The 60948-nt window shown below is 48.7% G+C and overlaps 1 protein-coding gene and 1 pseudogene across 1 annotated transcript; one reads left to right on the top strand and one right to left on the bottom strand.

Annotated features, from left to right (window-relative positions):
* Window positions 1-20498: 20498 nt before the first annotated feature.
* Window positions 20499-22543, top strand: LOC149357480 (uncharacterized; annotated as a pseudogene).
* A 4692-nt stretch (window positions 22544-27235) lies between these two features.
* Window positions 27236-39024, bottom strand: LOC149357479 (uncharacterized). The gene is made up of 5 exons (XM_089576591.1): window positions 38740-39024; window positions 38598-38654; window positions 32878-32999; window positions 27903-28066; window positions 27236-27249 (listed from the first exon to the last, which is right to left on the bottom strand). The coding sequence occupies exons 1-5, from the start codon at window positions 39022-39024 to the stop codon at window positions 27236-27238; spliced, it is 642 nt and encodes a 213-aa protein (XP_089432717.1).
* Between the last annotated feature and the right edge of the window lie 21924 nt (window positions 39025-60948).

Below are 60948 nucleotides of genomic sequence, written 5' to 3'. Positions count from 1 at the left end.
CTCACAATTAGTTTTTGCGAACGGTTATAACACCAGTTTTACAGAGGTGTCTTCCGGAGTTCCACAAGGTTCAGTTCTTGGACTCCTACTGTTCCTGATTTAAAATTAATTATCCTCGCTCTCATATGGACTCTCATATTCACCTATTCGCTGATGTTTGCGTCATTTTTAGAGAAATAACCAACGCTAACAACCTTACATTACTTCAGTCAGTGGCGGTCCCAGAGAGTGGTTTTAGGGGGAGCTGGCAGACTGCTGTATATCAAAAAACAAAATAGAAACAACGATTTTTTTTTTATTTTATTCACACAAAAATTTTTGTGTGCTTTGTTATTGAAAAATAAATGGCGAAAGGTATAGATGTTATACCATTACTCAATCTTTGAATGTTAACGTTTATGCGAGCAATATTCATTTCGATACCAGGGGAAACAAGTCGACGGCTGAGATATCCCGCCACGACATGTCCACGAAGGTCAAGGCACCTGCCCGGACTTTTTACCAGTGGGATTAGCGGCCTTCGTTACTCAGTTCTGGGAAGTGGCTTTGTTCCACCCTCAGTCCCCGCCTTCAAGGCGGCTGGTCGGCGCTCCTTGTCAAGCCAAAAAGGGATGATCCCCTCGCTGGCGTCGCTGTGTCCCATGGGGGGATAAATACATGAATGGGTGGCTCCCTTCACCCCCCGACGAGGTTGCTGGCCACCGCATCCGCAGGTGAATGGCACCGCTATCGCCGTCATGGCAAGACAACGGTGGGGTCACGGCAGAAATACGATACCTCGACGATCACTACGAATTGTGCTCGTATAACTATCAACGTGTAGAACGTGGAATTGTGTGAAATAAGACAGCCGCTAACAAGGTGAACGTACAAAGCAGGGGGCTACTTGACGAGACCGCCACTGACTTCAGGCAAACCTCAACACAATAAGGGAGCTGATGCGAAGAATGGTGAATGCAGCTATATATGAACCAATGCAAAGTCATGCGTGTATCTAGAAAAACTTCCGTCCCACCTCATTACTACATCGATAACATTTCGTTGGAATCAGCCTCGTCATATAAATGCATCGGCGTCCACATTACTTATTATCTTAACTGGTCTCTTCATACCGAGAACATAACTGAAAATGCTAATCGCATGCTGTTGAAGTCGGAGGGGCACTGTAGTTGAGAGGGTAGTTCAGGTACGCAGGTCCCGGCTCGGAAGGACGATGGAGAACTCCATTGAGGAGGAAACTGTACAGAAGGTTTATTCACATATTTACAGTCAAAACGGGAGTGACGGGAGTGCTCTGGTCACCAAAAAACATCCCATTAAATAACGTTTGCATTCCCCAGATCCCTTGACTGGGGAATTAAGCGTGAAGAACGTTGTCCAATAGAATGGCCAGTTGATGACGCTGGTGGAACCACCCACGTCAGAGGCGGTGCTGGCTCTCTCTCAGCTCGGAAGATGGGAAGGGGAAGAAACACAGTCATCAAACACTGATGGGTCACTTCAATCACGGCGGCAAGTCTTCTGCTTGTTGCCTCCCAGCAGGTGAACGACCGTCCTCGTATTCCGCCGCCGGATGTCCGAAGCACGAGGCCTCTGTCGACGGACACAGCCGTCTTTCGATTAGCAGCAACAGCTTGATCTTGTGAGCACCGCTCCGGGGTTCGGCGACCCCTGGTAGACTCGGCCACTGCACGCCGCTGCAGTCGCCGCTGCTTCCGCCGGTGCTTAGCCTTCGCCGCGTCTTTGCTTAACGACGACCCACGTCTGATAGTAATCTCTCCCAGACCCGCGTTCTTCGACCTTGACACCGCATCTTGCTTCCCGATGGCACACGTCGGGAAGTAGTCTTTCCAGGCCCGTGTACTAGGACCTTAACAGCTCCTGCGCGGCCAGGAGAATCTCGACCGGCCAGTGGTCACAATCACTCACCGAGGAGAGATGGGCTTGAGTTCTAGAGCGGGATGCCTCTCTTGATTTTCAATGCCAGCACACAGCAGAGTCCTAATCATCGCAGAAGGGAGGCATTAGCCGAAAACAACCACACAACATAGTGCCACTCCCCAGGCAGTGCGAGGAAATTCACTCGAGATCCGCCAGGCTGTTATGCAATACAAACGGGAAGCCTAAAATTGAACTCAAAATTTTGCAGTTGACAGCAGTAGTAGTCGTAAAGCGAGACTGCATGTAACCTCATAACGGTCGAAGTCAAACCGCCACGTAGCACGGTTTAGGTGTGGTCTCTCAAAGCTTTGACCCACAACTAAAATTTCGTTCAAAACTGCAAAGCTGAATCACCCCAATACCCTCTGTCAACTAAAGGGTCTGTCTATGTTCAAAAATTTTGCCCAGCTCATCCTTACGTGATCTTTCCGAGGAAACTCTGTCGAAAAGTTTACTATCTCGAAATTGGGACACTACGAGGAGATAACAACTCCGCGTCCTGTTATTCAAGTCATTCGAGCCACGTGCCCCTACACTAAGCTCTGCCGGCTTCTTTCCGTCAGTCTAGGCTTCTTTCTGTCAAAGTCGATGAATACTGCCGGCTAACAATTGTAAAAAAGAAACAACCTGTGCAAAATCGCACCTCAAATGCACTCGCCAGACACAGTTTATTCTCAATTACCTGACTTGTCATAACAACACATTCGGTCTTAGCATGACAGTTCACTGCACGTGTGAGAGTCAACTATGTTCTTGGCAAAATGAACCAACTTTGCATTTCACTCTTGTTTCCCTTTCCTCCTAAGGGAAAATCGTAAACACAACTAAAAGGAAGTTACTGGTCCTAACAATTCACTCTCGAGGACCCAGCAGAAACTTTCACTGAGCGGTAGCCTGGCATCGTATTGCCACGTATCATTGTAGCATCCGTTCGTTCGCGCAAGCTCGCAGAAAAGGGGTGTTATCATTTTTGTTTGTGACGCGAGAAACGACCGGACTTATCTCGATTGTTCACAGCCATGAACAGCTGCATCTACGTGTTTCTAGATTACTCTAGATGATCTCGACCTGTTATCTCGAAGTTTCCTTGCCGGCTTTAAATTGAACGATGCCGCGAGCAGCGGGCATTCGTAGTTCGACGACCGCCGAGCACGCCTGTTGCTGCCCGAGCTCGTCCAGACCCAGCGAAGGTTTTTTTCGGCGCTGGCTTCCTGAGAAGTTTCATCGACAAGTGCAGGCGGGCCCCGGATCCACTGCGACCCGGAGGTTCCGCAACCAGCCTCCCCCGCCCAGGCGCCGTGCCTTTGCCGGTGCTCGGGCAAACTGCGTGAAGTTCGTGCAAGCAGCAGCCCAGCCGGCCACCCGTGACGTCATGGGAGGCCCGGGACCTGCTGCCCCTCCCGTGTTCCGTGCGCCGCCCCCAAAGGCGCACTGTTTTTCATTTACAGTTACTTCCGACGCGACAGCTGACGACATCGTCGACGGCATCGAGTTGGTTGTCGGCCCGAAAGGGCTAGAGAGCCTCCAGCACCATGGAGGCATGAAGTTCTGCGTCGCCATGGCCTCGGCTGCGGCGGCGGAGAAGATGCTCGTGGGAATTAAATAAGTGGGAAAACACTTGTGGGGGGGGGGGACGGGGGGGGGGGGGGGTCGCAATGGCACAAGCAGTTCAAATTGTAGGCAGAGCATCGCGAGGGAAGTAGCTATAGTTGGTTCAAGTGGTCTGTTATTAGCTGCCTAAATCTGGCGGGATTAGTTTCGATGACAACGGTATCAGGAAGATTGTTCCATTCTTCTATGGCGATGGGAAGGAAAGATTTGTTGAAAGCGTTGGATGAACCGTGCAACCGCTGAATGCTGAGGGAGTTGAATAATCGGCGAGATGAGCGTAAGGCAGCAGATAACAAAGTTAGGTGTTGTTGGGTTTGGGATGCCCCCCCCCCCTGCCTTGTGGATTAAGGCAGCTCGCGGTTCCCCTGCTGCCTAAGTGGATTAGGCAGCGACCTTCCAGGACCGTGGGACCATGGTGGCAGCGGCGAAGTCAAAGACCGCCGAAGGCCGAAGATGCGGCGACGATGGCGGCGTTCCGTGGCCGAGTCGACCCTCGGGTCAACGAACAGTGTGTGGTGGTGTGCTGAGTGAAAGACAGCAGTGTTTAATTACTGAGCCTCTACCCTCTCTCATCAACCGAGCTGCGAGAGTGCCCCCCCCCCCCCCCCCCCACGGCCCAGCGCCGCCCCTGCCGTGGGCGGTATCAACAGTATCCACAACGGTCCGTCTGATTGGACACGTCATTCTTCGAACTATTCCCCAGACAGGGATCTGGGGAATCCGTGCGTTATTTAACGGGCGTTGTTTCGTGCACTCCTGTTGACTACTGAAGAAGTTCCCTCACACTGAGAGTCCCTCTCAGTTGCTCTCTTATGTAAATAATGTAAATATTCCTGTATAAAGTTCTCTTTTCCTTGTTTTCTCCTCGTAACCCCGTCTCCCGCCTTCCTCGTCCCTTCTCCGGTCCGACCACGCTCACCCGATCCTAATAGTGTAGTGCAGGGAAGTTAAAGTATAGTTTGTGTAAAAGACAAAGAATTGATATTTTTCTGCGGAGTGCTAATGGTTCAAGGCCGAGAGACGATTTTAGGTTGGTAACGCTGTGTCGAGACGAATATTGCGACGTTATGAAGCGCGCTGCCCGATTCTGGATAGCTTCGAGCAGTTGTATTAAGTAAGCCTGGTGAGGGTTCCATATTGCTGAGGCATATTCCATTTTAGCGCGAATGAATGTTTCGTATGCTTGTTGTCTGATTGATAGAGGGGACATTGATAGTGATCTTTGGATAAAGCCAAGTGATCTGGTAGTGCTTGCGCAAAGTTTGATAATGTGGTCTAACCATGTTAACTTGTTCGTTATTTCGACGCCAAGGTACCTGTATGAATTCGGTACTGACAGCGCCACAGAGTTCAGGGAGTACTGGAAATTACTAATGGAACGTTTGCGTGATATGTGCATGCATTTACATTTCGAAATATTAAGGTGCATGAGCCAGTCGGAGTACCATTTCTGTATTTCTGTATTGCGAGAAGCCGACGACCAGGTTCCATGGTTCCTGAATAGGGCGCACAAAGAGGTTGACGAAGCTCGCTTTTCGTTCTCCACACAGTAGCTCGTCATCGTCCTCTCGCGGTAACGAGTAAAAATTCGGGCTTCTTGCACACCAATGAGATGTAAGCGCAGCGTGAGTGAACGTTGTGGCTGGCATTTAATTGCTGACATCCGCTCTCATGTTTTTAACCTTTGTAAATATCATCTTTTTAACTAAAGTTGTCCATTCGCTCGATCGTAATCTACTATCGTTGTTTTTCACTACTGCCACAACTCACGAGAGTGTAGAAACTGGTGTTGTAGGTTATGGAATGGTATATATAACACTTGCTACGCGTATCATGTGAGTGGCCTACAGCGGTTGTACGGTCGGTGATTTTTACAGAAAAGAGAACAGCGCACCAGGTCTCGGAGGAAGGAAATACTTCATGTGAACAACTCAAGCAGACGACATGACCGGCCGGCCTGCGCGGCCGGCCTAGCTGCGAAAACCTGATACAGGAGGGACCGAAAAAAACCCAAAAAACTAAGGCACTCTGTTTTGTAGAACATAAAAGAAAAAGCAATCTTTTTGCAAAATAAAACACCGTTATCATTATACTGCAATATCAACCAACATTTACTTTAATTTTGAGTTCATTACAATTTTTGCTTTCGACGCACTACATTACGATGCGGACGAGGAGCGCAAACAGGCGCCGCAGCCTTGGCTGCGTTGACTGCTATGTATGAAACGGAGTATAGGCTCTGCACAACCGCGAGACAGAATCCCTTGTGACCATGGTTGTAGTGGTTCGGCCCCGCAACGTAGCAAAGGAGTAGCGTTTAACGACCCAAAGTTGGACGTAGACTGAGAGCGACACCGTCGTGAAGGGCTCCACTTCTAATCAGACCATCTTGGGTTCGTGCACTGCTCCTTGGGTTCCTGCGCTGACTAGTGCACATCACACGGGGGCTTCAAGCATGAAATGAACTACCCATCAGCGTTCCAATAAAACCATAGCCGACAACAAAAATCAACTAGGAACCATCCGTCCGGATGGTTTCAGCGCGGAAAAAAACTTCACCGCTACAGCTCCTCGAGCGGTATTCGAAACAACACCGACTGAACTGCACTTCGAGCTTTGTTAACCGACGCTGGATGCCACTCGACCGTCACTACACTGCTCTGTGTTCTGATTGCCATATAACATCTCTTAGCGACCAAACCGCGATCATGCTTCATCCGTTGAATCTGCGTTTCCAAACGCTTGGGAACACTAGTTCTACAGCCGTGGCCGTGCAGTGGAGCCGGACAGGTTAGATAAACGCGACTCTGTCGCCACGTTACAAGAAGGTAGGGTGGCCTAGGCGGCTGAGCGCGCCGCTAAAGCCGAAAAACAGCGTGCGAGCGCGGCGGAGCGTCCAGCAGCGAGGAACGCTGAGCGCCGCAGGTCTGCTGCTCTTTAAAATCTGTGCGGGAGAGCAAGGGCGTCCGCAGAATTTTTTGCAGGGGGGGGCCCCATTGGTTGTTGGCGCCGGAGGGGGGGGGGGGTATGTTCGTAGCAAAAAGGCACTATTTGCGGAGTAAATTTATTTATTTATATACAAATAAAATAAATAAGTAAAATACACACATGAAAGAAAAATTACAAACAGCAAATTAAAGCGAGGCTAGGAGAGATACATTGGAGTTTATCAACGAAGAAACAATTAAAATTAATAAAAATGCAAAAAGATACTATCACTTCGTGGAGAAGAGTGCTCAGTCTTGCTGCATACGGGTTCTCGACACACCCGGATTGATGACCAGCACACAGCACAATATGTTCACAAACACGCAACGACAGTCACTCAGTCAGTCTTCCTTGAACAGAAACTGTAGACGCCTCGGATTTTTCTGGGCGAATTGCGTGATGACACTGGTGATAAATTCATTTCTGTGCTTCATTACACGCTCTCGGTGCACACTCATCATACAAAGGCCGTCCAGTCTGTCGTTTGTCATCGTTGAGCGTAGCCACGTTTTCACTCTCCTCATTGTACTGAAGGAGCGTTCGACCGTACAGGTAGTAACTGGCAAAGCCAGAGCCACCTCAATGGCTTTTGCAACACCAGGGAAGAATGTCTTGGCCTGATGTAGAAGCTCGCAGTAAGTTATTTCTGATGGGTCCCCAGTTTTGTTGCACCACATCTCGTACCAAGAGATGGCCTCTTCCTTGAAGTTGTCGATGCCGTAAAAGCACTGGAGTTCTTCGGCGAGAACAGCGAACTCAACACGGCTCAAGTGCTTCATTTTTGATGGATGCAGCTGGAGAAGTTTGAAGCTCCTCTCATTGCTTTCAGAAAAGCGCCGAGCTAAAGAAGCAGTGAGGGAGTCCAAGTACGGCACATATATTGCCACACGGTAGTATTCCTTTGGCGACTGAATCCCGTAGTTGTCTCGGTGGGCCTGACGAGAGACTTGTCTTGGTACAGATATCACCACATTTAAGTGATTGGCTGCCTCCCTTGCTGCATTCATGATGTTAGAGAACTCCTCTACAGCGTTTGTCCGGTGGCCGCGAAAAATACGTTGTAGCTCAGTGATGTGGCCATGCACTGAATGGAAGTCCATGGATACACCTTGCAGAATGTTCGTAGCTGGTTCGAGCCGAGCGCTGTACTTCGCTACAATATGCAAGCAGACGATGAAAGATGAGCTTGTTGTTGCGCAGTAGAGGATGTGAGCTCGTTGTCTAGTTGCAGCGTTCGAGCATGATTCCGTGGACGCGAGCTGCTCGAGTGCTTCGACTATGGCCACGTAATGCTGAGAGAAGATCCTAATAGACTTGTACTTTGCAGACCATCTTGTCTCACACAGCATCGGAATGTTGGGCACCAATTTTCTCCGGAGCACGCTCTCGCGGAAGAAGTTTATGGTTTGTTTGATTATCCCAATTGTGTTTCGAATTTCAGAGACGTCGTTCAAATCGTTGATGACGAGATTTAGTTTGTGACTTGCACAGTGGAAAAATAGTGCCTTCGGGAACTGTTTTTGTATAATTTTGTTCACTCCAGCTTCTTTTCCAGCCATTGTAGAGCATCCATCGTACCCCTGTCCAACGAGGTTCGAAAGAATCAGTCCGACATTCGTCAAAAGCTTCAAGATTGCCGCGGCGATGCAAGCGGAGTTTAATTGCTCCAGCTCTACAAATCCCAAAAACTGCTCTCGAACGCACACTTCGACTTCCGCCTTGTCAATAAAGCGAACGCCTATAGACATCTGCTCTTTTCCTGAAATATCTGCAGTTTCGTCAGCAAGAACGGAAAAAGCAAACGCTTTGTTAGTTTCGGTAACTATCTGCTCTCTCAGGATGTCGCCACAGATTGTGATGATCTCGTTCTGGACGCGGACAGAAGTGTACTTGGCATTGCCAGCAGAAGAAGCGAAGTGCTCCTGAAGTAGAGTATCTCCAGCTTCTACACGAAAGTCAAGCAGATCATTGAAGACTCCACTATCGGACTGCTTGCCGCGAATCGGCAAGTCATGCGTCGCGCAAAAGACAATGGTGGAAACTATTGGAAATAGTTTCTCACGATTCCTTTCAACTTGCGCGTGCAGTGCTCTGTTCAGCTGCTGTACAACGGGTAGCTGCTTGCCTTTCATCACATCCATAAAGTTCTGTGAGGCCGTCATTGCCTCCTGGTGCCATTGGGATTTTACGTGATCCCTGCACGCCTCGTGCATTTTTCTGTAGTTACTGAAAGCGCGCACGATAAAACTACCTTGAGTACCCCGGTGAACACGCGGAGGAAAAATGACGCAAAAACGACAAAAGGCGCCTTTCGCTGTCGCTGAGTACGCAAGCCAGGGGGCGTAATCTCCCAGCCACTGATGTCGAAAAGGCCTCTTTCCAGGTGTTACATCCTTCTTAAAATCATATGTGACATTTGGCGACCATGGCTTAGTAAGAAGACGTAACTTCAAAAAGTCCGGTATGCCAGTGAGTTTAGCTTTGCCTAGAAACTCTCCTAAGTCATATTCTTGAGGCAAGTTATTTGTTTTCTTGATGTTGTCTCCGGACTTCGATCCCAAGCAAGGAGAAAGGGAATCGTTTCGGCTTACTGCGTGACCGGAGCTCGCTGGTGGAGTTCCTTCCATGGAGACGACGACGCCGGCTACTGTCCGGTGATGAAAGGTTGCATCGCTCTGGTCAAATCCGGACTTGAATCCCAAGAAAGGAGAAATGGAATCATCTCGGCCTGCTGCATCACCTGAACTCACTGTTGACAGAGTCCCTTCCATGGAGTCGACGACATCAGCTACTGTCCGGTGATAAAAGCTTGCATCACTCTGTTCAAATGCTACACCGTTGTCACATGTCACACCAGAATCTGCAGGGGCGCATTTGGATAATGCTTCGTCAGACAACCGCTGACGCTTGAAGAAGCGTCGAATATCCATCATTCGGGACCGCGCGAGACAAAGCTGGCTATGGAGTTCCTCGGGGTTGGTAGTGTTAAAAATATATACACATTGATTGGAAAAACGGTTGAATGCGTACGTTGAAAACAAAAAATGACTATGTATGCAGCGAAAACTTATTTACAAGATAAATGCACGCTCGCAGCTTCATACACCTCGCTCCATCTTGCTCGCGCAACCGCACAGTCGAGTATTTGCACACACACTACTCGCCGCTCGTCGTTTTCTCGTCCGCTGTCTTGGTTGTTCTCAGCTTCGTTGACAACCGGCCACTAAAAACACCGAAGCACAAACACAGAGGCGCGCACACGCTAGGAACGCCGCGCGACTTCCGAGGGGAAGGGACACTCGCCACTCCGGTCGGAAAATTTGTTTTGTGTGTTTTTATTAGGCTCAGAGCCCCAAAACAACTCAGGCTATGAGGGACGGACGGTCTCTTTACCATGCACTGACATCGCACAGTACATGGGCGCTGTTGGGATTTGAGGCCCAGCCAGAGGTGACAGGCGAGCCAGGCAGGCGCCATCGGGCTGCCTTGACCAAAGGCGCTGGTTTCCGGAGAAGACGCAAGGAACGCTGGTGTGGGGGCGCCTCTGGAGACTGCGTCGCCGTGAACAAAAGCGGCTAATCCCCTTTGCCGAAAATTCTGAAAGCGGCGCTTGTACCGAACTGCGCTCTCCCGTGGATCGGAGGAGACAGCGAGCGGCGGCGGCGCCAACTCATCGCCCGCTTGCCCCTGAGCAGTCCGACAAAGCGGGGATGGACACGGCTGATTTGTCCCTCCCTCCTGAAGAATTCATCGGTGGCCGGGGTGTGCACTGTCTGCCTCCGTGTCGCTATCTCTCTAGAGATCAAAGAAACAGGCACACATCTCAAGACGGCTCGAAACACATGCTCGCCGGTGCCGCTGTATGTCTGCAACGACGCGTCCCCGGACGCGGCACTTTGCAGATGTGACCCAAAGCGTGGAAGCAGGGCCGCTTTTACTCTTTTGGCTGAGCGCACCGCCGCCCCTGACGTGCGGCCATCACTCACGGTTCGAGTGAGTGATTTTCCAGGGGGGTGCAGCCGCCCCCCCTTGCCCCCCCCCCTCCGGACGCCCATGCGGGAGAGCTCACAATGTCGCTCAGCCCATGACACGTGCTCCGGCGTCCAAACGTGAGCGAAGAAATGCATGACTGGACGCACGAAGCAAGCTATCACGTGAAAATATGTGAATAGACACAGGACAGCTAGTCGTCATCGCTAGGCGCTGGTAACTCTAGGGGCTGGCACCCGCTAGCGCCCTCTATAGGCACTCCGAGAGAGTGGATGGAGTAAACCGCAACTCTAGCGCCCGCATCGCCGCTCTGCAAAGTGATTGTCCGTTATGGTACCACTGCTTCTGGTATTTCGTCGATCGTCTATGACCTGCGGTAGGGTCGTTACCTCGGTCCGTGTCATCGAAAATTGTGAGCGCGAGCCAGATGACTTTTTCATTTCTTTATGCAGCCGCTGCCTTTTAGCGCGTTTTACACTTGACGGAGTTTGTTGTGGTCACTTCTGAGTGGTGTTTTCAACCGGATGTTGCATTTCATGCTTTATTGTAGGGTACAAATTGGGCACCCTCTACTGTGTAGTTCCCTGGCTTGCCGATGCGTGTTCGTTTATGTTAATCAATTAATCTTAATTTAAGGCTGTGGCTAGAGTCCCGTCCAGACGGAACTACAATTTGCACTAGAGTTCCGTCCGGACGGAACTACAATTTGCGCTAGAGTTCTGTCCAGACGGAACTACAATTTGCGCTAAAGTTCGAACTGCTTATAGCGATGCGGTTCCGTGCAGACGGAACTGTATCTGACACCGTATACAGTTCCGTCCAGCATTATCTGCCACAAGAGTTATGTCCAGACGGTCTTAAAGTTGGTGTTAGGGATTGGGAACCCAGTTTGCTTGCAGACTTTTGAATGTCCGTTTAAAAAAGTGGCAATCCTGTTCCGCCTGGTGTGTGACAGCGCTTCTAGCGTCGACTGAACCAAAATAAAAGCAATAAAAGCGTGCAGCAACAAATGTTTGTACACTTTATGACGGTATGCACTAGGCGTATAGTCTGGACAGTACGGACATAAGACAGTTTTAGTTTTACGTACGTAGAACCTTCACGTACGTAAACGTGAGCAGTCTACGTAGCGTACGCTCGTGTCGCTTCGTACTGTTTTAGCTACACGTACGGGACGCAAACTGTAGATCTGTCATAGAACCTAAAAAATGCGCTAGCATGTTGCGCCATCTAGTACAGATAAATAAAACTAATTTTGTTTCACACTCGTTGCTATGACGACCACAAACGCTTCTCAGTCAGGCTTAATAGCTGCTGAAATGGATTTCTAACTGGAAAACAAAAGCCAGTTCTCACCTAAAACTTCATGCGAGAGCAAGAATGGACCAACTGAAGGCAAATACAGCAGTTTACAACACGATACCACGTCGAGGGATCAGCGACGAAGCTGTTATCGTTGAGAAGCGGGCGGGCAGGGCGCCGCCATCTTGCCAACGCCACGTACGCAAGCAACGTGAAGACCGCAACGCAAAGATCCGAATCTCACGTACGTCCATGCGACTCACGCAGACACTTTGCGCTCTGCGCATGCGCACCGGTGACCCGTAAGCACTCTACGTACATATAGCTTCTACTTATGTCAAACTAAAACTGTCTATTGTATGGACGGAACTCTAGGTGCATTAAATATTCCGTCTGGACGGAACTGCAGCGGCAGCAAATGTTCCGTCTGGACGGAACGCTAGACACTCTGTTAATTTAAACGTAGGCGCTCGGTTCCTGATTCTCTGTTAATACTGCGGATGATTTCGTACAAGTGTGGTGAAGTCTGACAAGTTTTGTTGTGTTTCAACGTTGTTACAGCTGGTTGCCCACGCGTGATTTTTCCGTGCATGTGTGCACGCAGGGGTGCTTTTTTTGCATAGTTGCGTCGAAGCTAATTTTTTCTTCCGTTCGTGTGCGCAGCGGAGTATTACGTTGGCTCCAGCTTTCACAAGCTTCGAAGCTTCATGTTTCGGTGAGTCATTAGTTGGATGAGTGGTCTTCTGAACTTTGGGGGCGTTGTGCACTGCTCTTTGCAGAGTAAGGGGTGCAGATCCCAGATGTGTTAAGTGTTTGGCCATCTTCTGTGGTGTGTTACGGTGTCTCCCGCTGCATGGGGTGATGCAGCTCGCTGTCCTGGCTGCCCTACAGGCTGGCGCAAAACTTTTTTTTTCGGGGCGGGGGGGGGGGGGGGGGGGATGAGGACATGTAGATACAGAAGACATTTTAAGTTGGTGTAATGCTGTTATTAGCACCTCTTTTTTCCCTTACACTACTCTCATCCTCCTGGAGTGCTTCGAACTCGGCGGACGGCGACAGGCCTTGGCGGAGCGATTGCAGTTTTTTATAGTGCTTTATTTAAATAGTTTATTCCTCCTCCGCGGTGGTGGCAACTCACTGGTGAAAAGTATTGTCCTTATGGGCTTGCTCCACATGTGTTCATTTCGACGCGCGTCATGTTGCGCATCGGTAATGCCGTCGACCCTGAGGAAGTCCATCGTATAACTACTGCTGTAAAAGAAAAGCAAGCTTGCCTTGTTGATCTGAAAGACGGCAATGGTTCAAGAAGAAACAAGCTTGCGCTCTATGCTGTCACCGAGAGGGGAGGCGCAGCATGAAACGCTTTCCAGGACCGGCGTAGAGCGCATTTTAGGTAGAATCGTAGCCTACATTCCGCCAGCCGCAGCACACTCTGTCGGCCTGGGGAAGGTTGTATACGTGTTTAGCGCGGCGTTCGCGTGCGTTTCTTTGGCGTCGGAAGCGCGTGTTTGGCTGCATCCTTGCGTTCGCGTGTGTCATATTGTTATGGAACTGGTGCCGATTGGTCGAGCGTTTCCGCGCTCGTCGCGAAACCCGCGTTGTGTTCTAGATTTTGAATACGCATGCTGGTTCTCCCACCGTCCAGCCCTGTCAGCCGCGGTGCAGCGCTACTGGCGGCGAGCATGGGGACGTGCGGGATGATCGTACTGCCAGAAGTACATGCCTGGCCACAATGGGGCTGGATGGCCGCTATTTACGTTAGATTGAACAGCCAGCGAATCAATGAGATTTAAAAGCAAAAATAAATAAACCAGTCTTAAAAAAGTATAGTGGCCCTGTTCTTCGTCGCTGACGCCGCCGTGTACGTGCAACCGCCTCAAAACTTGCTGGAAATCGTGCGTTTCGCTGACTGAAGCGCTTGATGATGCAGCGTTCATGAATAAGCGCTGGTGGAAAGACTGTTTATTGGGTAGCCGTGCCATTTCTGGGTGCTGTGTCTCCTGGTGTACTTCCACGCGGAAAGGAAAGAGCTGGCGGCAGACAAGTGCGCGGCAGGAGTGTGTTCTACAGCGAAAACTGTTCTGGGAAGGCCGTCGGACAGCAATCTGGCGTGGCCCCATGAACACACATTTTAGCACGGCGCACACCATGGGCGCTGGGCTCAGCATGAATTGGCGGCAAGGATGCGATAGGATGAAGAGCTTAGCACCGGCGAGGGTGTGAAACTCTTGTTTGCGCAACGCCCGCTCTATTGTCAATGGCTGTCGTATCACCTTTTCGACGGAGTAGCTGGACGCCTCGTTCACCGGCCGTCCGCGATGCGACGTGCTCCGGCGAAGACCGCGTTGCGTCACTCACGCAGTCGTCCGTTCATAAGATTTGGTGTCATTCCACGCGAAACGTCGGTGACCGCAAAAGTGACCACCGGCGATTGTTTTGAAGAAACAAATTGGGCATGTTGGCTGTTATGCGAATGCAGTTTGAGTGAAGTATTTTTCTCGAAAAAAATGTTTTCCTTTCGTGAGCGCTATTTGAAGTTTCGGCGAAAAGGAGAAGTTGGAGTATAAAATATTTAAATGATATGTGAACCAGGGTACAATGAGAGATTTTGAGAATATTTCTCTTGATTTGTTCTTTCATCATAATTTGTGAATGAAGCCATGCAAGAATTTTCCGTGTTTTCTTAATTAATTAAAACGCAAAAATGCCGCACTTAAAGAAAAATTTTACATAAACGTCGCTAAAGCTTCAGCCACAATAATTTGTACGCTTCCCTGCAGCTTGCCCTAGAAATAAATTAAATTTACTTGAAAAAATTACTTCCAAATTTCGCAGAAAGTGACTTTTTGCTCAGATTCACACCTAAATTAAGGATCAAGGTCGTCCGCATAAAAATATATAAAATGGCGCATAAAACACACCAACTTCGTTGCTTGTAAACTGTAAATTTAATTCGAGTACATTTTGTGGCAGGCGAGAAAAAAAATCCGCAACCAGCCGCCTCGGTGGATTCTGCCGAACTGCGTGTCCACTGAAGAACACGCACTGTTGTGCTCGAAAGAACTGCAACGCAAAAGATGTTGCAGAGACTCAGTTCCCGAAGCAGTGCGAAACTGTCAGAGACCAGCGGGACGTGTCTCATCAGGAGAGAGCAGAGGGAGCGTTCAGATAGCGCAGTAACAGGCCCGTGGCTGTTGCTGGGGGTCCGTCAAGGTCTTTCTCGGAGCTCGGCCATCGGCGAACGAAGCCGACACTGGAGTTCCAGGAAGCCTGGAAAGTTCAAGGGTGGTGGTGCGGGTATGCTGTTTTTTGAAAGTGGAGAGTGCAGGCCTGGCCGACTCGGCGACGGCTGTCCCTCTTGTCCTCCCGTACCGCGCGGCGCTCCGGTGGAGCTTCGCGGGTTAATGCGACCCCTCTGCCCCGTCGTCGCCGCGTTGAGAAATGAGGCCCGTCCGGGTTGCAGGGAGCTGAGGACAGTCGGGAGGAGACAGGCAGCTAAACAGGTTGGGTGGTGTGCCTGCGGGCGTGGAGGGCCGAATTACCGCGCCGAGGCACGCGCGTTCCATCGTGCAAGGCCCGCCGCCTTCCAGACATCGCCGCATCGACAGCTACCCGAACCTGTGTCATCGCCTCGGCCCCGTATGTGAATTGTCCGCCGGACTTTTTCCTTTTCCTACCTCTGTAACGCTTTGTATATTCCTACTTTTAATGCTCTGTACGCCTCCTTGTTGTTCGCTACAGTTGGATGACTGTATTTTTGTATTGCCGTCTCCTGCTTGTCGCGTTTCGTGTTGTGTACAGTTTCTGCTACTCCTGCTGTTCGTTTTTACCTTTTTTGTGTTTTTCTCTGCCTTTAAGTAAATACTTGTTTTAACCCATCAACCCTTTGAGTCCCTTCTCGATGACCGACCCATCGACACACGCGCACCACGCACGGGCTCACCGACCTTAACAAATCAATGCTGTCCAACGCTCGCTTTTAGTCCACAGGGAAACGTAAAGCGGCTCCTGTACCTCAGCGGTTTGCGCCAGGCAGCCAGTTGACGAGCGATAATTGTGACAGAAACCAGTGGTGCTAGAAATTACTAAAGCGTAGGCGTTTGCTCTCACATGAGTGGCGTATACAGGGCCTGTCGGCAGTGCGTGTGAGCACGAAAATCACCATTCGAAAGAAGACATCAGCCGGCATGGCGGTTCGAACCCAGGCCCTCTGTGTGCCAGGCGGGCTCGCAACGCATACGCCACGAGGGGCCTTTTTTTCCGTTCTTTCCAATGTGCTAGTTAATGCACGAGGATGTGTGTGTATACAGAAACGGCCTATATACAAATTCTTTCTACAAAGCACGCAGCTAGTGGCCGCGTTGCACTAGCGTGACAGAGAACTGTTGGTTCAAGCGCCTTATGGGGCATAGTTTTCCGGCACATGGCCGTTTAGTTCGGCAAACTGCCAGCGCGGGTTGCTTCACCCTGAACTCCTCCTTCCTCTTTTCCCCTTTCCTTCCCCGCATATCCGCACGCGGGTAGACGGAGGGAGCACCGCGACGGAGTTGGGCGGTCGGGTTAACCGTTGTCAGGATTAGCTTCAACACTGTGGGAGGAGAGGGGAGCAGGAAGGGCTTTGTGGGAGAGAGAAAAGTATCAATGCGGCGGGAAGCCTTCTCTGTGCCTGACGAAATCATGTTCAGTAGTCGTGTACTGAGAAAGGCGCCTAGTGAGAAGAGAAAGAGGGGACGGAAAAGGCTAGGTGGTTGAGGGGTTTGTTGAAGTCGCTTGAGGGGGCGAGTAGGCTGTGTCGATTGAAAACGCTAGCAAGACAGCGGCCCTTGGGAAGGATGCGAGAATGCTTTCGGTGATTCTTTTTGACAAGTTGTAAGGTTTGCAACGTCCAGGATGTAGAAGAAAGGTACATTCCGGGAGAAACATGTCGCAGTGATAAACAGTGTGCCGTGTCTCTTAGGCGCCGTATCTTGTCTCTGTGTCATGCCAACAAGCACCGAGTGCCACCTTAGTCAACTCAGGATTTAGACCCGTGATTAGAAGCCAAATTAAAATTTATACAAAGAAGTTAATAGTCAAGGACGCCAAAAGCAGGGATATGGGATGCTTGGAGAAGAATTTTTGGGCGAAAGAAATGGAAGTGTCCAAAAGGCCAATCTCAACAATCATTTGGGGCGTTGCAAGGTCTATGGTTTATGGGGGTTTAGCGTCCCAAAGCTACATAGGCTGTGAGGGACGCCGTAGTGAAGGTGCCGCCTTGGTGCTGTAATTGCTGTCGCCTATCTTTGCGGTAAATCAATGAACTAGCTCTTTTATCGGCGCTACGCTATGTGCAGTTTTTACAAACGCGTCGAATTCACCCCCGCGATCACAGCTGAGCGTCATACGCCGTGAAAGCATTATTTTTTCCGAGGACAGTTACCGACAGGAATGCCTTGCCTGAGAGTGTGATATCCGCAGGTGACTTTCTGAAGGCAATTCATGACGTATTTTAAGTACTGTATAGGCATATTCTCCAATGTTGTTTGTTGTGCACATTTTTTTACTCCTCACAGATTGCTCTTGCATTGTATTTTATATCTTTGTGCCTTTCCTGTTTGGACCCAAGGAAATGGTCTGCATTATTGCGTAAATAAATAAATAAACTAAATGACGGACTTCGTATCCGGAACTTAATGTATCTTACATGAACTGGCGCGACCACGAATAGTGGCACTCTCCGCGCTTTTTTTTATGACGGGAGTGACACTCCTGTGCAATCTGAGGAGGCTGAAGGTTCTGTTGGACGCAGTCTCTAGCATCGTGTTGCCTGAGCGTTCATGAACTGAGGGGCCAGCAGTGATGAAAGCCCTCGATGTTTTTCGAGAGCACTGGCTTTACGGGACAGTGACAGACATATATTGTCTAAATTAAGGGACTCAGGTGGAGCAATTGCCGACAGACCACAGTAAGGATAATCCCACCCGTACATAAGACACCGCCACCACAGCTCTCCCAATAAGTAGTGCAGTGGATAATTAGGATAGTTTCTTGGTTCTTTCACGTAGTTATCAAACAAGTGCATATACCATTGTTTGCGTTTCTTTGTTCAATTATAATCTAAAGTAAAAGAGTGACCTGAAATCGAATTGCTTACTTTAGAGCGCACGCATGCGCTGAACGGGAAGCGCCAGGTAGGACCCAGACTGCCGCTCAGTGTTTAAAGCAGCCAGCAGCAGTCGTCGCCGTCGCTTGTGGATAACAAATAACGCTGTTTCAATGAATGCGAACGGTCACCGAACATGCTTCTTGATAAACTGATTCAAAATGAAGTATTCAACTCACAGGAGAAAGGAGGGACGATTAGCGAGAAGCGCCGGTCCTACGCGATGTCCGCAACCCAGATACCAAGGGTTTCGAAGGCGCGCTGTCGCATCGGCGCTTCCTGCAGAGTGTTCACGCTGTGTAAACAAGCAAGGGTACAACCGGTACAAAATTGAGATTATTTAAGGTAACTAATGTGCAGCTTGCGTTTCATGTCATGCAAACGACCACTAGCAGTTTGCACACAGCGATGCAAACAAGAGTACCATGGAGTGCCTTGCCTGAGAGTGGGATATCCGCAGGTGACTTTCTGACGGAGTGCACTCGTCCTCATCGGTGCATTCGCGGGGAAGCTTTGCGCTTACGCGGTAAATGTTCAGTGGTGTACTATGATCCTCAAGCACTCACTTAGGGTGTACAAAAAATATTTCCTAAAAAAGAAGCAAAAAAAGTTACCAATACACATGAAAATGTTACATTTCCGAATGACAGTCCACTATAGAAGATAAGAATTTCGTTGGTCAGGGTGTATTGTGTACTGCATCATATTGTGTTTTTTTTTTGAAGGAGCAATATCACTGTACCGCGCTGTCTAGTGCTTGGTGGCCTGCGGCTCTCTCAAGCTGACATTTATGACAGCTTCTACAACCGGCGTTGAGTGCTATATACTGTGTATGACACGAATGAAGGCATTATATTATTATTAAAATCAACATTCTCAAAACCAAAACAGTCCGGCGTTTCTCTGGAGGGGGCGAAGCGATGGCGACGGCTGTGTGTCAGAGCGAATAGTGCGGGCAGGGTTCGTTTCTGGGAGGCACCCACAAGAATTCGAATGTATTTGCGTAGCGCCACCAATTGGAATGTATCTCAGTCGAATGCTGTTAAAAAAATTCGTCTAGCACCACAAGGCGGCAGTCGAGTCGAATGACATTCGGTTGGAAGGCATTCGAAACGCCCGTGTGGCAGGGGCATTACTTGTCCCGGATCGTGACGTTTTTTGTAGTTAACACTTAATCAGGTGTCGAAATAAGTCTGAAAATTAAGTTGGAGTAATTAGATTTGCGAACAATTGTATTTTCTAGGTATTTACGCGCAAATTAATTTCTCAAAGGTACTACAGCATCCTTCGCCACTGCCATCATTTCCAAATGACACTTGATTGTCGTGCGACAGCGCGAACCGAAAGTGTCATTCGTTCAAGAAAAGTGCACTTCGAGAAAGCGTCGCTAAACATGCGTGTGATAAAGGTACTTGGCTCGTTATGGAAAACCCCGCCGTAGCCAGTAAGCCGTGGCAGGCATAACTTAAGGCCTGCTGGCTGTTCGTTCCCCCCCCCCCCCCCCCCTTGAGCTACGTCACGCGAAAGAGGCCCACATAGAAGTTCCGTGCAGCACGTCTCGAAGCTACGAGCGGCGCACTCGCGTTGAAGATGAGGCCTGGAAGGTACACAATGGTTAACCCCACCTGTACCGAGAAGTCAGAGTGGGGGACGAAGGAGACGACAATGCGATCGGTTCTGGAAACACGTGGCACTCCTTTCATTGCCTCGGGGAAAGTCACGGCATGTCGCGACATGCTTCCGAACGCAATTTTTTTCTAGACGTTGACTGTGCCTACACCTCCTGCTGCGCGTGCGGTTGTGTCCGAGACGGTGTTCTAATGCCATCGCTACCATCGCTAGAGTGGAACATGGATTACGCTTCTGCCGTGATATGCCTAACAGGTGCTGCGTGCCCAGTTGCCGGATTAACTACAAATCGTGTCCCAAAAACCACGTTTTCAAGTTTCACCGGGATGAAGAAGAACAGAACACCTGGATAAGGGCAATACTACGAGAGAACTTCGTTGTATCACCGCACTCCAGGGTAAGGGCCGTTTCACGTGCATGCGATTCTCGCCTGCGACGCTGCGAATTCGGTCGGTCTGCGACTGGAGAGGGCCGTCGGTCTAGCCGCAGACGGCCTGCGACCAAGTTCCGTCCGGTTGGAATTCAGTCGCAGCGTCGCTCTGCGACTGACCAATGGGCAGCGCCGAGACGGCACGTGACGTGACGTCACGCGCCGTCTCGGCGTGGGGTCACGTGGGAGCTGTTCCCGCGGCGTAAGCAAAACTGTTTATTCTAATCAGAACGTACGAAATATTGCCTTGCATCTAAAAACACGCGGGTCATAACATCATCAACACATTCCGTGCAGCGGTTCCGTCCGGTTGGAATCCTTACGCAGCGTCATGTGATCGCGCTGCGACTGACCAATGGGAAGCATCGTTATGTCATGTCACGTGCGGTCACGTGTAGCAGAACGGATGCAGCGGCAAACACAAAGTGTGTTTTGGTTGTTGCGCGCGCACGTGGGCACAAGAACATGTCTGCTCCTCGAGGTGTTGAAGGCACGCGCGCGTGTTGTAATGAACTTCTCATCGATGAAGTGGAGAGGCGGCCACTTTTGTGGAACGTGAAATCGAATGAGTACAGAAAGAATGCAAACAAAACTGGGCTGTGGGAGGAGGTTAGAGACGCCTTGCGATCAATCGACCCCAACGGTGAGTACCACTTCTTTTGGTCCATTTTTATTTTAGTATGTTTTTTCTTAGCGCTGTTAATTGTAATGTCGAATTTCTGATCATGAGTGATTGCACCGCCCTTTGTTTGACAATAAACGATAGCCGGCTCGGAAGGTCGACGCAGGCAACATGTTCAATGCACGCAGCTGCACGTGCGGATTCTCGGCGTTTTAAACAGTGGTACTCTGCACTGCTTTGTTTAACGGGAACATAAAAACGCCATTGAACCATAGTATACTGTGCCCTGCTCAAAAAAAAAATATCGAAAACGTCTTTTGCTCGCATATTTTTTCAGGCCTTATAATTGTTTACACACTGCGAAGGCCAACCACGTGCACAGAGTGGGCTCTCATTTCAGTAAAATTTCTAATCCTTAAACAAGAAAACTGACAGTAAGCGTAATGACACCCAGTCTTGTTCACGAATTGGGACTACACGACTGTGCCCGGTTAAGTACCGTAAATTTTGCCGCTCAGCGCGAGACGAATGCCTCCGAGTTTGTGTTACGGCTTCAGGTGGCGGCGAAATGGAAAAATAGTCGCGTGCTGTGGACTGTCGGTTCGCTATAAAGGCACTCAAGTGACCGGAATCATTCTGGACCTTTGAAGTTACTGTGGCAGCTTTGCCAACATTTGTGTGCTCAAACGTCGAAATAGCCTTATCCCGGCACCAAACCCGTCCAAGTTTTGTCTTGTGCTGTCACTATTTATTGTGGTATGCATTTTCACTCGCTGAAGTGAAGGCACGTTCAGGGGAATATCACTGAATATTCATTCAAAATATGAAGGAACCAAGCACTCGCCGAAACCAAGAAACGGATATGGGAATGTTTCTTAGTCATACTTGGCTCATTTTGCTGCTTTTAATAGAGTGTAGTTCTGTCAGTTTTGTTTTACACAAACAACTTGGGAACGTACTAGACAATTTCTGGAGCATGTGAGAAAGCGTTCATACTTCAAATCAGATAACTAGTTTCATTTGTAGCTAACTTTCATACATTTTTCAGTTACAGTTGATTGTGCCCAGGAGAGATGGAGAAATTCGAAAGACAGATATAGGAGGAAGCTCAGAGACCTCGAATGTGATTCAAGGAGTGGCGCTGGAGCGTTGCCGAAGAGCAGGTGCGGGGTGCACCTTGAAAGGATGCGATTTTTAAAAGACCAGATGGAAGTACGTCAGTAAGTATTACTCCAGTGCAACTTTCCCACCCACATTTCATTTTACTTGTTTGCGATAGTTTCGAGCGGAAACATTTAGGCATCATTTTCACAGAAAAAAATTAATGTTGCATGTACTGCTTCTCAGGGTGTATTGTTCATCCACCACAATAACTGTTCAATGTAATGCCTCAATTTAGTTTGTGCAGTTTCATTGCAGCTTCGATTTCGTGAATGCCAGGTTTGCGACATAGTGATCAGTAGAGTCACAGGTGTATTCGCAGTGCTGCTGTGAAAATCTATCACTACATTCTCTTAGTGCTCAATGTTTACGTAATGTGACCATCCTGCAGAGGACACAGCAGCATGGAGGTGGTGGCCGTGCAAGAAGCGCTCGAAGACCACCCACGACTAGGGTCTCCAGCTGCAGATTCAGCACCAGCAGCCTCATTCCAGGACATTTTTTTTGTGCCCTGAAGTGCCGCAGCCCAGCACCTCTCAGTCTGTGGCTGTGGATGAAGATGAAGGCACGACGAGCCAGTCTGCAGGGAATGGCCCGCCGCAGCCCAAAAAGCGGAGGAAAGCACGGGAAGAGCTCGATGTCGTGAATGCACAGCTTGCGACTGTTCGCAGTGCATTACTGGCGCACAGGCCAGCAGATGCAGACGAACACTTCTTGCTGTCGTTAAAGCCATATGTGGCAACTGTACCAAACAATATGAGACACCATATGCAAATGGAACTTCTGAACATTGTAGGGCAGTACAGTCAGGGAGTATATCCCACTCACCTGATGATAAATCCAGAATAAATAAGTAATAAGGGTGTAATTACTCATTGAGATCCACCCAAGCACAGCCATACGTCTACAAAGGAAAGCTATGCAGCTTTCCTTTGTAGCCGTATGGCTGCGCTTGGGTGGATGTCAGTGAGTAATTACACCCTTATTACTTATTTATTACGTTATTTATTTTTTATTTATTACCATTATTACTGATTATTTATTACTCATTTTACTACTTGATGATAACGACAGAATAAATAAGTGTTAAGGGTGTAATTACTCACTGACATCCACCCAAGCGCAGCCATACGGCTACAAAGGAAAGCTGTATAGCTTTCCTTTGTAGCTCTATGGCTGCGCTCAGGTGGATGTCAATGAGTAATTACTCCCTTATTACAAATTTACTCCACCTTGGGGAATTCCCCTAAACATTTGATACATCAGAATATAAATAAGTGTCAAGAGATGCAGTATGTATGGCACCACATTTATTTCACTGTGCTGCAGTTCTGAAAAGAAAAGATGGAGCAAAGAAGCCATGGCAAGTTATTACCTTGTAGGGCTCACAGAACAATAGTATGAATGTGCTTTACTCAATGCCGTGTGTTCAGGGGGAACAGCTGAAACAGGCTTTGTTTTTTTTTCGCATATTATGCCTGTGTTGCAACCTATTTCAAGACAATATTATCTGCACTGGAAAAGAGAGAAAAACACAGTAGCACTTCCTCTTTTTGGTACAAAAGACGCATGAATGAGACCTGGTGACCACACGTGGCACACTGATGACAAAGACAAAGAAAACCGAGCTACCAGGACATTACAGTCACAAACATCTTGTTTCAATTGCTTAAAAAGAGAAGAGACTGCCCACTGCATTTACGTAGCCTAGCCATGGTTTCTGATTATGCTATTGAGGAGCACAATGAGGTGTTGCTCACACTTAACTAGGCTGTGCTTTTTGCAGTGTTCGTTTATTTCCGAGGAATAGTGGGGGATAATTCGAGGCATTTATTTCTTTCTGACAAAAAAACAAACACTATTTTCGGTCTAATTGTACAGTGCAACTTCACTGTCATCAGAGGTAAGCTGCCCATGGCTCTTTGCATTGGAGCCCTTGATGACAGTGCACATTATTAATGAAATGCTGTAAAATTCCTTTCGTTGCTTTGCTCCCACAGCAACAAAGGATAAGATGATCTGCCTGCACCGCTAGCATTCAGGACATCATTGTTGGCTAGGCAGAGCTCATAAAGAGCCCCTTTATGGTCTGCTGCCCAAGAGTTTGGTTTTTGGTGGTCGACATGCGGGTTTTGTTAACACATATACCTCATGGGCGGCTTGACAAGCTCGCACCTCCTTATAGACAGAGGCAATGACAGACTCAACTTAAGTGGTACGGGAATACAAGGAATAGGCAAACACTGGATAGAGAATAGGTACAACTCCACAAGTATAATCTATATGCATACAAATATTCACAAAACAAACAAATCGTCGCTCCCTTCACACATGTCAGACAAATAATGCGAACATGCATAAGTACACATTATATACACTATATACACGAGCACATCTACCATTGTGTTATACAGCAGTCACAATGAATGAGTACTGAGCAAGCAGACGTCTACAAAGCAACCAAAACAGGTCCCACATTTGAACGCAGGGCTCAGACAAAAATGTAGCCATGTTATTGGCATTGATCATAGCCATAGCTTAAAAAATGAAAGTTCAAGAAAGCACCATGGCATTACTCCTGATAAAAGGATCATATTGAGAACGTGTGCACACCAGTGCTCCTTATTGCCCTTGTACAGAAACGAGATTGCTGTGATGAACTCTACACTTTACAACACAGACTGTCACGGTGGCTCAGTGGTTATGGTGCTCGGCTGCTGACCCAAAAGGTGCAGGTTCGATCTCAGTCGTGGCGGTCGAATTTCGATGGGGGCAAAATTCTAGAGGCCCATGTACTGTGCGATGTCAGTGCACATTAGAGACCCCCAGGAGGCCGAAATTTACTGAGCCCTTCAATAACGCGTCCCTTGATCACCTGAGTTGCTTTAGGACGTTAAACCCCCAATAAACCTTTTCGAAAACCTTGCTGCACAGGTGACAAAATATTATTTTCAGCAAGATAGAAACTATGTGTTCAAGTAACTTGTAACAGGAAGAGGAGATAGAAATTGGTCGATAGTTAAAGAGTTAGGTTGTCCCCCTTTTACTGGTACGATGCCGGCCATCCACCAGTACATCACTCGAAAGTATAAAACCCGAGAGAGAGATCCTCATTAAAAAGGTTTATGGGGGTTTAACGTCCCAAAGCAACTCGGGCTATGAGGGACACCATAGTGAAAGGACTCTGGAAATTTAAACCACCTGGGGTTCTCTTAAAGGGCCACTGCCCAGGGTCCGGACATTTTTGAAAAACAAGCCCGCTGCATAGATGAGGCATCGAAGATAACCTCTGCAAAATACTAGAGCCATGCGCGCCCCGAAAAGCTGCGAAAATTCAAATCAAAGCCCGCTCGTTCTTTCCTTCAACAAAAACGGCCCGTCCCACTACTCTGAACCCCGTTGACGTCATGGGGGTTACTTTCGCTAAAGGCACTCCATTGGTGCATCGTTCTGACTGACGGGAGAAGGTTGGGCGTAGCCTTGGCGTCGCGTCGTCTGCACAACGCTTTCCGCAGCGCCTTCTGTTCTGGCTCATGCCTACAAACCCGCATGAAGGAACAAAAAAAAAAAAACTGCGGAGGGAGCGTGCGGCGACAGCCTTGAACCCTAGCCATAAAAAGTAAAAAAATAGTAAAACTGAGAGAGTTGGTTCGCCCCCCCCCCCCCCCCCGCCGTGATCACGTCACGAGACGCTCTGCGTGCGCGCTCCCTTCTCAGTTTTTTTTCTTCTATGCAAGCCCCCCAAAACAAGGTTTTAATTAGTAGTGCAGCAGAGCCTTTCCCTCGCTCGCCCACTTGACCGCTCCGCACAGACACCGCTTATCCTTCATGCATCTTGCATACGCCTTGACTCCAATGAACGACATGGGCTTCGAAGCGGAGAAAAGACACAAACACACAGAACACAAACACACATGAAAAGCAAACGGGCGGTTGCCGGGCCCGCACTTCGCCGTGTGTTTCGAACAGAACCGACTTCCGCCCCTCCGCTCGTGAAGCGATGGGGAGGCCTAAAAAAATGAAAAGGTGGCTCGCTAACTGGGAATGACAAACAGATGTATGAAAGGATGCGCTCGCTAACAAGTCTAGGTGGTCGAGCCGATCGCGCCTCTCGATCGTTCAGTGTGCGCGCCCGCAGCGCCCCCCCCCTCCCCTCGAACAGACCCAGCAGGAAAAACCAAGAAAAGAATTCTATTGAAGGCGGGGCCATGACGTAGCCCTGTGACGCACTCCACAGACACCACGCCTCCGGCTTACATTGGAGAAAGAAGGGGTGATTTTGCCTTGCCGATCCTACTCGACGAGGAGCGGGAGGGAAAATTTCGAGGAGGGAATGGAAGGAGAGGAGGCTCGCTCAAAGTGAGGTAGAGAGTGTTTGCGACCATGGGGTGGGCAGGGGCCCTTTAACATGCATTGACATTGCACAGTAGATGGGCCTCTAGAATTTCGCCTCCATCGAAATTTTATTGTTAACAAGATCTTATTTATGGCCGCAACCCGGCAAATGCACGCTGCCATGGTACAGAACCGGCAGCACTAGAAAAATAAGAGCAAAAAATGTCTCGCACTTCAGCTGCTGCCCTAGAGAAATTATGGCCAGCAGGAGGCTGCAGGCCCAGCATCGCTGAGCCTCCATCAGCTGCCAGTGTAGAGCGCCATTGTCCTTCGGTTACGTTACCGAAGTGGTCCTCGTGGTCCACGTACTGTCCATCGATGTAGTAGGCGTCCTCGGTGAGGAAGTTGTGCAATGCACATGTTGCCAACACCACAAAATCCGCATTTTCCGGCTTAAGGTTGATGACACGCCGAAAAATGCGGAAACGTGAGGCCATCACACCAAATGCACTTTCGACGCACCTCCTGGAAATAAATAGCATATATTGATAGATGTTCTGAGAACAGCATTTCAGACCATAATTTACCTTGCCCGGCTCAGGCGATAATTGAAGACCCTTTTTTCTTCTTCCTGGCACCTGCCAGAGTAGGGCCTGAGGAAATCAGGTCGAAGCTGAAAGGCTTCGTCCCCAATAAATAGGTGGGGTGCGGCAACTGCAGAGCCGGGAAGTTGCTTTGGGGCTGGCAAGCCAAGAACACCTCGCTCCAGGCTCTTTCCGAACCTGCATGCACTTAGTGTGCCGCCGTCACTCAGCCGACCGTAGCCACCGACGTCAACCATAATAAATTTAAGGTTGCTGTCGGCAACCGCCATCAGCACAATGGAGTATGTGCCCTGCAAGGAACCAAAACAATAAGCATTATTGCTGAAACCTAACAAAGCACTGGTAGTACCTTGTAGTTGTAGTACAGGCTTCCAGAATTGGGTGGCGCCTGTATTTGTACATGCTTTCCATCCACTGCGCCCACGCAGTGGGGAAAATTCCACTTTTGGTGGAAACCATTCGCAATTTCGCACCACTTTTCAGTTGTTGGCATCTGAAATAAAAATTTGCCATGCCATCAGATGCACATTTATGAGCGGGGGTGGTGTAAGAGATCAGATTGTTACATGGAGGCAGTGATGGTATATTTATAAATTCAAGTGCTAATGGAGATTTCAAGGGTATATTGAACACAGATCTCAAGTTAACACAGCAAGACTAAACAGTTTTCTTGCACCAGCATTATAACGACACTGTTCATCTGCATTACACAAGTTCATTAATGCTGTTTTATTTAATACTTTCAGTGTATCTTAAAATTTGTATGTTTTAAAAAAGTGAATAGACATGCAATGCGTAAACACTCATAGCTGCATAGGCTTCTGGCACTTCCCATAGCAGTACTGTAGAACTGAAAACAAAACTGCTGTACGAGGCTAAACAAAGGCAGAGTAGACAGGACGAGCGTTGCATTCCGGTTTCTCAGTTAAAAGCCTACGCTCATCTGGCACTCTTTAGTTTGTTTTTATTCACACCATGCCCACTGACCCCTCATCACACATTCCTGGGAGCTTTTGTACAACTGGAACCACTGAATTATGTCTGCAGTCATTACTTGCCAATTTCCTCACGAAATGAAGGAAGAAAGCATGGGTCATGTGGCCATCATCCCCCAAAATATGCATGCATGATCACGAAAGCATGTACTACAGTCTTCAGGTATACATGCCATAAAGCATACCTTTAAGCAGAGAGGTTGCAACACCTTCCACAGGAGCCGACATGTGAAGTGAATGATCCCGGCTACTGTGGAGATGCCTACCCTGAAGGACAATGCCACCTCCTGCATATGCATCCCCGATGCCAAGTACCTAAAAGACAAAAGTGGAAGAGAAGGTGAAGAAAGTTAATGCAAGATTTATGGCACTGAGCAGTCCCTCCAAATTTAGAAAAACTTTCCACATTCTTTTTCTCAAAACTGTGTCGCTCCAATGAAATAGTTAGCCTACCGAAGCGATTGTCAAAAACACAGTTTTTGCCCCGATATTGCAGCTCAGTTTTACGAATGCCATGTGGCAACAAGGTAAGAGACATGACCGCTTGCCCGTTCTGGTATGTGCGGTGACTTTTCAGACTTCCAAGTCCACAACTACTGATTGCAGGAATGACAGAATTATTGGGATGCGAACAAGAATTTGACATCATAAATCGGCCGCAGACGTACAGACACCCCACGAACTTGTACGCAGTAAAGCCACTAAGAGGGTGTTAGAATAGGTTAGGTGTACGAACGAGTCTCGCCGGCGCGGCGCGCCGGCGCTCGTAGTGTGCCTGCACTCCGGCAGGCGGCGCGCCAAACTTGGGGCCTTAGGGGCCTTAGGGCCCTCGACGGCGCAGCGGCGCAGCGCCCGTAAACGCGCGGGTAGACTTGCGTGGATTCGAGTATAGCACGGACAGGGTGAACGCGCGCACTGCTGGCTACTTGCATTATTTTATCACAGCCAATTCTGCCTTAGTCGGAATAAACCTAACCCCTTTTGGCGCTTTGTATTAAATGCTCGCCGTGAAAATCGTACGCCACTAAATAAGGGCTGTTCGCTCTCGCTCGCACTGAAATTTCGAATTGATGCGGGCTGTAACAGCACCTACTCTGCGATACGTCTGAAAGTGCTCCTAATAGCCTGTCCTCATATTAAGCTATAATGCGAGCGGTGTTGCGCTTGATTATGCAAAACACTGTCGGCACTTCTGGAAGTTGGCGTCCGGAAACGAGTTTCTCGTGTTTTCGCTTGCAGCTGTTATATGTGCGAATTTCTGCGTAGCTTTCGAGCGCCGAATATTGCGTTCATGCTCTGAAAAAAAAAACACAATGCTACATGAACATTTATTTCACACACATATCTGCAATCACAAAAAAGGCCACATTCTACAGGTTTGCGCAAATTTTGGCATCAAAAGTTTGCATGAGATCCGGCTACATTATGCTATCTTCTGTTTAGTTCACAAAAAAAGATCTGGCACACAAAAAACACAGATAAGTAAAAAATCACGCATTAAACAAGTTTAGCAAGCTTTCGCAGCTGCTGCGTTTTGTTTTTCGCATCAGCTTTTCTTTGCTTGCAGACCTGTCGCATTCGCATTGCTATATAGTGATGCAGAAGGCCTGCCATAATTTCTTCTTTGGGTTCCGGACAGGGAAAAGAAAAATGGTAGCTTTCTAGTATGCTTTCTACTGTCAATTCATAGACATTTCTATGAAAAGTATTCTTCTGAAATTTAGCCTCGGCTGCTTGCAGAAGGTGGAAGATGGTCCTACTCGGGTGCAACAGTCCACCTCGAGTTTTGCACTGAACTAGAGCACTTTCTTTTAGAGACTGTGCAGTAGCTTCTCCTATAAGGCACTCTCTACATTTTGAGCATGTTGTACTCTTCGTAAGTTTTCGGCACATAAAACCAGCGAGGTAATAAATTATACAGTCAATAACCTCTGGCTCTGTACACACATGATCAAAAACGTCTTCACACTCAGCTTCCGCGTCGACTAAGCCATCCAGCTTTTGTTTTAGTTGCTGAAGCTGTGTCTTTTCTTCGGTGTCAGCCTTGAACGCAAGCTTAATATCATTCAGTGTTAGTGCATGTGCATTACTGGCGCTTTGGACTTCGCAATTGCCAAACTTTGGCGGCTTGAGCAAACTGTACACCGAGAGCATGTTATACAATTGCAGGAAAGTGGGCATAGAGGGGTGGTCATTTTGGCCGCCTGCCTGGCGAATTATTCCTAAGAAACGTTCAAGCACGTCCTGGTTGAACTTGCCCGTCAAGACATAGCTGAACCCACATTCCTTAAGCATATACCGAGACAGCTCCAGTGCAGATAAAATTGACACGCGCAGACCCTCTGCGGTCTGCTCGGTGAGGCAATTTGCACGGGAAATCTTTCCAGATAGTACATCTTGCTCCCACCTGTTTAGCCAATGCAATGAAGAAGCTAAAACTCGCAGATCTTTGCTCCCTACAGTAATACCTTCTTGCGGGCAGTTTCGATTGAGGGCGTCAAAGAGGTCATTGAGTTTCATGGTAAACTCCATCGTTCCTTTCACGTTTTCTAATCGTTGCGTGCCTCTCCTCGAATAAAACTCCAACCCTTTTGCTACACTACGGCTGAACAACTGGGTCGCCAGCTTGACACGCATTTTTTCAGTGTTCGTTGGATTGATATGGGAAAATGTTATTTTAGGACATACACGTGCCAGACCGGGTTGCTTGGAATCTTCAACAAACAGTCTGTCATAGTGCTCCCAGTGCACCCGTTCACCGTTAACAACCAAAACCTTTTGTCGATGCAAGCGGTTCCGCACACATTTGAGGAGGTGAGGCACATCGGAAAAAAACAAAAACACTGCGTTTGTTGTCAACAGGATGAGTAAAGAAGTGTTTGGTGTGCCGAAGAGCCCCACTCACTCCAAACTCTTTCCACATTAGGCGATTAGTAGCTGCTCCGTCACACACTATTCCATCGACCAACGCACCTGCTTCCTCCAGGAGAAATATCGCTTTTAGTATGAGCTGCGCAAGTTTCGTCCCTTTTGTAGGACCCTTGCTCGCAAAGACAGCAACTGGCTGTGAGTAGTGGTCCGCAAATGCTCGAAAAGTGAAGACCAGTCCACAGTCGGCGAGGTCATCGCTGGTCGGCGAACTGTCCCCAAAATCGCTGAATCCGCAATAAGTCATTGACTTCGAGTGCACTCTCATCTCCTTTCTCACTTGCATTTTATCGAGCACCAAAATCCCATGTCGCTAGAACTCGTCTTTGGTTGCCATTTTTTTCTTAAATGCGGCAAAAAATCGCGTGTCAAATACGCACTTCACCCTCACCAAACTTAAGTACTTTGGCACTGCGGTGACGCAAGGAAGCGGTAGAACATCATTTTCTCGAAGGAAGGAGTAAGCCGATGGGCTGCGAATGTGCAGTAACAGACACAGCAAAAGCCAGTCTTCGGTGTAGCGCCTGCTCTTTTTATTTGCCAGTTTGGCAGCTGCCAAACACTCTTTCACTGCTGTCAGCTGTATTCCTGGTAGCTCAGCTTCGGAAAGCTTCGTTTCAAGGTCTTCTCCAGAAATTGTCTGCAGGCGCTCACGGGCTTGCTTAAGCTCGGCAGTGAGGATCTTCAGCCGGTTACAAAGGCGATTCTTGGATCTTTTGAGGGCATAGTTCGCACGCCTGAGCGTTGCAAGTTTTTCGCCGTTTTGCAAGTTTTTCGCAGAAAAAAGAGCACCACCAGGCTTCAACTTGCGTTGCTTGTCCATTAGCCTCTTCTGGCGAATTCGGAATGTGTCTGAGAGACTGGAGCACTTCTGGCAAACCGATTCAGCAGCATTGAGGATTAGTGGACATATCTTGTGGCGCCATTTATTATCGTAATCAAGAAACGCACTTTGCGGCTCAGCCTTAGGATACTCTTTGGCGCTTGGTCCTCCAGTACAAAGCCTTACTTTGTCTACCTGCTCCAGAATAGTTTTATCGTCCTCCAAAGATCTCACAGAGCTTGCACATTTCAAATCCTCTAAGGAAACGACTTTGCCCATCACCACTACTCTCACCTCCATTCTGTCATTAATTTCGACGAGCTTGGCAGCCATCAGAGAAGCAGCAGGACAGATGGCGCCCCACGAGCACGTTGCTTCATTCGTGTCTGACGTGACGTCGTCCGCCGATGCAGCACGTGAGGTATCCGACGACAACTGGCTGGCAGATCTCCTGGAGCGTTTTAGTTGAAGAAAGACAACACTTTTGACTTTGTCCATTTCGAGTCGGTGAAAACTCCAGCCTTTAGACGGTAGGCACGAGAGTGGAGCATGGAGTGGAGGGTTTTCGAACAAGCTTGCGAATACTGATATCGTCGCTGTTGGTGAGTTGGAATCAGATTCTTCTTCAACCGCTGTCACGTTGTACGCCTCAGCTGTAATCGACGAGGAGCGCATGCTACCTTCTTCTGAGACTTCTGCGCAAGGTTCGGCGCTCTTCAGTTTTTTCGGTTCTAGCGGTTGTCTTTCGGCGGGTCGCTTTCTGCTTTTTGAAGTCTTCGAAAGGTAGGCAGGACAGTCAGGGAATTTCGTGGGCACCGCGTCCTTTGCTAACAACGCACGTCGTGGTGCGCTTTGCAGCACATGCCCATTGTACTCTGCCGTCCAGGTTTTGGACACACAACTCGGCTCAAAATGTCGTTCACAAACGTAATCTGTTGTTTGCAGAGCTCGGTCCTTTATTGGTATGGCCCGCCGCCACAGCTGCAGCCGTTCGTCGTCTTTCGGCGCCGAAAAAAGCGAAAACTTCTCCTTGCAGGATTTGTAGCCCGTATTGCAACGGGTCACAAAGCACTTTTTCCCCATCACGCAAACGCAGAATACACCATCGAAGAAAACGATGCGTGGATAGCAGCATGTGGAGAAGAAGAAGAAGAAGCAGCGAAAGCCACGTGCACAGCGAGAAAAATGAAAGACGCACACGACGGACAAGCATTGACACACGCGGGTGCCGCGGGCTCGCAGCCACTGAGCCACCAACGGTCCGCGCCATCTCTCGGCGGCTGGCGGAAACTCGTTCCTCGCTCTCGCCACTTGCTCTCCGACGCGGGACGGCCCGTTCACACACCTAACCTATTCTAACACCATGGCCACTAACCTGAGGGTGATCGCGAGCCTCATTCGTGAAGGAAGTGGCTCACGTGTCACGTAATCTTTTGTGAGTGCATCCTCCAACAGCGCATAGAGTTCCTCGAAACGCTCCGGCGTCATCCGGTAGAACTTCCGAAAGTGGCAATTTCCTCGCTGGCGTCCCAGAACCCTCCTCGCAGCGCCGCCCTTCCTCCTCCTGTTTTTCTCCCTTCTCCTCTTTTTTTTCTTTCACGGCTGTTGCGCTCTTCGGTCTATTCCTCCGGCGAATCTGCCTCCGCCATAGCCTCCTCTATTTTTTTCGTGCCCGCTCAATCGCGGGAAACGCCGTTGTTACTTGTTAGGCGCCGTTCGTGCTAGTACGCGAAGCTGCCGACGAGTGGTGCGCGCAGCCCAGGATGGAGTAAAGCCCCTCGATAATTTGAAAGTAGCGTCTTTCTGTGAACTATGCCGCCGCGCCGCGCACCCTCGCCGATCCTCCTCTCTCACCTCTCCCATCGGCGCTTTTCTCAACGGTGATTGGCTCCGCGGGCGGTCTCCGGGAAAAGCGCGCGGAAAATTCGCTCTTTTTGTGTTTTCATTTTTTGTCGGCGCCATTTTTTGGCCAGCCGCCGCTGCTACGACCGAGCTCCCTGGCATTGTGCGCTTGCACTTCGCGTTATTCGCGCTCTTTTAGAGCAGCGCTATGCCGAGTTGCTGCGCATTTCAGTGCACAAGCCGGCATGAAAAAGCCTTTGTTCTTTTCGCGATTCCGAGCGGCAAGAAAGACACCATTAGAAGAAAAAAGCGGCTGCTCAACATCGGCCGCAAGAACTTTACCCCGACGAAGACTGCCCACCTCTGCGAGCAACTGTGCATTTCTTCCAAGCAACTGTGTATACTGAAACTGCATGCATGCGCATCACAAAGCCAACAACCTCACTTAATTCACTGATCATTTTGCGTCGTTATGCGTGTTATTGTTGTCACTTCATGGTTCCGTTCAACGTGCTATAATAGCGGAGGCTGATGCATACAATGTGTGTGCATGTGTTAGCAAGTGTGGAAGCAAAAGTGTTGGTATGCGTGCTGCGGTATCCGCGGTGCGGTAAATTTTTCGAACCCCTGGTAATGGTGCACAATCGCAGTAATGCGGCGCATGTCCCGAGCGAGACTTAACCTAGATTTTTTATGAATGCAACTTGTCTAACGATCTACGCTTATTTGTTGTTTTGCTGAACCGTTACGCTTCTACCAGGTGAGATTATCAATGCCACATTCTCGGAAAAGACCTCATATTGCATTCACATAAATAATTCATTTTTTAATAACTTCAGTGCTTTCCATCTTTGCCTGAATCTACTCAAGTATTGTAAATATCCAATGCATGCCATTTTTGTATATTCATTGCTACAATTTGTGATCATTTGCTTTAGTTGAGCATGGTCGCGTAGCCTTTTGTTGAATACATCATCCGCTCAAAAACTATAGGCCTACATCTGAGCTGTTTCATTTCCCTAATTATGTTTTTGTTTTCTGTGTTTTGTTTTGAGAACTGCACCCAACGGGTGACAGATGTCCACAGCTGGCTTATTCGTGGTTTTTATGAATATTTTCGGCGTAAAACTACACGACTCATCTGTAAAAAACATTGCATCTTAAAAACTGTGCGTCATATTGTGACTGTATACTCAAGGCTTATATTAGTCAGGCACTTGCTTTAGGATAGCCTTGACTGTGGCTGACCAAATTGCTAAGACCCTATAACTTTCTCTTGGGTTTTGTCACGGTCGTTGCTATCAGTTTTTTTTCTTTCCTAACGAAACATCTCTAAGCGGATTTAAAAAGGAATAGAATGTGGGCGGAAAATGCCCAAGTGTGCCAAACTTTGGGGGTGGTCTACCTAAATTTGGAAGCCAACACTGAGTTTCCCATAGTCAAATTAGGGTGGACCCCAATGTTGGTCAAATATGGACGACGTCAAATTTATGGGGTCCAGAGAGACAAATTTTGGGGATAGCCCACCTAATTTTGGAGCTCACCATTGAATTGGTCATATTAAAATTAGGCTTGACACCAATTTTGGTGAAATTCGGACAAGGTCAAATTTCGGTGGTTGAGGGGGCCAAATTTTGGGGTGCAGACACTTTCCTTGGATGACGGAAAATCGGTGCGCGGATCTTTGGTTCTCATCTTCGGCTCGACATCACCTCAAGGTCGCCGACAGCGGGAGCTGAAGTCGTTTCATGCTTATATGAAAAGTTCATATTCGTTTTTAAGCCATCGCGAAAATTCTCAACTACAAAAGCGATTAAGCCGTTGCATGTGCACTGCGCGGTGCCAAACTCATTCTGAACCTTAATGAAAAATTTTAGGACGGCCATTGAAGCAAATGCGCCGGCGTGAACAACTTCATAAACTGTACTTCGCGATAATTAGTTCGAAGAGAATATACATTTAACTAAACATTGGTATGCTGAAAATATTCAGGAATGTTCACATATATTGTAAATATTATGCTTCATATACTATGACGTGTTGAAACTTACGGTATTGAAAAGTCAAAAAGAATGTGAGATGTATGCAGCAAGTGGTTTTGTTCGGGCCGCAAGCGCTCGTAATTGGCACTTTCATTGCGCGTACGAGACGCTGATTTATGTGGCTCGTGGTAGTCACGCGTGTCGCATGTCTTTCTCCTGTTTTTATTCAATAACAGAGCGTGGAAAAAGCGCGAACTTAAGAGCGCGCGCATGTGTCAGCCAACTGCCCGGACGGCGAGCGAGCGATGGCCAAAAAAGCGTGCCGTGTGCAGCGCGCGCAGCCGGCGGGCGAGGATATTCGAGGAGGAAAACGCCGGAGTGGAGGAGAGTGTCGCTATTTTCAAATTATCGAGGGGCTTTAAGGATGGAGCAGACGACGCGGCAGGAGTTGCACGCAGCGTAAAAGACGGCGCGCAATTCTGCTACTGTGTATACTACTCTCCGTTTAGTAAGATTGATGTGCGGACACGATGGTTAAAGTGCTAAATTGTTTTTGTTAAGCCATGTGCACATGTACTTCAGTAAAAGCTGCTCATCAAGGAAAATATGAAATCGGCGGCCGGGCATACATATCGAACGTTGCTCCAGTACCGAGATGAATGCCTAAGTTTACAGCTATATCGACGGTAATTGTTACTGTGCCTCTTTGTACAAAACACGTATTCTTAGCATAGGTCGTATCTGACCCAATATATAAGCAGATGAGTGAATGGAAAAAAATTTACTGTCGTATATAGAATAAAACATACATGCAAAAATGTTTTCACAACTTCAAAATCTTTCTAGATAGAGGCTTTGATGTCAGCGGTTTCACTACATCGTTCCTGTCCGTCACCGATAAGGCATAGTTCGCAAAAACAGGGCGGAAAAACTTTCCGCAGATGAGTTTCAGAAGCTGGCTGTGGTGGTCATTGGACGCAAGCTCGCATTTCAGTGCTCCATGTTCTGCAAGAGCCTCAACTGCATTGTTGACTGCAGCTTGCAGGGGTTTTGATAAGAACCGTCTTTTGTTGAGCAACACCTCGACGTAGCTCTTGAGGGCGTACAGAACATACAAAAACTGCGTTGAAGGATAAAGGAGGCCTCCTCTGTCCTGAAGACGGATCAAACTGTCACTGGGCGCAGATGAGGCTGGTCGCGTGAGAAGAGCATTGCAGCTGCTGCAATCAATTTTTTCTTGAACGACGCGAGCCAAATAACCTCCTAACATCGCAAGTGCTGCAGTGTCTGGCGCTGGCAGCAACGTTTTCTGTGTCCTGAGAAGGTCTTCAAGGAGACTTTTCGCCTCTGGTGGAAAGTCGTCCGCGCGCTGGGTGACTGCAAGTTTCTGTGCACTGTTCAGTGCTCCAAGTGCTTGCCTTTCCGTTTCTATTACGTTGCTGTGTTGGGAAGCAGACACTAACCCAGTTTTTAAGGCCTCTACGCCAGCGAGTACCGCTCTAGCATCTGTCTGATCATTGCTTCCTGCAGACCGCCTTAACCAGCCAAAAAACGACTCTATGGGGTCCGAAGAAAACTTTCTGGTCAGAACAAACTTGAACCCCTCTTTAGCAATGAGGTATTTGACGCATTCAACGTTTGATTTTGTCGCTTTGCTTGTGTTGTTGTTTTTCTTCGGCGCCTTGTACAGGCCGTCTGCTTCGGTCGCCGGCCGGGCTTCATTCAGCTAATTCGAAATCTGTTTTTAGCGCCGCTTTATTCCGGGTTGCTGCGAATTTCAGTGCACAAGGATTAGGCGCGTTTTTGCTAACTTGTTCCGGCTCTGAGTGTGCTGGTTTCGTCGATGTTGATTGTGTGTCTTAGGAATGTTCGGTTAGAGGACTGCGCGCTTTCTTGCATAGTTGCGGACGTCGTTTTTGTGTTGTCGAATGTTTGCTTTTATATACTTTTGGTAATGGCTTAGGACGAGTTGGTCGTTTGTGGAGTAGGCAAAGGCCACATTTATTCCGCGGCCGCCGAAGCCCCTGCAGCCGGCCGCAACTACGCGCACGCCCATCCATCCTGGGCTGGCAGCGCCGCCCCGCGGAGAAACACGGCGGAGTCAGACGGCGCTTCAGCAGCCTTTGACCAGGCACAGAAAAAATAGAGGAGGCTATGCCTCCGCGCACCGCGAATCTGCGCGTCTTCTGGACCGCGGCCTGGTCAGCGCGCCTCTCAATGTGCTGACGCATGAACACGTAGGTGGTGGTGGAAACGTTTATTGCCAATGATGTAAATCGTAGGGGCGCCTCGTTTGCCGCAAAAGTTTGCATGATGACGAGAATTGGTCTGGGTATCGGGCATGCAGCAGTATTGGGTATTGAGCAGTCCGGGTTTGTAGTTGTCGCCAATGTGCAGCCTGCGCTATGGTGAGGGACGGAGCGGGGGGCGCGTATTCCATTCGTTTGTCTCGGTAATACGAGAGAATATCACGGAAGGAGACCAGGTAGTGCGCGGGCCGCGGGCGAACGGACCGTCGTGTGAATCGCCCTTTAACGCCATTTTAAGTACGTGCGCAGTCGCCTTCTTTGCGCGAGGAACGTGCCGGCCACACAAATGGCTCGAAGGGCAACGCGAAAATCGCGAGCCAGACGCCCTAGAAGCTCGCCAGGAGCAGAACAGCTGTGAAAGAAAATACGAGCAGAATCGCTTTATTAAGGCGAAAGCCTTTAATGCCTCATACTGCCGTGAGCAGGGAATGCTAGCAAGTGTGTTCGAGTTCCGGCGAAGAAAACAAAAAAAAAACTTTATTGAGACTGGGAATCGAACCAGGGCGTTTGGCAGTTCAATGGTAGTCGCCGCCACGAACACGGTTTGAGCAAGAATAAAGGCAGATCTAGTGAACGCGCGGGTTTCGTGAGTGAAATGAAACAAATGAAAAAATTGCGAGTATGAAAAGAAACAAAAATATAATAAATTAGATCATAAAACACGAAAAATATTAGAGAAAAGGCACATCTAGTGAACGCACGGGTTTCGTGAGTGAAATAAAACAAATAAAAAAATGCAAATATGAAAAGAAACAAAATAATAAAGAAATTAAACTATAAAACATGAAAAATATTAAACACAGACCGCGTGGTCCAGAAGACGCGCAGATTCGTGGCGGCGGTGCGCGGAGGCAGACTCGCCGGAGGAATAGACCGAAGAGCGCAACAGCCGTGAAAGAAAAAAAGAGGAGGAGGAGGGGAGCGGAGGAGGACGGGCGGCGATGCGAGGAGGGTTCTGGGACGCCAGCGAGGAAATTGCCCCGAAAGTAATCTCGGTCTCCCGAGATCAGGAGTGGCATCTGCACACCACGATTATGGCTAGACTCAGCAAGCAGCAAATATGCGAAAAAACACACAAGGCGGCATTAAAAGTTCTCAACTCACGGCTGTGTAAAATTCAGACTCCGCCTTCCTGTTCTCCCAGACTGGCCGCACCCACCAACGCCTCGGTGTCGGCAGGCCCTCCAACAACTTCTTCTCGAGGAGGCAGTACTCCTCAAGCAACAGGAGCCGGCGATTTTCGGCATCGAAGGAAGCGGAAAGCGCCGGCGTGTCGACGTCTTCCGCTTCACAGACGCTGTCTGGGTCCATGGCAATCAGCAACTTTTTTTTCTCGAGGAGGTAGTACTCCTCGAGTATCAAAAGGCGCACGCCTTCGGGATCGTACATTCCGACTGTCGCCATTGCCAAATTGCGGGGAGAGCCCGAGCAGCGCGAGCCCAAGCGTTATATCGACGCCTTGGTGGCCCGCGCTATTTTCAGGTCTCAAGGGTTTCATTCAGCGCACCACCGTACTTTTTGAATAATTCAAAACTGTTTACTTTACTAAAAACATGAAATGTTACCTGGTATCTAAAAGTACGCATGAATAATATAATATAAACACATTCCATGTTGCATTACAGTCGTGTTTATTCACGGGTTGCATAAGCAGACATCTAGCAACCCTGCTTGTCACGCCGACCGAATTCGTTGAGTACAGCGTTGCATGTGAAGGCACTGACCGAAAATCGCACTGCGGCGTCACCGACTAGGACGACTATTTTCGTTCTAGTCGCAGCATGTGAAACGGGGCTTAGATGTTCGAAGCTTCTTCAAAGAATAGTTACTTTTGCAAAATACGATAAGCTTAAGCGCATGTACTGTAAAAAATAGTGTATTTAAACTAAGCAGCTGGTTAGCATTGCAGGTAGCGAATGCAGCCTTTCAAGAAAACTCTCTTTCCAAGTTACAGCTGCTAAACTAAAATTACACGTCCTTCTAGGCTTGCCAGCTTCACTTCATTGAGTCTGACACCGTGCGAGAGGCCTCCGACATCGACGAGGTTACAGGGCGCACCACCACTGCACCACTTTCGCATCTGCGCCTTCGCCCAGGAGCAATCCCATCAAAGTTTCCGGGATGCCCGTCTTATACTTCTAAGCCAAGCACCTCAAGGGATCGTATTCATTTAAAATATGATCTTAGAACAAATGCATGTATCTCCAATAAAAATACACATACGCAGTTGTGAAGCTAATTGAGAGTGTTTAATTCTTCATTATCACTGTGGTTCATAAAACTAGGTGAAAAAAAGGTAAAGTTTTAAACAATGGCAAATTCATTTCAAGTAATGCATAAAGAAAAACATCTACTGAGAGAGCGCAATGCGATAGAGGTGCTTAAAAAACCTTTGCTCGGATGGTTTGCGGCTAGTGCCTCAAAATAAATTCCGCGTAAAGTGTCTGCTATTCATTCCAGTATTTTAACAAAAGAAAAAATCTGGAGTGATAAATGGAAGCTTATTGCTGCTAGTTGATTCCAATCGCGATTCCTTAAGCTCCGCCAAAAGTGGCGGCGACTCTGGGCTTCTGGGCCTCTTGTCGTGACGTCACGGGAGGAGCACTCAGGCCTCAGGCACGCATAACAGACACGCCGCACATGAGTGACGTCATCACCATCAATGCGGCTGTCCTTCCGAGAATGGAATGGAATGGAAGCAGCTTTGGGGGGCGCCCGTCCATATTCCTCAGGTCGCTGTACAATACCCCTCACTCTTGTAACAAAGCAGACCAGAATCGAGACGGCAGCGGCTAGCCCACTCCGCCGCCGACACTGGCCGAGATGCGACTGTCCAGCCTGACTTGATGTGGTGGATGCAAACATTGGCGTGTCGCCTCCGCGAGATAGGATAGGAAATGCGATGCGGCTCTGTCGTACTCATGTAAACGCGGCTAGAGATTACACCAAAGAGAAAGACCCCACTGTCGCCGTTAATTCGCCTTCAGCTTTCGGTGAGTGAGGTTGCGACATTATGGAAACTTCATCGTCAAGTTGAATCGCTCGCGTCTACATCAACAGGCGAGACAGCAAAGCGTGGCGGCGGAGTCGGCAGTTCACTGCCGATGAAGTACACGACCATCGCGACGCAGCGAAATGTGGGAAGCAGGCTGCTGGAGTGAAATAACGTTCACCCCCCCCCCAAGTCCCCGTCAAGAACTCAGCGACAAGCAGTGCTCTCGCAGTTACACATCACAAGAATTGCTTAGATGCCCCCATAATTTTTTGTGTGTTTTTATTTCGTGTTTTTGTTGTTATATGCTTCATTTGCGGAGAAGAGTGTATGGGCACACGGTTTGCTCTTCAAGGCGCGAGTATTGCCATCAATTAAATGCTTCTCTAACGGCACACTTGGCTATGCATTGTAGTAACTTTATGTGTGTGCCTTTTTTTCATCAGGTAAATATTCCTCGTTCCGCCCAAGGTTCGTCCTCCAAGAGGAAGAGATGAGGGCCTAATGAACGAACTCCCTTATGGGAAGTGGCAAACGACGTGCACTGGTGAAACGAAGAGCTGAAAAATAGAATCAGTGCAAGAACTACGTTCGGAACATCTCGAGTGAGCGCAGCGAGGCAAACGGTCATCCAGATTGCACCCACCACGAAATTACAAAATTTGCTTCGACAGCACTGCTGCCCGGCAACATGAAACCAACCCTCAAAAGCGACTCCTAATTGAGTCGTGGTACACACATAATATTATACTCAAACGTTAAGAGCCAAACTCCATGCATTGTGCACTGCAGTGCGCACCTGCAAAGACGCGTGGAGAAAACACTGTAACGTGACAAAACTTTCAGTCCAAGTTCCAATTCTTAGCTTTAAGAACACACAAACACTGGGCGAAATTCCGAGAAACACAATTATCAAACATGCTTCATACTCCGCGGAGCGACTCGCAGATTCGAAAAGATAGAGAACAAGTGAGTGCATGGTGTGACTCACGCAACAAAAGGCCTCGCCACGCTTCATCAAGGGCCTCTTCCTTCCCTTTCGCAACCAGTGGCCCCGCATCACGGAACAGTTGCGCCATAGGGTGCGGAATCTGAACGGAAATTCTTCCTCTGATTACACTTATATAGGATTCACCGCGTCGCGAAGCGACGTAGTTGTGATAGGATACAGCTACACTTCATCGAACGCACATTATGAAGCACGGTTAAAAAATTGCGTGTAGTCGCCCGCGCAGCGGCCATTTCACGCTGACATTTTTTTTTCCCGACTACTGAACTGCGATTACGCTGGGCTCGAGTCCTTGCGTCGAGTCTAGCCGCCCGCGCGAGATTGCAGAGTCGCTTCCGGCAGTAGCGTGGTGAAGCGCTCCATAGCAGCCTCTGTGTGCTGCACCTTACCATAATTGCTGAGGTAGGAACTGAAGAAGCAAACGTCAACTTTAAATATATCTCCCGGCATTTGTAACCGGCGCAAGGTGCCTCTGGTTTGGCGGGCAAATCATGTGCCTTCTGACCGGGAGGGGCAGCAGGTGCTGCCCATACCCTGCTCATACCAAGGGGTCTGTAAACGGGAGAAGAAAGGTGATGGGAAAATGATCGACACATGCAAAATCAGTTTAGAAGAAAAAGTGGGTGATTTTTCCCATTGGGCCTTGCCCCTTTGACGTCACGCTGTTGAGACCAGAAAAGGTCTCTTTTTTTATTGCCCATTCTAACAAATATATTAGTGGGAGCACTTCTAATTTTCATTCTTTTAACAGATAGTAGATGAGTCCTTTAGAGTGAACTCCCCGCTCTACATAAGTACCGCGGGTTGTCATTCTTTTAACAGCCTCAACTTAGTATGTATTAGCGTGGCAGGACACTTTAGTTGTTCCTTAGCTATATGTTATTTGTCATCCTCTGATCCGCCGCGCTGGCTGAGAAGTTATGGCACTTGGCTGCTGAACTGAAAGACGCGGGTTCGATCCCAGCTATGGCATTCGAATTTCGATCGAGGTGAAAGTCTAGAGGCCCGTGTACTGTGCGATGTCAGTGCACGTTAAAGAACTCCAGATGGTCAAAATTCCAGAGCTCTTCATTACGGCGTCCCTCATGGCCTAAGTTACTTTGGGACGTTAAACCCCTAGGAACCAAACATCGTTTTGCCTGGCTTTTCACAATAAATTTTCATTATTTTCATTCCATTTTGAGCAGGAAAATGAATTGTAAAAGAGCTATGTGCGCTAACGCAACTTATCTCCTATACTGGTAATATATATTAATTTATTTTTTTAAATGATTACAGCACAGCTTTAAGAGTACAGGTGCAAACGCTCCTCAAAGGAGGCCCTCAAGCCAAGGGCGTCAGCCAATTGACATATTCGCGGCTAATGCTGTTAATCTGCGGTTAAACCTCTTGCACCTGAAAGCCTCCTGCAATGCCACTGCTGGAGGTGCGGGGGCATAACCGCGACGCCATGACAATCGGCCGCCGCCATCCGCTGGAGGGTCTTCTTTGTCGGGCATTGGCTGCTGAATTCTTGAGCTGTCGTACGGTACGCAGTCTCCCGACTGGCAGAGTAGCAAATTGCTACAGCTGCTATACTTACCATTTAAAATTACCATTATAAACTGCTTTCTTGTCGAGGCCCATACAAAAGCGCTTTTTACGACGTATGACAGAAGGGGACAAAATTAAATTCACCACTTTCCACCCAGAAAGGAAACGAAGTTCGAGGTATCTTGAGGTGTCTTTGAAAGAGAAGTTTGTTACCTCAAATTCGCACCTAATTTCTGCAGTCATATCCCACAGATAGGGTTCTGGTCGTATATCATGTATGCAGATTACAGAAGTCTGAATGAGAGAACACCGAAAAGAAGTCCCCTATAGCTGTTGTAATAAAAGTACTTGTAGTTACAATGCATGAAATTGTTCCGTGATACTAATATAATTTCTAGGTCTTGAAATGAGCATTTATTGAAATCGATTGAGAAAATAAACGGTTCTTTCATTGATACTGATATATTTTCTAGGTCTTGAAACGAGCACTTTTTATTAATATCTTGTGACGAAAAAAAATTTCTGAACACAGGTTAGAACCCCAAGTCCTAGCGCCAGTGACCATATTCCGCCAACGCTACGAATCACTGATTTGAAAGCATCACAGACGGACGCTGCAGTTGATCTTCCTACCCAGACGCCGTCTGCTTCTAGACTCATAATTCTCTATTATGACCGACGACAGGTGCTAAGCTGAACAGGTTCAGAATGTCTCTGAGTGAAGCTCTATCAGATCTTCTTACACCAGCATTTAGAGATCACTGCGGCGACCCGCACTGGGAGAATGCGAAAGCATTGGCGCCTCCTCGGCACTCGTTGCCGCTCTTTGTCATTTTCTTTTTGCTTGTTAATTAATTTAACTGCTGAATCAGGGTAATATTCTGATGCTTCAGTTGAAAACCGATTTATTTACCCTTATTATACCTTCTTTTATCTTGAGCATTTTTGTTTTTCAAATTTGGCGTATCTCCGTCCAGCCCCTAGGAACCCTATTGAACCGTCCAATTATTTTTGCTGCCATTTATTAACTATTTCTTGTATGTAAATAATACTTTTTGTTAGAATTATTATCGCTCATGAAATGCATTTAAATTCAAACTTTATTTTCACCTTTTTCCGATTTTCCCAATATTTTGCCTTCTACCGCTGTTTTGCCGTCCATACGCTTTATCGTCGTCCGCGCTATTTCGACGTGATTTCGACATTATTAGCTATAATTAATTAACTAATCATCCTATCCACATAATTTTTTGCGCAGCATGCTGACACCGTCCTCTATCGATGAGAACCACGCAGTCGTTTGATGCTGTCCGTTCTGAGAACGTGACAACTTCTGCGGACACGTTTAGCGGACACGTTTTGGTGACACGACACCGCCGACATAGCCTAGAAATGCTTTCGCATTAAAGACTCAAACACTGGCACCCGAGAATATTTTTTGATGCCCGCCGTGTGACTGAAGCTGCGCTCTTCCAAAGTAACAGGCATATCCAAATTTGAACGCGCTAGCTCTCATAGCCTATTCTATTACGATCACACACGCAAATAAACTTTTTGAATAATAGCACAGGGCTGACAATTCGCAAGGTTGCTCCACGACAAGCATTATGAACACATACGAATACTTTTTGTAGCGGCGTTAATTTTCACCATGATAACTGGGTTCATTTAAAACACCCTTTCATACACTAAGTTCGAACTCTCACATCGGTTCTTTTCTATAAGGCATTAGTCACCTCACGAAAAGGTAAGTATCAAAATGGACGGGAATTCATCGCATATAACCACATCTGCAGCGTAAATAGCTACCAGGCGCCATCTTTCATGTGTTATGCAATACACATCGCTCGTTTAGTTCTTTTCTGGCCTCGGCAGAACCCGCTGATCTTTCTCATTAGACAATTGTAGCATAGCGCAACCTGCGATCCGCTTCCTTGATCCGCCTCCGCGAGGTGCCACCGCGCGTGCGCAAAACGCCACGGGGGCGCCAGATGGCGCCACGTCCCCGTCAGGTGCGTGCGCGCCTGCCGCGTCGGGACTCGGGACCGATCAGCGCGTATACCTACGGTGCCCCACGGAAGCGGATCACGGTAGCGGATGGCGCTTCACGCTTTGCTACATGCTCTGCTGTAAGCCTATAACTCTCTGCTGCTGGAGGCGCTCACCATCTGCATTTCCGTGCCAACCGCACCGCTCACCTTGACCGCCGTGTGCAGGTGTGCCAGGAGGCCTCGTGGAGCGCGGTGTTCTTGGGTGGAGCCACCGTGCTTTTCTGCACCAAGGATTGGGGCGACGGAGACGCGCTGCCGGCGCCATGGGTTGCGGCACTGTACGCCTCCTACCACCACCTCGTCTGGGCGCTGTGTATCGGCTGGCTGGTGTTCGCCTGCGTCTCGGACAGAGGAGGTGCGAGAACCCGTTTTACCACATCAGCGTTGGTGCAATAGTAACTGGTGCGCCTTCCCATTTAGGGTCAATGTGAAAAGCTGAAAACAGAGAAAGACTGGCAGGCGCAACTAAGTACGCTTGCTCGGAAAAGACGCAAAATTGCTTTGAAACGGTGGTTCACGCATGGATACGGAATATAGGACGCATGGCACCTTACTTCTAAGACGGAAATGTGCCCGCTTTTTTTATGCGATATTGGCGATATTGGAAAGTAGGTGCCCCCCATAGAGAGCAAGATATGAGCTTTATTTTTTGATGAAGTAATTTCGTTTTTCTTTATTTCACCTTCTCTGCGAACAGGAGTTGTCGAAACAGAATTTTTGACTGATTTCCCGGCGTTATATGAAGGCATCGCCGGATGCTATTGTGACGTTGTAGTGACGGCAGTCCAGCGCTCAGGAAGACAGCAACAAAACTTGCAAACGAAGCTCTTTATTTGTGAGCTGACTTGCGCCCGCAAAAGAACTTAATCACTCAGCGGCGGCGTAAGCAACAGACGTGCTCGTCAGTCGTCGAACTACGAATGCCCGCCGCTCGCGGCATCGCTCAATTTAAAGCCGGCAAGGAAACTTCGAGATAGCAGGTCAAGATCATCTACAGTAATCTGGAAAAACGTAGATGCAGCTCTTGATGGCTGTGATCAATCGAGGTTAGTCCGGTCGCTTCCCGCGTCACAAACAAAAATGATAACATTCCTTTCCTGCGTGTTTGAGCACGAACGAACGGACACTACAATGATACGCGGCATTACCCCCCTCCCAAAGAAGCGCCGCCTCGATGCTTCAAAAATGAAAATCAACACGGAGAATGCAAACTTGGAGCCCTTTAGCGTTCATAATATGGTTTAAGGCGTACGACATGTACGACTTCCGGTCGTGTGCGTCGTCGCTGAGATGCTGTCGTGCCGTCGGTAATGAAGGCTGAACTCCATGTACGCGAAAACTCACGCGAACGCGAACGCGACAGCGGCAAGCGACGAGCGGCACCGTCGCGCGAAGCGAAATACCCGTGTCGCTTGTCGTGTCGCTCGGATCTGCACTCACAGAAAATTTCGCTCGTCGCCCGGAAGTTGCCAACGCGATTAGCCAATAGCAGCTAACCTGGCAGCGTACGTCACTACCGAGCCTCTTGCCGGCTCTGGCAAAGATGGCGCTGGCTCTGGCCGGGAATCTTGCTTCACCACCGATTCGTCGTCGTCGCTACGCTGTGCCCCACGTTCACGGCAAACTAAATGCTCACGAAGCTTTCGCTTTCTCTGAACTTGCGTCAACCACAGAATTTTAGCGATAAAACACCCCAGATTTTCAGATTGCTTGTGTTTACTGTGCTGCTAGGCTTAGCGAGTATGCGTCGTTTGAGGTCAGAAAGCGCGCGAGGTTCAAACAGGTATGCGCCCCACGTTCAGCAGGCGGAGACAGCTTACCACAACACTCTCTCCGCGGTCTCCGGTGCTGAGAGCCGGCTGGGAGGTGCCCCCTCCTAATTGCTGCGCCCCGACCGTGAGGCCCCATGATGACGGAAATAAAGTTCATTCATTCATTCACATGGCGGCGCCCGTGACAATAACATAAAATGACATGCAATGACATTCAATTACAAAGCTGTAAACACGTTTTATTTGACATTTTTCTGCCCAAAATTTTAATCCTTGCAAATAATGTGACTCTTGTTATAAACGCAAACAGCTTTGCGGTGTATTATGCCAGCAACACTGATCGTCGTCTCCGTTTCGCGTTCGCGTTGTCGCTATGCATGGAGCTTGGCCGGTGGGCGAAGGAGCGACAGCCAGCCGTCGTCGCCGCGCCGCCTCGTCGCGTCGCTTACTTTTTCGCGTACATGGAGCTCAGTCTTGACTTCACAGTCGAGATCACTGATGCGACGGAGAACCCTGTACGGACCAAAGTAGCGCCGCAGCAACTTTTCACTATCTATGGCGGCGAATTGGCGTCCATATCTAAACACGATCACCCGGCTTGTAATATGCGTGTCTCGCCGGCGCAGGTTGTAGTGTCGGGCGTCGGTGTGCTGCTGGTCTTTAATGCGAAGCCGCGCAAGTCTTCGGGCTTCCTCGTCGCGATGAAGGTAGGCGGCAACGTCGAGGTTGTCTTCGTCTGAAACTTGCGGGAGCATTGCGTCGAGTATTGTCGTGGGCTTCCTGCCTTATACAAGCTGGAATGGGGTAAACCTGGTTGTCTCCTGGACGGCAGTGTTATAGGCGAAGATCACGTAGGGCAGAATGGTGTCCCACGTCTTGTATTCGGCGTCGATGTACATGGAGAGCATGTCTGCGATGGTTTTGCGCAGACGCTCTGTGGGTCCGTTGGTTTGCGGATGATAGGCAGTTGTCCTCCGATGGTTTGTCTGACTGTAGTTTAAAATGACTTGCGTCAGCTTCGCTGTAAACACCGTTCCTCTGTCTGTGATGAGCACTTCGGGGGCTCCGTGTCGCAGCAGAAATCGTTCGAGAAAAAATTTTGCGACTTCTGTTCCGATATCATTAGGCAATGCTTTTGCTTCGGCGTAGCGGGTCATGTGGTCGGTGGCCGCGATGATCCACTTGTTACCTGATGAACAGGTCGGAAAGGGGGCGAGGAGGTCCATCCCTATTTGCTTGAAAGGGCTTAGTTGGAGGTGGTATGGGGTTCAGGAGTCCGGCTGGTCTAATCGGAGGCGTTTTGCGTCGCTGACACTCACGGCATGTTTTCATGTAATGGGAAACGTCAGCAGCTAGCCGCGGCCAATAGTACTTCTCCTCATTGCCGTGCAACGTGCGAGCATTACCGAGATGCGCTGCAGTCGGCTCATTATGACATGCCTACATAATATCTTGCCTGAGATTTTTGGGCACGACAAGAAGATGCACTGTCCTGTTGGGCGCGAAGTTCTTCAGGAGGACATTATTGTGAAAGACGAAGCACGCCAGCTGGCGCTTGAACCCTCGGGGAGCGATGCGGTCTTGCCTTTATGATAATCAACTAGGCTTTGCAACTCAGGATCCGAGCGCTGCTGCTGCGTGAAACTGCTGGCGCTTACCGGTCCTAAGAAAGCGCCGTCGTCTTCCTCTTCCTGAGCTGCGTCGACGGGGACTCGTGACAAGCAGTCTGCGTCAGAATGCTTGCGGCCAGATTTGTAGCCTACAGTTATGTCGCATTCTTGAAGACGCAGGCTCTAACGAGCAATTCGGCCGGAAGGATCTTTCAAATTGGCAAGCCAGCACAGAGCATGGTGATCACTCACAACCTTGAACGGTCGTCCGTACAGGTATAGGTCGAAATTTCGACATTACCCAAATAATGGCGAGACATTCTTTCTCGGTCGTCCAATAGTTGGCTTCGGCTTTCGACAGTGAACGGCTAGCGTACGCGATAACTTTCTCCTGTTTAGCATTTTTCTGAACGAGGATCGCTCCTAAGCCCACACTGCTTGCATCTGTATGAATTTCGTTTTCGGCGTTTTCATGAGAGTGTCTGAGCATAGGAGGGGACTGTAAGCTGCGCTTCAGCTCTTTGAAAGCTTCCACCCACTTCCAGCGTTTGCCATTTAAAAGGCACGTCAGCCTTGGGAAGTTGGGTCAAAGGTTCAGCGATGCGCGAAGAGTTCTTGACGAATCGCCGGTAATGAGCGCACAATCCAAGGAATCTGCGTATAGCTTTCCTGTCATGAGGCTGTGGAAACTCGTCGATCGCAGCCGTCTTCTGGGGTGCGGGCGAACTCCACCCTTGCTTACCACGTAACCAAGGAACAGCAGCTCCTCGTAGGCGAAGTGACACTTCTCTGGTTTCAGCGTTAGGCCTGAAGACTTGATTGTTTCTAGCACTGTCCGAAGCCTTCTGAGGTGGTCTTCAAAGCTTGAGGAGAAGACAACAACGTCAGCTAAGTTGACTAGACAATTTTGGCACTTCAAGCCTGCGAGCACCGTATCTGGAACGTCGCTGGGGCAGAGCAGAGGCCTTGAACTCGAAGAGTCCATTTGGTGTGATGAACGCAGTCTTCTCGCGATCTCTTTTGTCGACTTCAATTTGCCAGTAGCCGCTCTTCAGGTCCATTGATGAAAAGTACTTAGCGTTGTACAGCCGATCCAATGTGTCGTCGATGCGGGGGAGGACCCGGGGTAGACATCCTCCTTAGTAATGCTGTTCAGGCGGCGGTAAATTAATCGACGCAAAAGCGAAGGGTGCCGTCTTTCTTTTTCACTAGGACGACAGGTGCTGCCCAGGGGCTCCTTGATGACTGGATGACGTCGTCACGAAGCATTTCGTCAACTTGCTTGCGGATAGCTTGGCGTTCTAGGGGAGATACGCGGTAGGGGCTCTGCCGCAGTGGTCGGGAGTGTTCGTCTGTGACAATGCGGTGCTTGGCAAGCCGGGTTCGTCGCACGTACGATGCTGATGAGAAGCAATCGCTGTACGTTTGAAGAAGACTGCGTAATTGGTCTTGTCTGCTGCGTAATGCTGGGTTGATATCAAACGTGGGTTGTTGGCCTCGGTCACATGGTTCTACGGGTTGGTCGGGGAGGGCAAATATATCTCTGATGTCTGCCAGCTCGTCGAAAAAAGCAATCGTCGTACCTTTGTTTAGATGCCGGTATTCTCCGGTGAAGTTGGTTAGCAGCATCTAGGCTTGGCCACTTCGGATTTGGGCGGCTTCCCTTGCGACGCCCAGTCCTCGATCCAGGAGTAACTGGGTGTTCCCCTCGACGACACCTTCGGCATTTTCAATGACTCCTATGCAGGCGACGACACTTGATCGGGGAGGCACGCTCAATGCTTCGTCGAGTACGTTTAAGGGACAGTGAGGAGAGCTATCAATATTTTTTTACAGCAAAATCCGATAGTTTGGCATTTCATGGCTTTGTTGCCACTTGGCCGGCAGCGAAAGATGCATTTATTTCTAAGAAATTTGGATTCGAAGTTGAAAAAGTTTTTCACGCCGCTCTGATTCAAACTTGGGATTCTCCTATGACGACACAGGACTAAGTGACGTGAAACATGACGTGCACATGACGTAGCGCAGACTCCGTGATTTCTGACGGCCAGCAGTGCGGCCTGGCAGCAGCCGAAAAAGAAGCTACCGCGGGCAGCACGTTCAAGGCATCTATCGGCTACTGCGGCCGTCGCTACCGTCGCTTCGTTTACTTTTGCACCGGCGTTTTGCCAGCGTTACGATGGATCCCGTTCTCGAAGTCGTCAAGGAAGTTCTAGCAAATAGACACCTTTAGCATACCGTGTACCTTGTTACCGCTAGCGGAATACCGGGAGCCCGCCTACTGCCGGTGAGCAGGCGCTTATTGGTCCCGATGCTGCAGGCGCGCACGTTGCTACCGGATACGTGGCGCCATGTGGCGACGGCAAGGAGATTTGCGCATGCATTGGCTGCGCCTCAGTGATTCGTGGCTTCTCGTGTTCTAGTGTTTCTAGAACCATTGGTTCTAGGAACACTGTTTTGTCCTATGACGTCATCACGCTTGTACTTGCGAGTTTGGCCTGTGGCGGCGATACCTGTATTTTGGTTCTTGCTCTTTTCTACGTTACAAGAGCTTTGTTGTCAGTATGAGTGGCGTTTTTGTAATCAGGAGCTGTTATTCTGTCGATACAAGCCAGCTTCAATTTCTCCTCAGTGTCCCTTTAAGGCCACGTGATGAGTCGCGCTCGTCACAGCAGGTGTGGCTTTGTCCGTGAAAAGCTTGATCGACTTAGATCGAAGGTCGGTGATCGCCGGATGTTCATTCAGGAAGCCCGTTCCCAAAATCACGCCTCGCGAGCATTGCTATAGGACCTGGAAGGTTGTAGCATAAGCTCGCCCATTTACTGTAACTCTCGCTGTGCAGCGTCCTGACGGCGTAATAAGGTCACACCCTGCGGTGCGGATCAGCGTACCATCCAAAATTGTTGTTACTTTCCTGAGTCGGACAGCGAGTGGCCCGCTCATGACGGAGTAGTCAGCTCCCGTGTCGACCAAGGCAGTAACCGCGTGACCGTCGACCGTAACTTCAATGTCACTTGTTCGCATTCTCCTATTGCACGTTGTCTTCGGTGTCCGATCTCGGCTTCGTCGAGTAGCGAGGCTGCGGTGGGCGTACTCCGACGTTAATTATCTCGGCAGCGGTAAAAGCTTCAAGTATGGTCGCGTCGTCGTTGTCGGTGTTGTCGTCGTAGTTGAGGCATGGTCTTGCGTTTTCGTCGATAGGATCTTTGTTCTTGAGCTTAGAAGCAACCTTACCTCTAGAGGCTGCTTTATTCACTTTAACCTTCGGGGGCTGGGGGAGCATCCACACACGGCGTAACGTCGGCTAGGAGAAAAAAGCGCGGTGACGATGGCGACGGGGAACGTGATAGGCGGCTCAGCGATAAGCATTCTTCCGGACACTAAAACTCCTCGATTTCGGCTGGTCGCTGGCCGTGGTCGGGGTCGTGGGGTGGCGTAAGAGAACCCTCGGATGCCCATTCTTCTCTATGGGCAGTGCCGGAGGATGTGACCGGCTTCGCCACAGTGGAAGGATAGTGGGCGGCGCTTGTCGGGAGTTCTCCACTCGTCGCATTTCCTCGGCCGCGTGCGACGCTTGTAGGACGGGCGGGTTGGGGCGAGAGGGCGGCGGTCCAGCGCAGCTGACTGAGAGCGATAGGGACTTGGGTCCTGTCATCGAGGTGCAGGACGGCGCACTGCTGCGGCGTAATTCATGGCTGGGGACTGCAGAGGCTGCGTGGTTGTCGGTGTCACACCCAAGGCCTGTTGAACCTTATCCCGGATGACGTCCATGAGCGATCTAATCTGCGGCTGTGTTCCCGTTGACAGCAATCGTCGGAGCTCTTCTCGCACCACTTGACGTAGAACCTCCCACTGGTTATCGTTGTTAGTGGTGTCCAGGCACCTTGCTGAGAAAACGCGCTGCTGGCAGTCATACCGGCGGGCTCTGGCATCAAGTTTTTTTTCCATGATGGATGCCTCTTCTACGAATTCCGCGACGGTTTGGGTGGGTTCCGTAGCTTTTACTCTTCTTCTTCCTTCATGCTCGCGTCGGCACACCGGAAGAGACGCTTCATCTCCTCAGTGTACACTGCAACGCTCTCCTTTGGGTGTTGTATGCGAGGCTGTAGCAGCTGCTGGGCTCTCTTCTTTCTCACGACGTTTGTCAAAGTATTGAGAAGCTGCTCCTTGGAGGTTTCCCAGTTCGTAAGGCCAGCTTCCTCTTTCTCAAACCAGATTCTTACTGGTCCCTCCAAGGCGAAGAAGACGTACCTAATTTTCATGGCATCGTCCCAGTTGTTAAAGATAGCTACGCGGTCGAACAGTTCCAGCCATTCTTCGGGGTCGGCACCAGGCGAAGCGTCGAAGGTTGGTGGCACCCGGGGCTGCTTCAGCCTGATTGCAGTCGACGTCTGGGGCAAGCTCATGGCGGACGTTGCTCTTTGCTTTCGGTTCTGGGTAGGGTCCGGCAGAGACTCGAACTCAGGTGCGTCCCCTAGCAGACGTCGGCCTACGCGGTGGACTGGAGTCAGGTCCTGCGGTGAATGACTCAGAGGGCTGGCGGCACGACTTGCAGGGAGTGTCCGGTACATGGAAGGCTACCCGGCACCTCCACCAGATGTCAGATTGTAATGACGGCAGTCCAGCGGTCAGGAAGACAGCAGCAAGAGTTGCAAACGAAGCTCTTTATTTGGGCTGACCTGCGCCCCCAAACGAACTTAACAGCACGGCAGCGGCATAAGCAGGAAACGCGTTCGTCAGTCGTCGAACTACGAATGCTGCCGCTCGCCGCATCGCTCAATTTAAAGCGGGCAAGGAAACTTTGAGATAACAGGTCAAGATCATCTACAGTAACCTGGAAAAACGTAGATGCAGCTCTTCATGGTTGTGATCAATGAACGTTAGCCTGGTCGCTTCTCGCGTCACGAACAAAAATGATAACGCCCGTTTTTTGCGGCCTTGAGCGCGAACGAACGGACACTACAATGGTACGATATATATATATATATATATATATATATATATATAAGAAGGGGGTGAAGATCGGATGGATCCGGTAGAACATAAACGTAATTCGGTTGACATACGGTAGAAAAACAACAACTTTATTCTAACGTTTCGACCAGGGTCTGGCCTTCGTCAGAGTGATGGGTACTGGCAAAAGACACAGTTTATAAGGGAATGTACGCGGGGAGGGAACATTCTGATTGGCGCATCGCAGCGGCAAACACCTCAGTATGAATCGCCAGTGAATGATAAATGTAGTCAACGAAGCACAGTCAAAAATTACTAAATCCTCGTGGAGGATAACTGCAATCACATTGTGAAAAAAAATGTAAATAATACAAAAATGCTTTGGTCCTAGCTCAAATGCACAAGAAAAGGCGAACAACAACAACAAAAAATAATAGTAATCATCACACACGAGAACACAGGTAAATACTACTTTTGATTAAACAACGCCTCTTGGGAAAGGGTATGGTACTAAGATGCGGTGCTGTTTCAGAGATAAACAATTTACTTCTTTTTATTTTGTCTGTCTTAGTGAATTGTTTATCTCTGAAACAGCACCGCATCTTAGTACCATACCCTTTCACAAGAGGCGTTGTTTAATCAAAAGTAGTATTCACCTGTGTTCTCGTGTGTGATGATTATTATTATTATTTTTTCTTGTTGTTGTTGTTGTTCGCCTTTTCTTGTGCATTTGAGCTAGGACCAAAACATTTTTTTATTATTTACATTTTTTTCACAATGTGATTGCGGTTATCCTCCACAATGATTTAGTAATTTTTGACTGTGCTTCGTTGACTACATTTATCATTCACTGGGGATTAATACTGAGGTGTTTGCCGCTGCGATGCGCCAATCAGAATGTTCCCTCCCCGCGTACATTCCCTTATAAACTGTGTCTTTTGCCTGTACCCCATCACTCTGACGAAGGCCAGACCCTGGTCGAAACGTTAGAATAAAGTTGTTGTTTTTCTACCGTGTGTCAACCGAATTACGTTATATATATATATATATATATATATATATATATATATATACATATATATGAGAGACGCCAACAGCCACAGAAACCAAGGGACTGAGGGGATTTTTTTAATTTATTTACTTTTTGTGGTGTTGATCAATTTAGAAAATTACTTACTGAATCTGTTATCGCTTAAAGATAATTGATTAGAAAAGCAGAAGAAAAAACAACCACATGCCGCCGGTGGGATCCGAACCCACGACACACACTCTCTGATGACACCCTTTGCTGACAGGTCCTGTACACGCCACTCGTGAGACGACAAGAAATGCTTATGCATTAAAACTGATTCGTTTCCTGGTGCCTTAATCCACTTGATCATCGCCGCAGTCTATCGCGTTGCCTGTTTTGATCTTCGGCTAAGGACGAACCGGAACCCAGTGAAGTTTTCATTCATTCGTTCATTCATTTCACTCATTCATTTCTGTTACTTGCGATAGCCTAACACGATGTGCGTTTGGATACCGTCGTCTTTGTTATATTTCATCAATTCTTTCTGCGTCGGGAATGTTTTGAGAGTATACCAACAAGGAAACCTAGTTTTAAGGTTAGGAAAGGCGTAGTAAGTGCGCAATTTCTCAGAGGACGCCTTAACTGCACCGTGGGAGAATGCATGAAGATGCGAGTGAAATACAAAAGATAGAAGGTTTGGTTTGGTTTATTGGTGTTTAACGTCCCAAAGCGACCCAGGCCATGAGGGACGCCGTAGTGAAGGGCTCCGGAAATTTCGACAGCCCGGGGTTCTTTAACGTGCGCTGACATCGCACAGTACACGGGCCTCTAGAATTTCGCCTCCATCGAAATTCAGCTTCCCCGGCAGGATCGAACCCGCATCTTTCGGGTCAGCAGCAGAGCGCCGTAACCACTGAGCCACCGCGGCGGGGCAAAAGATAGAAGGAGGTGCCGGAGTACAGGAATCAGGATTATTTTGGGCCACCTGGTGTTCTTTACGTGCACTGACTTCACGCAGCCCAGAAGACTATTGCATTTCGCTTCCGTAAAAACATGGCTGCCGCGGTCGGGATTTCATTTTGAGTCCTAGGGCTCAACTTCCCAGCGGTTCAACCCCTGAGTAAGCGCGGCAAGCTCCGCTGTAGAACGGCCGAATGATATGGCGCTTCAAACAGCGAGAGGAATGTTGCGAAGGGAGCGAGAGAAATTTCCACCATCACACTGGCGTCGCTACAGGTGCCTCTGAGGGCAGCGAGAAGACAACGATCGCGATTTATTCGCAAACACAATTTTCCAGTTATTCAGCTCCTGCCCTCGATTACACACTGATAGTCTTAGTTGAATATTTGGCACTCGGATTGGTTCTTCACAAAATACCCTGGAATGTGTAGCAGGTCATTGTTCTCGCAGACAGCATCTGTTTTAATATCTTCCGAAACCCCAGAGAATGCTCTTTTGAGCTGCTTCCTTGGACTGACTTCACGCGAAGGCGCAATGGTTCACAAATATAACACTAGAAGTGCTACTGCGGGAACGTTTCACACTCTTGCGTGCCCCTGATGCCACCAACTCGATATTAACTGGCTTTGTAATTATAGTGGCAGAAAACGGCTAAATGTATGCCATGCTTAATGTCCATAATTCTCTTGTAGCAATCGTCTATATTCTTTGAGTCAGTTTCTTTCATTCCGGTTTGCACCTGTTCTAAAAATCTGCTAAAGGTTTCTTTCAGTTCAACTGTTTCTGTTCATTCGCCGCAACAAGGGCCAATTTGACACGGCGGCTCGATGAGGCGCAGGAAACGCTAGGCACAGGTGCACGTACAAAAGTAATAGGAACGCAAGGAATGGTGGTATTACTGCTGGCGTTTCTACATTAACGCCGCCAATCATGGGAAAACAAGGAAGCAAATGCAAATGTTTCATTATAAAAGCAATGACGCGGTACCAGTCGCACTCACAGTGGACATCTGAATCGCGTAGCGAGGGAAGGGATGACGGAGGAGTGAGATGAGGGAAGAAGAACGAGGCATCCTAAGGAGCGGCTGCGGACAAATTCCGACCCCCCTCCCCCCCTGAGGTCTTTAACTTGCACTTGCGTACCACAGCACACAGGATTCCTTTGCATTTCGCCTCCACTAATACGCGGCCTCCATGGACGGGACTTGAGTGCCGCCACCTAGTGATCAGAAACCGAACGTCACGGCCACTCAGTACAGCTGGCGCTTGAAGAAAACAGTGCATTCTGACACCTGCGCCCTCCAGGGGCTTCCTCGCTTGTCGTTCGTCGTGCAGTTCTTATTGGATAGCTAGGCCACTCTCTCTGCTCCGCGCCACCCATCGCTGTGGCCATTGTTAGTGGCGTACCATCCGCAGGAAATGAAACGCAAACAAGACAACTGAGCCACAAACAGCAAAATAATAAGCTCTTAGCCAGGGGAAGCTTAGTAGTAGTGGAGGGTAATTTCATCTAGAAAGCGAGAAGACACTTCTTGGGAAGTGTTAATCAACCTCGCTTGTATCTGCTCTCCAAAATCTAATATATCGGTGTTTTTATGTAGGCACTTTAGTTTTCTTGTTCGCGTTTCATTGATTACTAATAGTACACGACTCGACTATGCTAAACGAGGGGTAACTATACCCGGCGGTGAGAGCTATCGGTGGGCGATCGGAACTTCCGCCGATTACCGCTTCCCGTGGGCAAGGGGTCGCCGTATCGCAAATCGTCGAGTTCGGGGCGACGTCCAGGGCGCTCCCCGCAACTCAAGGGCGATAGCACAAACGAACGTAGCGCATTGGAGCCGCTATATTGGGAAAGTGGCGCCATATTCAGTTTGGTACAACGCGGCGGCAACACTGGTCAGTACAGTCTGCTGCAGCACTCCTGGACGGCTAGGTGGCTATTTGCATGCTCCCTATGATGGCGTTCTTTAGAATACGAAATCATTACGTGGCGTACGGTCGCGCGCTTTCGTTGTTTATTTGCACCCTGTTTGCGCGTCGTCGAGTACGCGACATCACACCTGTCTGCGCCGTTCCGCCGGAAAATCAACTTCATATCTCTCGGCGCTGTGTGTTTATTTCATCGCAAACATTCCTTCGGTACGGCTGCGGAGATAGCGGCGAGACTTTTACCGCTTTTGTAAAGTCTTCTGCGGCCTTCGCGAGCTTTCAATTTAGTTTCTACCAAGCTGAACATGTGATCGCTGCGTTGTAACCGTTGTATTCTCTTGTAAGACAGTAAGCAGTTCTGCAGTGGCTCATGTCTGTGTTCAATCTGTAATTGATTTTTTTTACTCTACTAACACCTGGATGCCACGAGACACACCTATGACGAAGGCTCCGGTTCAGTTTCGACCACCTGTGGTTCATTGCCATGCGGTGAAATGCGAGTACAGACTCGTGTGTGCGTTTCCTCTCCGTCGAAAAGTAGACTCCGCGGCCTGCACCGAATCCATGGGCTTGTACTCCGCAGCCTAATGTCGCTTTGCCTCTCCGCCAAGCCTAAACCGCAGAAGACATTCGCCCAAAGTGAACGTCTTTTATAAGCCTCAGCCCATGTAATCACAGACATTCGCGTGGTACTTATATCTTTTGTTCGGTGCCGTTAACCTGACATTTTCAAGCAGAGCCGCAATGCCGTCGCTGTCAGTACATGCGGATTGGGATTTGGGAGTGTCTTCGCTGCGTCATGAAAGTGTTCGCGCATCATTGTGACTGCTGGCAGAACAATTGGCATTTATTTCCTGATTAATGGCTTCACTGATAATTGTGCGAGCAAGAACAGTGTTCGGACATGGCCATCACGGCTTCAAGCCAGCCTTTACCTGGCAAATGATGCGACTGGCACTGCAGAGGTCCTGCATTGCACAGTTACCTCGTACAAGAGTGGTGTATTTTTTTCCATGTGTAAGTGCGACCTAACGAATGAACTTAATCTTAATCGGAATGGAAGAAACATGCAGCGGCGGACAACATTTTTGCATTCAAATACAATAAGGAAGGAACGTTGCATTAAGCTTTGTTACATTATTCTCGCTGACCGTCTTGTCCTGCATCAATGCCGGACGGGGCGAAACGCAATTTTTTTTAAAAATAGCCCTATTAAGTTAGAAAAACGCTTTTTCGGCCAATTAATGTCCGCGGTGGAGTACATCAGAATACAGCTGGGACATGCTAACTATAGCGGGCTGGTTAAATAATAATGAATAGTTGACTTTTTACTATTACTCTTAGGCTCGTTAACTATTGAAAGGCGTGTAGCCCACCATAATTAATATTCATATCAGTTTTCAGAATTTCGAAAACGCGGGTACACTCGCCGGTGTGGCATAAGAAATTTTGGCTATTTCGGTGAGTTACGTGCACTACAGAAGTTGCTTTGCCTGCAAGCTTCTCGAAAGTGCATGTATTTTGGCATGATGTCGGCAAAATTTGTTGGGCCACAACGCCGAGGGTACCCTCGTTTTCGAAATTCTAACAACTGATATGGATATTTCTCACGACAGGCTACACGCCCCTCTATGGTTTAGGATCCTAACAGTAAGGGTTAGAAACTAACTATTCAAAATTAGTTAACCAGCTTGCTAGTTAGCCCTTAGATACTCTGCGGAAAAAAGCGCTCTTCTAACTCAAAAAGCCTACTTTTAAAAATTGTGTGAACTCTGAGGTGGAACACCCGATATATGTATATATATATGTGTGTGTGTGTGTGTGTGTGTGTGTGTGTGTGTGTGTGTGTGTGTGTGTGTGTGTGTGTGTGTTTAATAAGGGAGTAATTACTCATTGACATCCACCCGAGCGCATCCATACGGCTACAAAGAAAGCTATACAGCTTTCTCAGAAACTTCGGAGTTAAAGAAAAATTCGTCCTGGTTCGGGGTTCGAACCCGGGACCACCGCTTCACCGGAGCACTCGCTCTACCAATTGAGCTCACCGGGACGGCAAGCTTATAGTAGGGCGAGAGCGAATTGATCAGTAACTCGAAGTAGGAACAGTGTTGACCAAATGTTTTAGGGGATTCCCCCAAGGTGGAGTAGATTTGTAATAAGGGAGTAATGACTCATTGACGTCCACCCGAGCGCACCCATATGGCAGCCGGATGGCTGCGCTCGGGTTGACGTCTTATGCTCGGGTGGTGCTTATGTTTGCAACGCTGTCCCGAACAGGGTTCGGCGTTTTGAGGTGGTGGCGAGATACGCGCCAGGAACTGCTTATGCGTCATCGAAAGTAAGCGGGCGCTGGTTTTCAAGGAGGTGAAGCGCTGCTCGCATGGAGCGCATTTTTACGCGAAACCTCGCCTCGAGCGATAGGCATGTGGCCGTGCCGGCGAACTTGCACCGTCACGCGCTGAAGCAGCGGTCGCCCTAGCGCCCATGCGAGAGCTGCTGGTGTATACCTCGGAACCATCGCAAAACGCCGAACCCCATTCGTTCGGGACAGCGTTGCAAAGATAAGCTATGTCGTTGCTTGATCGGTCGTCCGGGAGCGCTGAAACTGCTTCCCTATCACGTGGTTCTTTTTGTATTTCGCAGGCTTTCTTTTGAGGCAAATAAAAGAAGCTGTATCAGTGGTACTTGGTTGCAAATACGGCGACCAGTTATTTTTCTATGGGATCTACAATTCCTGCCTTCACACTTTCTTCCTAAAGACAATAATTAAAAAGTTAGTTAATCAGTCTCTGCTAATTAATTACGTTTGCATAATAAAAAAATACCGCAGACTAGGACAGGCGACTGGCAACAACCCTCAGTTGGTCTCACGAAGCTTGGCCACTTCGTCTTTTTTAAAAGCTTGGTTACATTTAGCTGGGACACCCTGTATATATAGCACAAAAAAACTAACGTGCTTGGCTCCTAGAGGCGAAATGCGAAATTGAAAACGCTAGATTTATGGAAGCATATATTGCGAGTCGACGTTTCGGACAGAGCCTGCAATTAAACGATGCGGGAGAGAAGATCAGCTCAAAAGAAAAAAAAACAAAATGCAAGAAAACGGAACTGGAAAGGAGTGAATAAGTGTCGTCGCCAGCCACCCACGTGTGGGATCGCGGGGAAAAAAGAAATCAAGCAGAACTTTTTTCTGGGCTGGTTCGTTCATTGTGACTTGAGTGAAACAGCGCGAAAGAAGCCCGAAGGCGAAACGAAGGAGGGACATAAAAGAGCGCTTCACGTAACAAGGAGACGTAGAATTCTACGTTCAGAGCTGGGAGAAAAGGACAGAAAAAAAGGGCGGGAGGGAAGAATGGACGGTGGCTTGGGTCGCAACGCAGCGGCAGCGAGTAAAGTGCATAGAAACAGAGCGTGGCCGAAGCACAGAATAGATTTGAGACGCACTCACGTGTTGTCGACGTAAGCGAGTAAACAAAATAAAACGATACAA

This window comes from Amblyomma mixtum, chromosome 3, assembly GCF_055824585.1.
Source record: "Amblyomma mixtum isolate Tamu chromosome 3, ASM5582458v1, whole genome shotgun sequence".
NCBI classification, from domain to species: Eukaryota; Metazoa; Arthropoda; class Arachnida; order Ixodida; family Ixodidae; genus Amblyomma; species Amblyomma mixtum.
Note: the sequence above shows the minus strand (reverse complement) of the source record. Positions and strands in the feature narration are given on the sequence as shown.

Excerpts from the sequence above, each read along its gene's own strand:
- LOC149357479 (XM_089576591.1), bottom strand. The coding sequence starts at position 39,024 with ATGTACGATCCCGAAGGCGTGCGCCTTTTGATACTCGAGGAGTACTAC. Across the intron at positions 38,655-38,739 it reads AGTCTGAATTTTACACAGCC|ATGCCACTCCTGATCTCGGG; the intron begins GTGAGTTGAGAA and ends CGTGGTGTGCAG. Across the intron at positions 28,067-32,877 it reads AGGCTCGCGATCACCCTCAG|GTACTTGGCATCGGGGATGC; the intron begins GTTAGTGGCCAT and ends TTTGTCTTTTAG.